Source organism: Dreissena polymorpha, chromosome 5 (genome assembly GCF_020536995.1).
Source record: "Dreissena polymorpha isolate Duluth1 chromosome 5, UMN_Dpol_1.0, whole genome shotgun sequence".
NCBI lineage: Eukaryota > Metazoa > Mollusca > Bivalvia > Myida > Dreissenidae > Dreissena > Dreissena polymorpha.
This window is the reverse complement of record NC_068359.1, coordinates 124,323,643-124,395,731: the sequence shown is the minus strand read 5'-3', so window position 1 is coordinate 124,395,731 and position 72,089 is coordinate 124,323,643. Positions and strand designations below refer to the sequence as shown.

Sequence of the window (72,089 nt, the reverse complement as noted above, 5' to 3'; positions counted from 1 at the left end):
TCGCAAATCCCGATAAAATAAGTCGTGTTCTAAGATAACTGGGCATAATGCATGTGCGTAAAGTGTCGTACCAGATTAGCCTGTGCAGTTCGCACAGGCTAATCGGGGACGACACTCTCCGCTTTTATGACATTTTTCGTTTAAATGAAGTCTTTTCTTAGCAAAAATTCCAATTTAGGCGGAAAGTGTTGTCTCTGATTTGCCTGTACGAACTGCACAAGCTAATCTGGGACGACACTTTACGCACATGCATTATGTCCAGTTTTATCAGACAACGACTCAAATAACCATGTCCTTCATCGAAATGAACACTTTTTGTTATGATCGCATATATTATTAGACTTAAAACCCATTTGATTGCAACCAATATATAATTTTTTCAATCTTTTTTTGCAGAACCTGTCCAGACGACCCAGAGTAATCGTAATGTTGTTTGTTTTAGTACCTTGTGCTTAACCCATTTAGGCCTAGTGGACTCTCCCATCCTTCTAAATTGGATCAGTTTATTTCAAAACTTAGGGATGTCGAGTATATTTATTTCTATATTTAGAATATTTCTTACAGAAATTCCTTTAAGCAAACAGCGCAGACCCAGATGAGACGCCGCATCATATTTTATTATATATCATATTTTATTATGAAGAATCTAAGATAAACATTTTTACTATGTGAACAATTTTATATTAGCAATACTAAATATAGATCATATAGATCTATATTTTAAATACCAGTATTATTTTCATACATTAATATTGTTCAATACACGCGCCAAAATATTATGTAATATTAACCAATGTTCACAATCCAATAGCAATAATACCTTATTTGCAAAAGTATTTTATAAAACAAGAGTGTATAATAAACATAATTCATTTCGTTTTCACAGAGGAACAATGGGTCTCACGCATAAGAGCATTTTCATCAGAATGGAGCAGCGAATAGTAGGGAGATATTAAACTCGTTTAGAAGTTTATTTTTTGAGGATTGTTAATGTTATTTTTATTTTAAAGATTAAACGTGCTTAATTTGACAAGTTTACATAGCTAAATCATACACTAAATTTTATTACTAACGGTTCAATTACAAACATCACAAACTGTAGAGTACTATTTGTTTCTATTGTTTGTTTGTGTTCGTTTGAATATTTTGATACTCCCTTGGTCAACTGAATGCCAGTTTGACTACGTCTGTCAGTTTATTATCTTCAAGTTTTCCTGTGTAAGCGTATGCCAGTAAATAACACTTGTCATCTTCATATAACAGTAAGGGGTAGAATGACCGTATGAGCGATTGCATGACCGATTGTCGCAGAAATTATGTGGCCAGAGCTGGAATTTGGTTCTATAACATAACGACACATATAGAAACATACAGTGTGTCATGAGAATCGCATATTGTACATCAAGAAACAGTTTTTTTATAGAGAAAAAATAATTTCATCGTTTAATACCCAATAAAAGATTGGATTTTAATTATGATAATTATCGCGTTTGTTGTACATGTACGTGTACTGTAAACGATATAACAACAACTTTCTTTCTATCCGAATTAATACTGGTTGTTTATAGAGTGAATAAAATAAACGATACATTAAACATGACTGATTTTGTTACGTGCACTGAAGTCGTGTTATATTTGTTTGAAATAGAGATTTAATTTGCAGCTGGAGTGCAAAACAAGTAATAGGACCCCCTAATGTCTATCCTCAGTATCTAGACAGTCCTTCGGCTTGGAGTATTGGAAAAAATAAACTTAACTCCAGAACAGAATTTCTTGAGGTTCGTATATGTCGTATGTGAAAATAGTGTCTTTTCAATACGAATAAGTCATCAAAATGATTATGGTCCTTATGTGTGTAATGCAAATAAATTATAACGTTCTAATAAAGACATTGATAAAAAAAAGTGTAACTTAAAAAACTTTAAAAAGAAGAAATCAACCACTCCTTCGGTTTGCATTGGTAACGTTTTTTTCTAATTACAAGTAATACTAAGTATGTCTTTCGGAATCGTTGGCCTTTCTTTACGATATATCACGGTTCCTATACCACGTGACTTTTTAAGATCTGTTTTCGGAGAATAAAGCACGACCCAATTAACATTTTCATGATGTATATTTAAAAAGTTCATCATTTTTAATGGGATAAAGTGGAGAGCCCGCTCATTCGTGACAGTTTTCTATTGGTATCATGATCTTTTTAGACAAATAAGTATTTTTTCATTAAAGTGCAACCGCGCGTTTGAAATATGAAGTCCCAACACTGATCCGTCATTTTTCTAACCGTTCAAACGCGCGGTTGCAATTTACTGAAAAAAATACCTATTTGTTTAAAAAGATCATGATACCTATAGAAAACTCTAACGTATGAACGGGCTGTCCACTATATCCCATTAAAAAGGTGAAATTTTTAAAAAGAGATCCTTAAAAATGTTAACTGGGTCGCGCTTTATTCTCCCAACACAGATCCGAAAAAATCACGTGGTATAGGCACCGAGTATATGGCATTAAAAAAAACGGTATTTTTTTATCAGCTGGTATTCACCAAACCAGTCATCGTTAAACGAGTCGACATTTATGAGACCTTCAACTCGGGCTCCGTGACGTCACTTGAAGGTCTGCATTTGTTAGACGACAACTGGGTTATCTTGTGGTCGACGGTTCGAGCTCAACATATTAAAGCAGCAAGGATATTTAGTCCACAACTTAACGTAAGTATCATTTTAATAAACGGGAAACATATAACGTTACTTATTTTGTGATATTCGTAATAGTGAAATTTATGTGACAGTTATGAAAATAGTACAAGTAGGTTTATATCAATAGCATTAGAAAAAAAGTATTACTGATTATTCTAGTATTCATACTAGTAACAGTAGAAGTAGTAACAGCAGTAGTAGAAACAGTCGTAGAAGTAATAGAGGTAGCAGCAGCAGTAGTAGATGTTGTATTAGTAGTAGTTTTATTTTGGTATATTATAACATACAACTAGATATAATTTTCGAGATATATTGAGATACTTGTTCGGCTTACACAAATCTATGAGGCGTTACTCGGTTTTATTAATATCTTCCCATCTGAAGGACACACATATGTTGATTTGCTGATTGAACAATAAAACGAATAGTTTTCTCTTCCCTGATTCTATGATCAAACACACACCTGTGAAAACAGTCGCTATATTTCATTATGTCGAGCTCTGGATATTTTTTCAATACTAAGCCTGAAATATGTCTGGTAATAAAACGGTTTAACCCTCTATTCTTTGCGTTTGACCGCTTTAGTGCTGTATCCCCAGTTGTATACATTGTTACATGTGTGTGCTGTGTGTGAATTGTCTTGTTTTGAATAAACAATTGGTCACTTGCCTATTATACGAGGCTACCGAACTTCGAGAATTCTAAATTATATAAAAGAGTTTCATGTTTTCAATATTTCATTTAATGCTTTGTTGATGCTTTGGTATATGAACAATAAAGTTGTTTGTTTCTATTTCGGATTCTACGACTTCATGGATTACACAATGGTTATGCTTCTTCCAGGTCACAAACGTATTTACTAACGTCATTCGAATCAACATGGATGCATCCGTCTCGCAAAGTTATGTGGAGATTGACGCTGTTCAACTGGTGGGAACTTGAACTAAAACAACCAATTTCTGAATGACGTTCGGAAATACGACGATATCCAACACTTATTCTACTCTTTAATGTCAACATGTTTTCATGAATTTAAGCTTGTTTTAGCTTGAAACAGTTCAGTCTATTCATAGAGTTATTGCGCAATGTCTATGCATTGGTTAAACCATTTCGTTAATGGGTTTTGTTTCTTTAATTGAATAAATGAGAATTTAATATCTAATTGTTATACTTCTTAGATAATTTCTTACTGAATCGATGTGTTATATCTATGTGTGACAACTTTCGTGTTATTTTTTTGTTGTCATCACGTTTATCGGAATCTAAACGTAAAGTTATGTAATTTTCCTTTTCTTAAGTGTTTGACGGAGGCAAAATCAATGAAGAAATTGTTTATCTATTTTACTAGTATTGCAATCAATGTTTGACTATGTAGTTTCGGATAATATACTGTTTTAGTTTTTCTATCAATGTTATTCAATCGCCTCACAATTCTGTCAGTTTAGAAATGTTTTTTTTATCGCCAATGAACACCCACACTTCATTACATACCCAGGGGATAAATGAAATATAAAAAATGTGGTTATGAACTGTATTTTTACTGAAACGTACCTAAGAGCTGGTGTTTTGCAGAATTGTACTGCTTTTATCCCCACGCTCCGAATTGGAGCGGGGGAATTATGTGGTTTTATCCGCCGTCTGTCTGTCCTGGCCACTATCTCCGCCTACACTATTAGCACTAGAACCTAGGAACCTAAACACATGGTAGCTATGAGCATATATGCGACATTGAACTTTTTGGATTTTTTTATCTGACCCCTGGGTCAAAAGCTGCAGCGAAGGGATACGCGGCGGCCGCGCCATTTGTAGTTTTTAGAGTTGTAATTACAGTCATAAAGATGTTTTGTCTCAAAATACATCTTATACCACTTGAAAAACGTTGTATTCACGTACTTTAATTAAAGTCATATGAAAAATATAATAAGTTGTGCTAAAAAAACTATTTGTCTTTCAGCGGCATAATATCCTATAAATATAAAAATACGAGTGCACAATTCATATAGAGGATACATGATTTTCATATTTTTTTAAAAATATCATTGACGTCATTACAACATTTAACTGGTATTTCATGTGTGTGGTAAAAAGGATATTGGTTTAATCAGAAAATTCTATAGGAAACAATTGTTATTACAAATGTTGTTACGAAAACGCTTTATAAATCAATTTTACATTATTTTACACTTGAACATGTCAACTATCTAAATAGAGACAGCTATCGCTAATCGATATGTATGCTTGTCGTGAACTGAATTGTTTATTTTTGTCGCATCAATTGCATAAGGGTATAAACCTGAAGGCTGTTGTCTGGGGCATGAGATCATGTTGTCGTTTTTATTTTATATGCTTGATAAGTACCTAATAACATGACATATAAAACATGATATATGATATAAAAGTCCTCAACGTAAAGTGTTATATTTCGCTATTGATTGGTATTTTACTTTTAATCGATTAAAATGATTTATTATTTGCTTGTTAATGGTGTTTATACTGCAATTTGATTCTGTACTCGGCCTTCAAAATAATAAGAAACAAGTTGTGTTTGTGAAACACTATGTCCCTTATATATTTGACCTTTGACCTTGAAGGATGACCTTGACCTTTCACTACTCAAAATGTGAAGCTCCATGAGATACGCATGCATTCCAAATATCAAGTTGCTATCTTCAATATTGCTAAAGTTATGACCAATGTTAAAGTTTGACGCAAACAAACCAACAAACAACAAGGCAAAAGCAATATGCCCCTAGTATAGACTGGGGGACATACAAAGCAACATGAACACATACATTGTCAAAGCATCGCGCGGGTTTCGTTGTTGTTTTTCATCCAGGTCTACCTTACTTGTATATAGCAGTAGACTTCAAGAACATATGTTTAACAAGAACATAACTTTATATCAGTACGACAATTATTGGAGGGAGTTTTTATACCATAAGACACGTTGTAATGTTTGGTGAGTACATCGGAATGTGTGTTCACAAATGTGATCGAAGACCATGGTGTCAACATCATCGATAAAGACTTAATCTCCTGCTATGCAGACATGAAGTCCTCGCAAACGGATTTTGATATATCTAGAGAGCGCCATGCGGTCATAAGTTTTATGTAATTCAAAACACAGGTTAACAAAATTTGATATTTTTCCTAAAGCACGATAATAATAATAAGTTAGAATCTTTTCAATCTGGCATTGAATACGATAGGCAAATAACAAAATAATAAAAAAGAGCACTGGAAATGCGCATTTTGCATTTAATCGATTAATCAAGTTAAGACTTCAAGACATAAAGACATATTAGTTTAATAAAGTTAGTTTTTTCTTAAAATTTATTTATGTAACTAAAAACTTAGAGTATATATAATGTATAGTGCAATTTACGGTTAATTAAGGTAACACGTATTCAATAAAATTTTAAAACAATATTAACTTTATTGAATTTGTTGCCTTATTAAAACATTATTTTATATATGTTATTTATATATGGAACAGTGAGCTAAGATCATTTTGGTTATACAGAAACTAATTATTGACAAACTATTAGCCATACAGCATATGAAATTGCGTATGAAGAAATTATTGTTGTATTATATACACTGTATAACAATAATATTTTATAGCTTTATAAGACGTTTGCAACCGAAGGCGATATAATTATAAGATATCGGAGTCAGGCATCCGTATACGTCGCGCTGGAGTGGTGAGCAATATAAGCTTTCTGTTTAGCTGATTTTGATTGCTGAGCTTTGTGCCACGACCCCTCTTGCGGAGTATTTTATTGTCGTGCATTGCTCTTAACGTTGTTACATCGTTATTTAATCGGCAAACTCGTCATCTTGCCAATTAATTTTTATTTTCTGTAATAAGACGTCAACAATTGGTAGTAATCTTTATCACAGTGACTGCTAGGCACGATGTAAGACTACATGTTTGCATCATTTTATTCGTTTTCTTGTCTATTAATGAATAGGTTCATCTCATATACTGCATTTATAATAATTGCATACCATTATTATACAAATAATTTTAATAACATTGTTGCTGCCACTACGGGAACAATATTTATGTGATTGCTAGAGATATGCGTACACCATTATATCATCATCATATATGTTTTACCACTAATAAACGTAATGATAATGATTCAAAAATACTTATATGTTATATTGTATTTATTATTATTTTTGTAATAATATCATGTACCTAAAATTTGACAAATAACAACGATTCTTTTCTGCACAATTTTCTTCCTTGAGCTGGTGAACTAGGAATGAATTGATTTGTGGTGTGACGAGCTGTTCATTATTTTTAAGATTCCGTACCGGAAGTAAAATCAGGACAAATCTGATTAAATCTTGCCTGCTTTTTTGTCCAAAATTTTTTACTGAAGGGTCACGCACAATTTATTCAATTATCAGAAGAACTTTTGTTGGTGGAGCCTTTGTTTCGTTAAATTTCCGCGCAAAACGGAAGAAAAATGAACACACGAGCGGATATTAATCTACGTATTATTTTGTTGTTCAATAGTTCACATTATTCCCTTTTCGTGTCATTAGAAGGGTGACAGATGTGTTCTTCGTATTTTGTTTAGCTTGAGTCATACCATTCAAGTCGGATAGCAAGATCACCGCTTTGCTTGCATCTGTTTTCCTTTATATAAGGTTGTAACAATATAAACACGACTTTTTTCATTTCTAAAATTAATAATTTGTATAATAAGCTGCAATTGCATAGAAAACTGTGCACTGACAGATAACGTGTGTGATTATTGTATAGCAAAAGTGTGAACAAGATTAAATACGTGTTCCTCAGTATAGAAATATACTAAAAAATTTCGTTTTCGTTTCGAAAACTTCTTAAAACACATTTCAGCAGTTCATAAGTATTTCGTCGTCGTCGTTGTAATTAATTTACGTGTGCGAAATTAAACAATATATTTCACGTTCAGAGTCCCTTTGCAAACTCGTTTCAGATGTCAAGCTGGCCTTTATGGTAAGAACTCCAGCGAAGTGGTAGGAGCATTTGCTTATCGCGAGGATGAACCTTATTGCCGTTCATATTTTGCTTAGCTGCCTTTCTCAGGTATTGACCTTTATTGATCTTCGGCCAGTAGAGCTAAAAAATTGCATATGCAGGAAAACATTTACCCGTCTAAGCAACAGAAAAGTTTGCTGCTTTATCAGTTTAAGGGTTCATCACACCTGCAAGTGGGTGAGGAATCTGTTAAAAATTGTTTTGTTATAAACTCCATTTATTCAAGTTATCATGCTTTGAATATTACATAACCAAATAGATAAGCCTTCAACGAGTGTATTAAAACCAATAAAAGTTTAAAATATATTTAGAAAAGAAGTAATAACTTACAATAGCATACTTCACTTAACGGGCGACCAAACATCACTTTCATCACTTAAGATTTCTTACATGTAAACAACGAATACGTCACGCGCGCATATAGACCTTCTTGAAAACAAAAAAACTCAAAATCAAGACAACATTTTATTAGTCAGACGGACATTCAACTATATAACATTATTTTATCTAATAAAATAGATAAATCTAACCAATTATTATATTGAGTTTAAGACATTGTTTTCAAGAAAACACTGATCATTACCCCACCCACTTTTGACAAACTGTGACATGTCTTTGCCCTAATTTAATACCTTAATTCATTAAAATGAATGTGTTTGTTAAATTATAATACAATACACACCAGTAACAGTATCTGATCAGACAGATTTATATATTTACTTCTTTATTAGGCATCATTGTTAGAAATCATTAAAAAGACACACACCAGTGTTTGACTGAAAATTTCAAACTTGTTATTGTATTATGTTGCTCTGATTGGTCAATCTGGGTCATGTGACAAAAATGTCAACTGATTGGTCAGTTTGAGGCTTGGATATAAGCGGTGTATAAGCCGCATATAAGCGAAATAAAAAGGTTGATAGTTTTGGCTTTGTTCTAAGGGAGTTATATGCAGTTTATAAACCGCATATAAGCCGCTTATATGAAACATTTCTAGACTACATCTCGCTTATAACTGCCTTAGACTTATAGGCGGGAGTAAGTTATTTTGGTAAGGGTTGGCAAAATTAATAGATATTGTGCGAATCTATTTAAATAAGCCATATATATTCAACAATTATGTTTATATTGCATCATGCGCATGTATAAATAGTATATCGTATAAGTACATGTATTTATATTCACTTTTGTCTCCTTTCCAGATAGACCCACGAAAAATGTATATTACATAGTTTTATATTGGTTTTATATCATTTTTCAATAAGGGAGTTTGCATAAGCTTGCGCTTCAGCATCGCTTTCCGTAATGACATTGATGTCAGTCTTCACGTGCGCATAAAGTCTTTTGGACAACGTACATCAAGAAAAGTAATATTACAGATCGAATCGCGACGATACAGAAGGTTCGTATCGTCTAAATTAAGTAAAAGCTTTAACCAAATTTCTGATCAATGAACGTTTTAATACATAAACTCATAATTTAGCAGGTATTTACCGGATGTATAAGAAGTATTCATAAGGAAGTTAAAACTCGCAGTGATGTTTTCTGTTTCGTGCAGAGAAGAACATATGTGAGTTGAAGATGACCCTTTGTAGATAGAATCTGTTTTTGAGATTGTTTCCTAAATAAAAGGAAGGTAATATTAAACAATATTGGCAGGTGTGCGACGTATCTGATTGTGCTTTGTTTCTAAACTCGCGACATATGTTGGTATCCATCCGCGTTATATATCTAAGGACAGTGAGCACCTTTGCTAATCACAACTTGCGTTGCTTAACAAGTTTTTAGAGAATTTGTGGTTTTATCAATTTCATAGGATCAAGAGAGTGTAAAATGCTTAAGGCAAACTATGGTAGGCATTTGAAATGAATAGTATTCTACGTGTATGGATTAATTTGAATAATGGTGTTTGGTTTTAATCAAATTGAATGTTTGCTTATTAATAGTAAGTACACATTTATTTTGTTTCACAGTTTACCTAATGGATACTCACTTGAAAGTAGCATTACATGTTGACAAATCTGATATTTTAGATAAGTTTATGCATCAAAAGCTTAGTTTATAACTGTTCTATTATTTATGTCTCTGTTTAAATGTTACTCTTTTTCAGGTGTCGTGTTTTTTCTGACTGTTTTAGTCCCACTGGCACTTACTCAGGTAACTACATATTAGTTGATTGGTACACCAAATGCAGCTTTGCATTTATTGGATGCTTTGTTTCTCCAATATTCCCATACTGAATAAATGAGTCAGAATAATATACGTTGAATTCTGCAGAGGTGTTTTTTGTCATAAAATCAACTTCAAATGTTTCCGTTGACAAAAAAAAAAACAGTGTGATATCTGGAAATTTAAACAAATATGTAAGTATGATTTAATAATGGTTTAAACAACGTTAATGGACAATACAATACTGCGAGAAATATGCAATTGACATATTTCTTCATTGACGTAATAAGTTGAATTCTTTCGGAAAGGTTAGGGACGTACTCATTATTTACTCTTCTTTTGGATTTAATTATATGCGGTCTAATAACACATAAATCAATGAGGTTAATTGTCTTTCTTCGTTAAAGTAAAGAGTCATCGATTCTTACAAGAGTGAAAACGTGATGGAAATGATTCTTGAGTATTTGCATTATTAAAATTAATGACAACATTTTCGTTGTAATCTTATTTAGAAACGATCGAATCAAGACGTTGAGGATATCCATTACAAAATTACGTTTTCAGCGCATAATCTAAAAATTCGTTTTGGTAGATAATAAAAACTCGGCTTTACTTATAATTGATATGTACAAATGTTGTTAAATTTATAGAAAACTACATTAAACAATATTGCAAAGTCCACTCTCACATAATAAGGCTTACTCAGTTCCTAAATACACACAAGTCATTTAAGTTAAGCAAGTACATATTTGAGGCACCCACTTTCGCAAATCGAAATGATGAATACAATCGTGATATTATGTTAAATGCATTACTGTATTTATGTATTATTTTGGGGTGGTTGTTGAATACATGAAACTGTGATTGTTATTAGTGGTATCAACACATTTATGTTTGTATAAGATTGATACAATTTAGCTTTTTTTTAAATAATATGTTACTTAGATTTAAATTGCAGTTTAATGTGTACTTCAAAAGTGTAATAATTGTTGTATTTTGTATACTTGTATTTCTTAAAACGATTGATGAAAACAGTACCATGTGTAAATGCATATACTATTAAAATATGCGATTACAAATTATGTGACACTACCTTACTATAATAATTTGTAAAATGCATCTTTAAGGGGAATTGCCATAATTGGACTTTTAATAATACAATCTTAGAAAATCACATAAGAGTAATATAATGATGATATATGTAAATCAATATGTTTAATAATAATGGAAAGTGTAAAGCCATTGTTTAATACAATTATGGTAATGCCTCTTTAGGAATTTTAAACATTAATTTGATTCCATGGCTACGAAACATTGTTTTTCGGACCATGTGGCGGCGATAAACCCATATATTCGCTTGTCATTTACGATTGGCGAGGGCTCGACGCATAGTAGTTTGTTTCTGTCATACAACAGGCGGCATATAAGTGAAGTGTAGAGTAACGTTATTAGTCATTTAAATGTTCGTTAGGTTTGTTGCACCTAAACATCGTAAAATGCAATAATTGTAATGACCAAATTACATTGTACACCATATCACTTTGTTTTAGCCAAAGCTATGCAAACGCTCATATGATAAAATTCACTAAGTGTTCAATCATTTCTTAATACATGCAAAACCCAACTAATATATTTTCAATTCCTCTATACTAGTTAGGTTGGGTATACTTTATATGTCTGTTCAGTTGAAAGTACAGTAATCAAATTTATCATACGATTGAGAGTAAGTGTTTGATAAATGTTTGTATTTTTGTTATTAAACTCAGCCCCAACATATGCTGAGGAATTCGATTGAACGCTTGCATTCAATGTTGTAATTTTCACTTATTATAAGTGTAAAACTTATATCATGTATATCTATTATACTTAATACAATTGTATTAATTTCAGAACTGTGACTTTGACGCGGTCCATGCGAAATTAAATCGATGCAGCAAAGTTGAACTCGCAATTTCACCGTCAACGGCAGAAGCTTATTTAAACGAACGGTGTCAGGAGTATGTGATACATTAATATAACTCGAAAACCTCAACATGAAGCTAGTTAACTTTATAAGCATACATTGTTTAATATTACACACACAAACACGCACACACACGCACGCACACGCACACACACGCACACACACACACACGCACGAACACATTTAGATAAAAATCACATAAAATTACCAAAGAATGAGATTAAAAAAGGCATATTAAGAATTTTTTACCTTTATTGTTAATGATTTATTATACTGGTATATAAGAAATTTTCTTGCAGCGTCGAGTGTTCCATCCGTTGTGTGAGGGATGCTGTTGGAAACTGCCACAAATCTGACGCCTTTTTTAATTTTGACCCTGCTACGATCAAGGTTGCATTTAGAATGGAATGCAACAATTCAAAAGGTTTTCCTTTTTTCGCCGTTAATTTAGAAGATTTAGAAGATAGTGTACCGCACAAAATCATCAAATGGTGTAGGAATAATATGAAAGTCCGAAAACAGGAGAGCAATTTTGGTAACCATTCCGAAAACTTTTATTTAAGGCAATCACACTGCATATTAAACATGACGTCAGCTGTTTATCAAATTTATTTTTACAATCTCATAACCAAATCAGCGCTCAGCATGTTGCTTCCCACTTGTTACTACTGAATGTCCGCCATTTTCCTAGATTATGTACTTGTCTACAATATAGATAACAGTACATCCAATGCCTATAAGGTTCCACTATCTATAGACTAACTTTGAATAAATATGTCTTGCTTATCCTTTATTTTAGCTTGTGAAAGCTTATTATCAATTAAAATAGGAATATGTGCCTTTTCATAAATGCCATACATACGATGTGTGAGTTTACCCGCAGAAGACTTTGTTTTGGCAGTAAAACCATATTGAATCCTATAAACTATCAATAAAACAATTTTAAAACCATTTGTTATTTTTCAGTTTTGGCGAATGTTTTTAAGGACTGTTGGAATCAAATGTACATTGACAACACCTGCTTATCACAACTACGGGATCCATGGCTGTCGGCACTTCAACGCCTTGAAACAGGCGACTATGCGACCTACAAGTCGGCATCTTGCAGGTTTTGTCAATCACGGAACTATAACATTCATTTCTTTGAAATCAACTCGTTACTTTATTTGACTACAAGTACGATTGTGGATCACGTCGCTGACATGGTATTAAAGAACGTGTGTCAATCGGATATTTTCATTAAAAAATGTTGCTAGACAATAATTCCATAGGCCTTAGTGTGAATTCAGTTTCGGTATTCAAGTTAGAAAAAACGGATAAATTTGATGAGTGTCATTAATGTCCGAAAAGTTCCGATCGATATCGGGGGAAAACGTTAAGTTTTTGAAACGGTTTACAAAATTGTTATGTAGTGTATACGTCATAAGATGTATTTATGGATGTATCTGCAGTAAATGAGTTTTGTTTATTTTATTTTTTTAATTTTCAAATCAAATCGTTGTTTTGAATTTTTATTATTTTATCATTATATGCAAAAGTATATATCAATTTTTCAATGAATTATGCTGTACTAAGAATTCTCTCTGCATTAATAAGGTATGATTAACTATTAGCACAAATTTTAGTATGTTTCAATATTGGCAAGCATTCAAATGTCATTGTTTGAACTTTTATTCCGAGAAAAAAATCTTTGAATAAAAAAAAACACCATGTTTTATGGTGGTTGATTTTTGCCATACCTTTCTAGCATGTTGTTGCGTTTGACGAAGGTCGCAAACATGCTAATATGAAAAAAACAGACTCATTTCTCATCGAGAATAAAAACTTACAAGCACCGATAGGACAATTATGCCCTTTCTGTCATTATTGCTGGAATATTTGTCGTTCTGTCCATAATTGTTGTTCTGCGTGTTGTTGTGTTGACGATCTTAGGCGCCAACGCGCCAATTCGAACGAACATAAAAAAAACAAGCCTTTGCCGACACACGTTCAATGCGTGACAGCGTACAAAATTACACAATCAACTCATGAGATGCATTTAATCGATACAAAACATTTTATGTTCCTAACTATTTTAAGAAGTCCTGATTTGCTATTTGAACACATGTTTATGTCACGAGAATTTTTTTCTTAACATAAATTATATATATTTAAAATCATATGTAGATCTGAAAATATCATTATTTACTGTAGGTCCATTAATTGACTGATTAATACGGCCCAAATAATATATGATATTTAAACTTTTGTATATTTTTCGCATGTTTTAGCGCTTTCGCTACCTATACAGCGTGTCTTGAAAGAAGCCCTATTCGGCCGTCGGGGAAGTGTACGTCTGAACTGGCGTCATTCGCCACTGATGCCCTCATTGTTTCGTACAGCTACTCTACATGCGGCAAACCATCGAAACACCAATTCTTTACTAAGTATGATGGTGACGTCACATGTGGTGCGAGTCCATTGGTCATTGCGATTGCATACGGCGTTTTCACTTCACCTTTGCTGTTTTATATGCTATTTTATTAATAAGCATAACTAGAATCAACCATGACTTTAAACGATCTTCTCAAAAGTACCTTTGGTTTACATTAATTATATGTTTTATTGCATGCTTCTGCTGTTGTACATAACTTCATAAGCCAGCTCTCATTTTCAATGTTTAGATTTGATTTCATTGAGATCGAGTTCAACACAAAACGCCTCAGCAATGTGTTTGTAGTGACATTAATTTAAATTTGGCTGTTTTACATGCCTGAAAAGTAGCTTATTAGATGCCATAATAATCAACTTGTAAATCATAATATAACTATGAAGTCGCTTCATGTGTCTGTTAAACAATTATATTTTTTTATACTTAAAAAAAAATATGCTATTGTCTCACAAACGTAGTATTTCAATTTGATGAATGCTGTGGGTTTCAAACTGTGTACAAGTACTTGTTAAACCGTACCGTTGCTTGAATGAAATTAAACGTAGAACATATGTGTCATAAAACAGAATTATATGTCAACATTAATGTCATTGTCTTTTCCATTTCTAATTACAATTTAAGAAACGTTATTCGTGTAAACATGCCGGCAAATGTGTTGTTTCATATTTCTTTCTTTCCCAGAATAAACTTTCATGCAGATGAGCTATTCTTAAATAGTTAACCTGATTCGATGATGGTACATCAAGAAGTTTGAAAAATAAAGCTTTCTTTTGATTGAACACTAAGTATGTTAACTTAAAAGATATTTCGCCATGAAACTTGTTTTTCCTTGTAGTGTAATGGTATAGTATATCCAGCAAAAATATTATATAGCTTTAAATTGATTTAAATGTAAAGAAGTGAAACTCAAGCTGCTGGAGCAGTATTGAATTCTCATTATACACAATTAGTCGGTCCTTTATTTAAGGCAAGGCAAGTGACCAATTGCCCAAACAGCACAAAACAGCACAAAACAGCACAATACAAAACAACATACATAACACATAAATGAATAAAGCTGGGGTCACCGCCTTGGAACGGTCAATGCAAAGCATTGGGGGTTTAAACCGGTTTTAGAGCGCTTAACCTCACACTTGGCCCAGCAATATTCATGAAACATTTAAGTGTAAATAAAATTTAACCTCATAGCATTGTAACTCAAATAAAACAATAATAAAAGGGAATAAAAACGCATTCAATTTAATTACCATTTAATTACTCAATGGTAGGAAAGAGACCAGAGCAACAGAGCTACAACTTTTTGAGGAACGATGAAATGAAACTACGAACAAGTGTCAACTACATTCCTTCTTTATAGAAAAAGATTTAGGAATATAGCATCATAGAGTTAATAATTCAGATCACCATCGCGAAAATACAGGAAGAAGCAACAATAATGGGTGTAAAAGTTCCATATTACATTGCTTGGTTGTTTATTTTACAGCAAAAATTAAATAAAACAAGAAACGCCTGTCAGACAGAAAATAAAATGAAAATAGAACGCTATAAATCCAATGACCTATGCATGTTGATTACAACTGTGAAAGTTGGTCGTATGACTTCTTAAGGGGTGTATACAGATATGAGTTAAAGATTATCCAGTGCGAATGCACAATAGAACCATTGTCTTGTAAAAACCTGCAGCCACAGGAAACAACTTCACGCTGATTTATGCCATGTACTTTAGACTGGCGCCCGCGGTGTTTATGATATTGATGAAATTGTACTAAAACAAACGCACAAGTTCTATATTCAGGATTCAAAATAGGCTTTATACAGGACATTTTACATACATATATGACATAACAGAATTGTTAAATATAAAAAAAAATATTTATGTAGCGAAACGCTGTATTTTACCTCAAACAAAAATGAAATAATATTATTCAATTTGGCTTACAGCGGTCACGTGCACGGGGTGTATTTTCAATAAACCATGAGTAATTACATTACATTGACTGCTATATGCCTCCCTACCGAGGGCATCAAAACCAGCTCAATATCTGAAAGAGTTGCGTAAAGCGAATTCCGGAAAACGGTTATCATAAAAAATAAGTACAATGCCCAAAACTTCGCCAAATAGCGATGGACCGGAACGAAACACATCTGTAAGTCACGTAGGTAGATCACACACCAAAAGCAGGTCAATATCTTGAAGAGATTTTTAAAAAAAGACTGGAAAATGAAGGCCGGAAGAAACAGACGGACGAACATTCTGACCGCTATATTCCACCCTACCGTGGCATCAAAACTAGGTCAATATCTGAAAGAGTTGCGTAAAAAACTGCGGATAACGGTTATTATAAAAATAAAATAATTAAGTACAAGACCCATAACTTCGCAAAAAAATCAGTGGACTAGAACGAATTTTACACTTCATCTGTAGATCATGTTGGCACACCCACAAACCAAAAATCATCTCAATATCTGTAAGCGCTGCGTATAAAATCTCCGGAAACGGTTATTATATAAAACATTTTAAAGTTCAATCTAATGCCGAGTTGTAGACGATTGTGATTGATAATCTGTGCTGATGATGGTGAAAGTTAAAATGTGTAGCATGTGATATGTGATACATTTTATTGGGAATTTACTTTAAAACTTTACAGAAAGTTTGAATTCAAAGAGGAAATACTATTATGGTTATGTGTCAGTCATTCTTTATGATTCAAATCGTAATACAAGTTTTTGATTGTCTTGATTGTCAAAGTTTGCTGTACTTCTTCCCAAAACATTATACATTTATTAAATCTAAAGCTTTTACACCAATTTTTAAAGCTTTAGACTTCAGAAATGTGCTGATTTACTTCGTATATTCCATAACTTTGTATCGCAAAATTATTGTTTTACCAATACAATTCATATTGGCAAGTGCCAAAATAAATAAAAAAAATCGTCCCCGGTTTCCGGTTGCTCCCCTCCCCTCCAGTAAAACAATTCATGCGTACGGCCCTGACCTATCAACGTAAAAACTGGCGTCTGTTCTATAAACTACAAAATTAGTCGTGTTTTTACACACTGAAATTAATATGACATTCTATGTATCATACACAAAGACCGTTTAATTGTTAAAAACTGAAGCAAAATAAAAATAAAATAACTGCATCTAACTCTGTGTAGTTATATCAAAATAACTGTTTATTTTTGTCGGTTAACTATTAACACACTTTTTACTAACTAGCATTTATTAAATAAAAGTCAAACCTCTACTGGCTCTTGTTTTACTCACCAAAGTTGCTTCATGGATTACAAAAATAATTTTCGTAGTTTTGTTTTCTTCCGTCTCGATCCTCGTTTTCCATTTCAAAACAGTTTATGAAAGCAGGCGATTCTTTGTAGATAGACAATCTTTGATCAACTAACAATGGAACGACACATTCATCAAAGAAATAATTATTTTAATGCTATGTCAATTTCCAAGAAAAAGACAAAAACCAATGCACCGAAATAACACGAAATTTAAAACTTTTTAAGTCACTGACACTGTTTTCAATACGTCGTTTGTTCAACAAGAAATCTGATTTAAAATCATCGCGTTCTTCGAGTTCATTCTACATTAAAAAAACGACAATACAAAATCACTGGGATCACGGGAAAAAATCACCGAATATACACCGTATTAACTTCATACCACAGGAGCTTCGCTCTCGTATGGCATGAATTTATTTTGGGTGTATATATACGGAATGCCGTTAGTGCCATCGTTGTTATAAACTACAATCCAGAGGGCGACAATAATGCGATAGTACGATGGCGACAATCCGATAGTACGATGGCGACAATGCGATAGTACGATGGCGACAATACGATAGTTCGATGGCGACAATGCAACAACGCGATAGTACGACGGCGACAATTCGATATTACGATGGCGACAATGTGACAACGCGATAGTACGATGGCGAAAATCAGAAAGTACGATGGCGACAATGCGATAGTCATATCGTACTGTCGCCATCGTATCATCGCATTGTCGCCATCGTACTATGGCTTTATCGTTCTGTCGTTATCGTATTATCACATTGTCGCCATCGTTCTATCGCACTGTCGCCATAGTATTGTCACACTATTGCATTGTCGTCATCGTACTCTCGCATTGTCGTATATCGCCTTCCAGTACACATGCGCACATCGTATTGTTTCCTAGATGGAGCCACTTTTAATAATACTTTACATTTTGGCATACCTTTCCTCAATGCCCATTCTATAGCTTAATAAAAATTTGTTTTCATTATACATGTAACCTCTTTCAAAGTGCATCTTTATAGGTGACCTCTATTTTGTTTCTGTAATACGAATAATGTGTGTACATGAAGGCGATAGTCGACAATGCGAAAGTACGATGGTGACAATACGACAATGCGATAGTGCGATCATACGATGACGACAGTGCGACAATACGATGGCGACAGTGTGATGGCGCCAATTCGAACATGCGACAGTACGATGACAACAATGCGAGAGTGCGACAATACAATGACGACAGTACGATGACTATCGCATTGTCGCCATCGTACTATCGCGTTGTTGCATTGTCGCCATCGTACTATCGCAGTGTGGCCATCGTACTATCGCTTTATCGCCATCGTACTATCGCACTATCGCATTTTCGCCCTCTGGATTTTAATGTGTAACCACGATGGCCTAACGGTATTCCTCATATATACCACACACCATCAGTTACTAACAGTGTGACTTAAAAAACCTTAGCCTCAACTTATGTGTAAGCATTCCTTACATCTCTGTAGTTATGTTAGGGACAGATTCCACTTTACTAATCTAAATGCTTTGTACATGCATATAATTTACTTATTGTATATGGTAAACTTAAGAGGTGCAGTATATTCATCTTTTCATCTCGGATTTCATTATTGTGTAACTTTTCGTTTTTAATATGCATTATTTAAGGTGTCTATAAATAAAATTTGCGTTTGGGAAAAAACTCATCAACTGTTTAATAACTTTCAGAAACCAGTCTGCGTCGTTTAGGCCACAACAAATTGATAACGTGTTCGGTGGATTTCCCGCACCTAAAAATCTTAAAACGAAATAAAAATATTTTTATTTTTATTTTGTGCCCGCAGCAACAATTTGTGCTCCGCACATATTCGTTCAATGATTTAGTTTAATTTAGCCTACGTATTTTACGATATAAACTGTTTTAACGCTTTCCGATATTGATTTGTTTAGGTTATATTACACTAATTCGGATTCCCATAGGGTCCCATTATAAAACTGACAACTTTCAACGCATTTTTCTTGTCTTTCCGACGCATCAATTTTTCCGAACCTGGTATCATTTTAAAGATGGATGTGTCCTTTTCCAATAATTGCATTCAAAAACATACCGTCTCGCAACTTCTAAGAAAGTAAATCGCTGTTGAATGCACCCACCGTAGAAAAACCTGTTTTGCAAGCCTAATTTCGACAAATGCCCCACACAATAGAAAAGACACCCCCAAAAGCTAATCTTTTCAGTAAGCTACCAATCCAAGGCATCAAAGTACTCCAGACATATACAGGATATTACAAATATCCACCAAAGACATGTCTCACATTGTTAAATGGCTTTTATTCAAGAAGAGAAAAGGAACTCTTTAGTAATAGGCACTACTTTCGAATGGACCATGGAGGGATACACAATGATTTAGTGTAATGTAACCTTTAAGGGAACTCAACCTTGTCCTATCTTTTTCAAACTTTCTCCACATGAGATTTGAACTATTTGTACAATGAATATGCAATTTGAGTTCATTCGGATGGGCATAAAGGCCTTAAAATAGCGATTAAAAGAGGCGACTAAATTGGCCGCAGCAGTGTCGAAATGCATGATTTTTCGTCTTAGTCACGACAGCTGATTTTTTGTCCCCAATAATTATTACGCGTAACTTTAATGGCAAAAAATGGAACCATTGCATGCGAAATTAATCAATACATCAGGAAAAGGCCCCCAATAAATGTATTAATTGTGAATCAGTACACTTTTCTTCATGAAAAATGATATTTTTTTTTTAATTTTAAGCCTTTTTTTTCAATGAAAAACTCACTTACAGCCTATAAAATCATGTTTTTTAAGAAAATTATTATTATTTGCTTTAATGACAATTAAAACATTCAAACTGCAGTTAAAGGAATGAATGGAATGATGATAAGAGGCAAAATTTGCAGCTTTCAAGCCAATGCAAGCCTACAACCCAAAATTATCACTAAAAAAGGTGCTAACTGCTTCTTCGACAGCTTACAATGCAATGTGATGTTTTTTGCACATCCAGATAGTCTCTTTCCTATATAAAGGTCTTATTAGCTACATTTCATTCAGTGTTCTCTCTCAAACCCAGTGGTGATAGCTTAAGTTGTAGCAAAAATGCCCACAGTCTCTAAGCAAAAAGCATGTTTGCTAAAGAATTCCTATGCGAAGGGTCACACTAGTGTCATGATGGAAAGTCATTTGGGTATGAATCCTCTGTAGTTCAGCGTTCATTCGTTCGACTACCTGGGGATGACTATCAGGATCGAATTTCCCAGCTTGATGAAGTGTTGACCTTTTAGGATGTTGATGGATCGTCCACAAGCGCTGCACCACTGCGGCCGCGGTCCAGGACACGGAGTAGGATTGAGGAGTACACAAACCCGGAGTCAGGTAAGGTTCATCCAGACCTATTAACAAATAAAATTTATAAGCCCCTGGAACTTGGCATTATGTTCAATACTGAAATAAGGAAACATATAGAGGAGACATCATACCATGGCTATCTCATGATTGACACGGCAAACTCGAGGAACTGGGGATTTGGCTCTAGTGAGCGGCTAAAATGTGACTCGTGCTCGTATGTAAGCCCGTACTATAGGCTGTATGAGGAGTTGGAAACCGGCAAACGGGGCAGAAAACCTGCCAAAATCAATGTCGGCTTACAAACAGGTCTCATGACCACTCCCATATCCAATACTGGCATGAGTCGCATTCTGGCACACGCTAATATTGCCCCCCCCCCCTCCCCCCCAAATGTATCCGCGATGCATCGGGCTGCCAGTAAAGTGTCTGAGGCAATGGTAGCCCTCAATGAGAAAGACATGCATGACATAAGGGAAAAGATCAAGCAGTACAATAGGCTGTGTGGATTAAAGGATGGAACCAAAGTGAATGTGGAGGGTGACACTTGCTATAACAACCCACTGTTCAACTCTGGTGAACACACCCCGTTCCAAGGTGGTACGATTGCGTTACAACCATGTGCGAAAACAACACCCAGTCCAAAAGGATCATTGGTGTTCATGTCGCAAACAAGTTATGCATGGTTGCCAGCCGCCTTCGTAACCAAGGAATTGCAGTGGATTGTCCAAATCATGACGGAAAATGTACGGCAAACATGTCTGAGACGGACGTTAATGGGAACGAAGAAAAGTGGAACCAGCAGGTTGCCCGGAAAATTAACACAGACCTTAACATAGCCTCATTCACTGGGGATGGTGACTCCAAGGGCCACAGTGGGGTTGATAAGGCTCAGGTCCAGCAAACAGTTCACTTCAAATATTTGAGGCACTTAGGTAACTCTCTGAAGAGAGCTATCAATAAGGCTCAATTTAGCAGTGGAATGTTTGCTGGACCCGCTTCGAAGAGAGCAAACTTTCAAAACAGGTTTGCTCTGTCAATCCGAGCACGATGCATGTCTGAGTTGACAAGAGCACACAAACAATACAAAGGTAATATAGAGGAAATTAAAAATCATATGCCAAAGTAATTTCAAGTATTATTTTTTGCTACAAGGGCTACTGTGGAGCATACTGCTCAAAGCATAGTTTGGCCTGTCGTGGTTCTGCTGGCGGCAAGAACAAAGCAAAGTTATATCTGCCAGAGAACTGTAAGCTCAAGATACCAATATCTGATGAAGCTCTGCTTAAGACATGCATCCAAATTGTACTTGGTCCTGAAAGCATTGACAGTACAAGACTTCAGACCTCAACCCAAAAGTGTGAGGCTGTCAATCGCGCTTACCAGACCGCAATGCCCAAGACAGTGACTTTCTCCCGTAACTGCACAGGCCGCATCCACAGCACAATCCTTAAGCTTAATCATGGTCTGGCTGACTCTGCAATAGTAAAATCTGAATTTACAGGTGCTCATTTGTCTAAAGGTTCTAGGGTTATTGCCTATCTTCTTAAAAGCAAACATAATGACATGCTAAAGAAGACATGTGCATTTCAGAGAAGACGTAAGGCTGCCCGGTACTTGGCTAGGAAAAGGCGCTATGCTCTTCACTCTGAAATTCATTATTCTAAGGATTTGACAGATCCAAAGCCAGATTTCAGTGACATCTCACAGCTAAATGACCACAGCTACAGCTAAATGTGCTTCATAAATAGAAAAGAAAGTTTCCTTTTCTGAAGAACTAGTGCTACTAACTCATCGGCTATGTTGCTCCACTGACCGCAAGTCTGTAAATAGTGTACATATGTAAATAAGTAGTCTACTGCATGCACCGCACCCATATATCCACTGTAAATACACAACTTAGTAAGTGCTTTTACCAGAAAACAAAAATTCATGTTTAATTTAAACAATCAGGATAATGATGCCCATTTAAATCATGTCCAATGCACCGGTCAGAGCAAGACAGCCGCTGATTGTTCACTATCTGCGGCTCAAGGGACAAATGTTCAGGCCTACAACAAAGAGAAAAATGGCATAAATGAGATACATGCATGTCATTTGGCATATATGGCATCTTGTGTTCCACCTGAAACTTCAATCTATGGACATACTAATATATACTAACAAGATCAGTTGGAAATTTAACCTTATCCTTCCATACCGAGTCCCCTTCCCCTCCCGAACAGTCCCAAACCACCTAAAACACCCATTTGGACCAAAATATTGGCATCTTTCATCTATTCTTGCACCCAAATCATCCAAAAAATCATTAAAACTCATTTTCTTCTTATCTTGCCTGCAGACGAATCTCTGTGACCTTGACATTGCAGTAAAAGTGCTTTTTAAAGGTTATATGACACTAATTCGGATTCCCATAGGGTCCCATTATAAAACTGACAACTTTCAACGCATTTTTCTTGTCTTTCTGACGCATCAATTTTTCCGAACTTGGTATCATTTTAAAGATGGATGTGTCCTCTTCCAATAATTGCATTCAAAAACATACCGTCTCGCAACTTCTAAGAAAGTAAATCGCTGTTGAATGCACCCACCGTAGAAAAACCTGTTTTGCAAGCCTAATTTCGACAAATGCCCCACACAATAGAAAAGACACCCCCAAAAGTTCATCTTTTCAGTTAGCTACCAATCCAAGGCACCAAAGTACTCCAGACACATACAGGATATTACAAATATCCACAAAAGACATGTCTCACATTGTTAAATGGCTTTTATTCAAGAAGAGAAAAGGAACTCTTTAGTAATAGGCACTACTTTCGAATGGACCACGGAGGGATACACAATGATTTAGTGTAATGAAACGTTTATGGTAAAAGAATGGCGGCGTCCGTATGCTTCGTTGTGTCAGCGAAACATGTTAATGGAAACGTTATTTTTCCGCCAGATGCAATCAATCATCTCATTACTGATGATTTCCGTGCTTTGTTCCTCGCTGCAGCATCTGCATCGGGATGCGAAATTACCAGAATGCGTCAATGATGTAAAAATTTGTGGTAAACTATGTGGTAGTGATCAAATAAAAATGCCGAACATCAACATGCAACTTAGTGTCGCAGTGGAATTGGACAAAAAGGTTGTCGAGTTTACAATAAACTCTGAGTGCCTTCCTAATCCTAGAATTAACAGTGAGCCCGATGCTTTCAAATATATGATTTATACGGTATATTGTATTTTGCCTGTCTGTCTGTCTGTCGTTGTATTTGTGTGTCTGTCCCAAAACTTTAACCTTGGTCATAACTTTTGCAATATTGAAGAGAGCAACTTTATATTTGGCATGCATGTGTATCTCATGGAGCTGCACATTTTCAGTGGTAAAAGGTCAATGTCAAGGTCATCATTCAAGGTCAGAAGTCAAATATATGGCTTCAAAGCGGCACAGTAGGGGGCATTGTGTTTCACAAACACAGCTCTTGTTCATGATTGAAATACATGGCATGGCATTTCTCTCTGTACTTTCATCTTCCTGTAAGTAAGTTTCTAATGGCACATGATTAAAGCTTCTCAAAGTTTTGTGTGGGAAAAAAATAGTGGCAATTAAAGTAGAGCATGTTTCTGTTTAATGAATTTGATAAGCACATCAGGTCGGTTAAAATGGGAATTTTTGTAAGCTTTATAAAAGACACTAGATTTTTGCTGTTGAAATAGTGAGAATTATGATGCCAGTCGTATACCTGTGGAGATCAGTTAGAAGTTGCACCTGGCCTGTATGTTCGGAGATGCATTACCTGCAACTCTGAGGTGGAAACAGCTTATTACTCAGCCAAGTGTCGGCATTACCTACCACCAGTGTGCATCCATTGTGGAACTCCTGCCAGTTTGTTAGATGATAACGATGCATATGTTGCAAATTTGTATTCAAAATACTCCATAGTCAGACCAATGTGTGTGTCTTGTCGACATTCTGGAAAAGAGGACAAACACTTGGGGCGCCAAGAAGTTTGTTAAAAAGCAAAAAGTCAAGTGAACTCATTCAGATCTTCAACCATTTGTGCTTTGTTTTGGTTTGAAAATGACACCAAAGCAAACTGATGTTCATATGATGTATTAGTGTTGACATGTTGAGATTGAACATGAACAATCATGGATTGGATTAAACAGCAAATGCTTTAACTTTAAACATATTAGTGTTTAGTCTTTACCAGTTTACTTCTATTTCTACAGATTTTATTAGTTTTGCCTTAAGATTTAAGCTGATTCTTGTCATTTGTGATTGCTTGTTTCTTGGAAAAGTATGTTGTTTTTTATCCCCTGCCATAGGCGGAGGGATATTGTTTTGGCGTTGTCCGTCCGTCCGTCTTTTCGTCCTTCCGTCCCGCACTTTTGTGTCCGGAGCCATATCTTGGAAGTGCTTTGACGGATTTCATTGAAGTATATTGGCGAGGGATATAAATTAAACAAATTTCCTTGTTTAAATTGATTTGATTAAAAAATTGTTCCCTCTTATTGTTGTACTACTATTGTATAAAAGTACTTGTCATTATACTATAATGTATACTAGTCTTTTTTGCACTCAAATTATACCAATATATGTGCTATGTTAAAATATAGTATCAATTTATATAAACAACATTATTTTTTTTATTTTTCGCTTTTTGCTCTCCTGCGATCGACAAACAATGGAATAAAAATAAAATTATTTTTATTTTGCTCGCTCGCTCAATTTTTTTATGGCTAAAATCCGTAGAACACATCATCAATTTGTTTTGGCCTTATATGAATCAAATATTCATTTCTTTAAAAATGTTTCCAAGATTTTATGGACAATTTGTCTAAAAACAGTTTTTAATCATGCTTGTAAATATTGGACAAAACGTTACCTCTAAACGGGGCATATACCTTTGCAGTAGGGCACATGCCCATAGTGTCCCTCCAAAAGTGGAGAGGATTATTGGCCTCCGTTATTTTGATAAGTGCGACATACCGGCTCTTTATGGTGATACTATGCGGAAAGTCATTTTTAAAATTGATGATATATAAAGTAACAATATGTCAGGTTTAAGCTGTCGACACAGGTGGTGGATGTGACATGCCGTCTTCCGTTCATGGTTATTATCGTCCATCGTTATAAAGCAATAAAGTCTTACGTCAAGTAATGAGCTAACAAGCCTTATTATTTTCTAATTTGAGCAATTACCCTTAAGTATGATATTGACTTTTTATCTAAGGACATGTGACATGTCATCTCCACTCGCACATTTCCGGTAAGTTATTGATAAGTCAGGTTGAAGTTCATTATTGCCATAAGTGACCTTTGATATTCGAGTGTATGCCACGGACACGACTTTTACAAGCGAGAAGCCATCTGCACATGGTGAACACTGTCTTCAATGCATTCTAAAATGTATGATATTATAAACTCACAATCCCGATCAATTCGTTCATGGTATTTCTAAGACAAACTTATTAAGCCATAAACAAAATAGATATCCGAGTACAATACTTACAGATTTTTGTCGATAGCAACATAATTTAAAACATTTGATGGCTCACAAAAAATTATGCGATAGTTTTGCTTTGAAAAAAATGAAATGAGTTGTGAAAAATCAAATAGTGCAGAACAAACAAGACGTACCACTGAATGTCATAGCAAATGTATTGAAATTTATCACTCATACTTTGAAAACAAGCGGGTTTTCCAGTAAAATATCTGATCATATCGTCCCTTATTAATATGTTAAAAATCATGATACTAATTGAATACTGAGGTTGCGCCGACAAGTCAAGTCAGTCTTGTGACATTCAGACCTGCTTAATACGACATCGAATTGAAATTAATTATTCGGTAAAAATATGTTTAGAAACATGATATTGAAAATTATATAATGTGTCGCCGGATAGTGAAAAGTGTGCAGCCAGTCCAGGACTCGAGCCCGGGACCTCTAGCTTAAACGGCGAGTGCTTACCGGGTCGCTTACCGTGTTAATAACCAATGCTGCCTTAGTTTGGTACCGTGGCATTCTGCCCTGTCAGGTTGGAATTCGTCACTGAATTCGAGTCAAAGGGATCAGTAAATAACTGATCCTGAGGAAACCACGGACAGGATCTATTGAGAACTGAATATGCAGCTGCCCCCCGTTGGTCGATATTTTCGCCGATGGAGAATAGTGTGCTGCCAGTCCTTGACTCGAACTCGAGACTCCCGATTACTAGGCGAGTTCTCTACCGAGTTAGCTAACCGGGTCGCTTACACAGCTTATCACCAATCCCAGTTAAGTTCGGTACCGTGACAAATGTACTATTATTTCACTGCATGAATACATATGAATGTGTCAATTTCATGTTCTTTGCATATTAAGGGTAGTCAGTATTTTAATTATAATATGTATACAACATAGTTTCTAAATAAAGCATGCCATATGATGCTACCCTTGACATGTCAAAGTTAGTATCATATATCAAGGTTCTCTCTTTGTTGTTAAGTCCAAGTAAATTATTGATGTGACGACTTAACACTAATTACATGTTTATTTTTTTAAATAAGATATTGGTATTTGAAGATATATTTTTCGTTCATAATCGTTGAATACTACTTGATATCAGCACATAACTAACGCCAGAATCAATTCACGTGTTTTAAGCAAATAAGAAACCACAAACGGATGCACTTTTGTGTTATTTTACTATTCATTTATCACTAATCATTAATTTAGGACTCATGTTCAATTCGTCTTTTGAATAGGTCACTAAAGCGTACACTCCAGTTGCATACCATTATTGTTGTGTAACAGCGAACAAAAACGGGCTCTTATCGATTAAAATTAAAAAAATCAGTGAAAGCAATCACCCACCAAAACACGCCAGTATTTAACTTATCCCTTAGTATCATCGGTAAGTTCATTTTTATATCACTGACCGCGGCCTTAGTAGGGTTATAGACAATATCAACGCGCGCTTTTGGTTACTTTATTAATCCGCGAATCCGCCGTTTGTTTGTCTCTTAATTTATATTATTATGCTACAATACATAGATATAAAATAATAATAAAACAATACATAGATACACATAATAGAAATTATTTGCACTTGTTAATCGATATTAATATATTCAAAAATTGACTACCATCGATTTACAATGAGGAAAGCAATTAATACATTGTAAAGTAACTGTCTTCGATCAACAGGGTTTGACGTGTGTCTTCTGCATTGTAAATTTTCCTTGCTAATAAATATGACGGTTGAATAAAATCGTAATACTCATTGTAATCATACTTGGTTCGTTTTACTTGAGATTTTGACTTGTGTGTTGTTTATTTACATCGCACGATATAGAGCTTGAAACGATAGAACTTTCAAGTATTATAATGTTTGAATACAACGTTTCTGTTATTCAAGTTAGTTTAATGAAAAGAGTCGGTTAAAGTGAGTCCCTGGACATATTGTTTTTCCATTTGTGCGTGATTATTTGATTCAATAAATCAAAGTTTCGTCGATGGGTCATACAGACTTTTTCCTTTAATCAATTTAATCCAGTCAATCTGTAAGTGTTCCCACAACTAATTGCACCAGAAATGATTTTGTGATCATAGTGTAGACAAATATCACCTCTTCAACATATCATAGTATAGACAAAGTGTAGTTAGGGCAAACTACTGAAAAATGACTCGTGATATGACAGAATTTTCATGGCACGAAATTACAACCGTAGAAGATAAAATTATCAGACGCACGGTATACAAGCATCCGCGCGACATGATTTTATCGTCTGCTTTTGATGAAAGTTCCTTGATTTAAGTCATATTTGGAGGTAAATTAACATGTCTTTGTTGAATAGTATCCTTTTCATCGTCGAAAGTAATGTCTTTGTCCTTACAAACTCGTCAGTCATAGAATGTTGCCTATGTAATACACTACGTACCACTATGAGTTTTCATGGATGATGCAGTAACTTATAGTTTTCTTTAAATATGCAATAAAGTAAGCAGTAAACACACATTTCACACAAATATACATTGGTAGACATCTACGAAATGCTTGAAACACACACACACAAATATGAAAAATAAGAAAAGTAAAAATTAAGATTTTAAATTTTCTTTAACAACGGATGACCATTTGTACCATAACGTTTTCGTTTTTACTTCTTTTTCTCTATAACTACTGAAGATATTCTACTGAAAATTAACATATTTCCTCGTGGTTATAGAATACTTTACATGCCAAAAACTCAGACATGTATTTTGACGAAATAATCAGCTTTTTAAACTTAGATTTCTCTTCATTTGCTCATTAAAAAAGAGCAAAATTTAAGTATAAGTATAATTATACCCAAAATGTGTCGTTCGGTAAGACACATGTTTCACACACAAAGAACAAATAATTGAATAAACTGCCTCAGTGTAACTTAACTCTGCAAAAACCATTGTGAATATACAGACATTAAGTACGTTTTGTACCTTTACATAGAATCAAGAACGCTCCTATAAAGTTTTGTTTTGATACACAGAATACTGTAAGACTTGACCTGTTCGCGACACAAAGTCAACATGTGCAATTATGCAATTATCCAATTACAAACTATGCCTAAGTTCAAGGACAAATAACCCTGCAAATAATTTTGCTACATTCACAACGTCTTGAACCTTTTAATCACATACATGACATATCTATGAACTTACATGTTGATACGTAGAGAACGTTCGTGACACAAAGTAAACATGTGCAATGATGTAAGTATTCACAATTTTCCTAGGTTCAAGGAAACATAACTCTGCAAAGAATATCGCGACATGCACCAGAAAAAAACTTCTTTCTCTTTAAATTGTATTACTAACTAAATGTTGATTAACAGAAAACTGAGAGGTTATTTCGACAAAAAGTACACATGCCACTACATGTAAAAAGACCACCCCAGCATTACATCAGACCATATGAGTATTCCAGATTTCCCCACCACAAATATATTTAACTATGTGCACTACCTATTATTGAGGTTACTGATTAAACGTATTGTCGCAATATTAATTTTTAATTTATAAACTAGATATATAATGTTTTATGTAATTTTTAAATCAAAATTAAGAATTATTGACGTTGGATGAGGTTTGCTCATATATTATAACTCATTTTGAAAACTGTAAAAATATCGGTCTAGTTTTAAGTGTTGCTTTTTCACACTTTATTATAATTTAAGACTATTGCATTGTATTACAGGTAGTTCTTTCAAGCAGCATGCATTTCTATTAAACGTGTAAACAATTATTCAAAAGACGCGCTTACAATGGCCGTCATTCCTGACTAACTAAATTGTACGTTCATTTACATAAACATATTTCAGAATAATATTTGGCTATCTTCAACGATATGTTTATATTGATAACGTGAATAATAGTAATTGTAAATGATTTTGTAAAGAAATTATATTTCAAAATATAAACCACCGTGTAAAATAGACTTGACTATATTAATTGCTATTATTAGTACACGAATAACCATGATTGATTTGTCTCTATTTCACGAATACAAGCTTTATTTTGGTTTCGATTAAATGACTTGTGCTGTAAGCCAGTATGTTGAAACCTAGTTGAAAGAAATGGGTTGCTAACAGTGAATTATACTTGATAATTTGATACACATTATTGATTGATACATCAATTGTAAACAAGTAGCATATCTAAACAGACAAACAGACAGACAGAAAGACAGACAGACAGACAGACAGCAGGCAGGCAGGAAGACAAACGGACGGACGGGCGGGCGGGCTTGTGGGCGGACGGGCGGACGGACAACCGGACTTCTTTCAAGCGTGTGTTCAACATCGGACTCCCAAGATTTAATCAGCTTTTCTTTCTCTTTAGAGAAGCTCATGCAGAATCAATTAGACAACTCTAACCGAATGTGTTTTTAAAGCGTATATAATATTTTCATGGATCTGATTATTTTGCAACATCGCTTAAGTAAAAAGTTCATTGGTCGGTAAATTAAAGTTGGTAAGTAGCGGGAGTTAACAGTTTGAACACCACACATATTTATAATAATGCAACCTTAGGCGAATGCATCTTTAACAATACAACCATATCTGGATTAATTGAATAGCGTGTTCGTCTACGCTTATATTGAAGCGACTGGGAAAGCGAGTCCAAGGTAAAAATTTCAACAAGAGGCCGATAATCGTAAATTTTAGAGACTATGGAGATATCAGCTATGTGATGAGCAAAGTAAGTCGGTTGAAAGACCATCCGGGTTATTCAGTTGACTATGACTACCCAAAAGAAATTCAAAGTGCAAGATCTCGACTCTGGCCATTGTTAAAAAAACACCGTGCCGAATATCCAAGGTCAAAAGTAACTATTGTCTTCCCTGCCAAATTGATAGCAGATGGCCGGCTTATTCAGGACGAATTCCCCAATTGGAACTTTTACGTCGGTTACGACAGAATGACACATATAAATGTGATTAATCAAAATGAACAAGTGCAACAAACGCATGCTCAACAACAGGTATTTACGAATGTCGTACCAGAACAGCGCGCTGAAATGAACACTTCGACTATAAACCCCCCTCCTGGTTTCCCACCTGGATACGCCCCGCTCATGATCAGACAACAAATTCCGCTCACTGATAATGTCGGACCAAATAACTATAACAGTAAATCTGGATTTCAGCAAAATAACACATATATCCACGATATGGACTCTCCGTTAGCCAGCACTAATTACAGTCCAGGATTATCAGTTGTGTCAAATGTAGAAAACACGGGTTTTGCGCAATTGTTAAATTTGCAGAGTGTCCAAGTGAGCGATGGGTCATTAAATAGAGCGGACCAGACAGACAAAGTTGTGAACTCCGAATATTTACACGGGCGTTATTTTGGAACGATGCCTTCCCTGTTAAAAGATACATGTGCACTATTATTACCCAATACTACCGCTGCGTCCGGTAGCATTAACATCCATTCGCCGGTCGTTAGTGAGCAAAATCAGTGTAATATTTCTGAAAACAATGCGCCTGTAAATGATCAGACATATGCTAAGGTGGTGACAGGTAGTGGCTCGCATGTATCCCGTACAAGAAACCGTACATCTCGGCGGACCTACTCCGCTAGTCCATATAGTAGAAATTTGACAGCTGTCAAAAATGGGAATTTCCCAGTTTCTAAAAATAGAAACGAGACGAACGATGGACAACAGAGTGAGCCGGAGGTCAAGAAGTAGGACGGAGAGGAGAAGATCAAAGTTCGATGCGCTTATATGAACATTAACGGACTATGTAGTAAAAGGACTGACAAATTGAAATCGGATTTTGTAAAGAAATTATTCGATAACAATGATTGTATTTTATTTACAGAAACATGGACAGATGCTTTTTCAAATTTACATGTAGATGGTTTCGAACATTACGTTTTAAATAGAGAAGATATTAAAAGCACAGCAAAACGAAATTCAGGCGGTATTATTGTTTATATAAGAAATAATCTAGTGTCAGATGATAGTTTAGTTTTTACATCAAAAGATGACATTATTTGGGTTAAATTATCTGCCAAAAAGTTAGGTACAGAGAGAGACTTTTTTATAGGTTTATGTTATGTGGTTCCAGATGATAGTAGCCGCCAATCTATGGATGAGACTAATGTTTTTGATAGGTTAATTGATTCCGTTATATATGTAGAAAGTTTGTCAGAAAATGAAAATTATTATGCAATTTTTGGAGACTTTAACTCACGCACTTCAACTTTGCCTGATCATGTAGAAAATGATATTGTGAACAATTTCAATATTGATTTACTGCCTGAGGGGTACCAGTCGGATATTGAATTACGTAGGTTTTCATTAGATAAAACGTCTGTCAACAATAATGGAAGACTTATGTTAGATTTTTGTAAGCAAACGGGCTATAGAATTGTAAATGGTAGAAAAGGCAATGATAATACGATAGGGAAACATACATTTGTAAGTAATAGGGGATGTAGCGTGGTGGACTATTTGTTATGCAAATATGCTATGTTCAAGAATATTTCCATATTTGATATCGATGTTCCAAATATTGTCTCAGACCACTGTTTAATGAGCGTTACATATACATTAGACTCAATTATCAGTAAAAATACAAGTGATAGGTGTGATACAACAGATTTTGAAAGTGTAAACTATAAATATGTATGGAAGCCCGACTTGAAAAATACTTATATTGAAAATTTAGAAAGTGAAGAATGTTTAGAAAGCTTAGATGTTTTGACGAATAATATAAGGGCTAGCATGACATGTGATGATAAAGATGTGTGTATAAATAATTTCGAAACTATTTTAGACAATGTTGCCTCACCTTTTGTTAAAACTATATGTACAGAAAATAGTAATTATGTTGTTAACTCGGAAAGTTCACAGCCATGGTTTAACGAGGAGTGTTTTGAGAAAAGGAATATTTTCTTAAGATGTCTTAATCAGTATAGAATTAGTCAAAATGAAAACACAAGAGTGAATATGGTGAAATCTAGGTCGGATTATAAGTTAACAATAAGAAAATGTAGATACAATTATGATAAAGAAAAAACAAACAAACTGTTGAGTAACAGGCACAAAAATGCTCGTTTATATTGGAATATGCTAAAGGAATCTGCTGGTATCAAAAAGTCAAATATATCAATGTCAATGTTTGAAAATTATTTTAAAGCTGTTAATAATCCAGAAGATAGGTTTTTTACACCTGATGAGGATATTATGTATTTTATTGATAGGTACGAAAATGATGAATTTAAAATTATGTTCAGTGAATTAAACACATGTATAACTATTACGGAAATAACAGCAGCCATTAACCAGTTGAAAACCAACAGGTCAGGTGGTCCTGATTGTTTAATAAACGAAATGTTTACTGTCGGTAAAAATGCATTGATGAGCGTGTTTTATACATTGTTTAATAAGATTTTTGAAAACGCATATTTCCCCAAGCGATGGTCGGAAGGCTTTGTGATTCCACTGCATAAAAAAGGCAGTATAAATAATGTGGATAATTATCGGGGTATATTTTTATTGAGTAGTTTAGGTAAGCTGTTTACTAGGATTATAGATAATAGATTGAAATCATGGGCCGAAAAGTATAACGTGTATATAGAAGCCCAATCAGGATTTAGGGCAAATATGAGTACGGTAGATAATATATTTGTGCTTAACGGTTTAATAACACATGTTCTGAATCAAGGGAAACAACTCTATACATTATGTGTTGATTATACTAAAGCGTTTGACTATGTGGTTCGTGAAAATCTTTGGTTTAAGCTGATACAGCTGGGACTTAGAGGTCATATACTCAACATTGTTAAATCAATATACGATTCTGTTAAGTCTAGAGTTAAGTATTGCAATAAGTTAAGTGATGAATACACATGTACTCTTGGGGTACGTCAGGGGGAGTGCTTATCTCCCTTTTTATTTTCGATGTTTATCAATGATTTAGAAGACATGTTTATTCATAACAATGCAGATAGTATAGATGTTAATATGTTTAAGATATTTATGTTACTGTATGCCGACGACATTGTCATTTTTGCAAATTCGACTGAATCTTTACAGCGTAGTATTGATATATTATATGATTATTGTTTAACATGGAAACTGAAGGTAAATGTTGCTAAAACAAAAGTTATGATATTTAAAAAAAGGCGGTTCTATCCCAAATGACATTGCTTTTTATTATAATGGCGAACCAATTGAAATAGTTAACAAATTCTGTTATTTAGGTGTGGTTTTTACTACAGGGGGTTCGCTTAGTACCGCACAAAGTACTTTGGCCGGACAGGCACAAAAAGCCATTTTTACTATGAATAAATACTTGTATAAATTTACTTATATACCGCCAAAACACAAGTTGGAACTTTTCGATAAGCTTGTATCGCCAATTTTGAATTATTGTTGTGAAATATGTTGTTTTGCGAATGACTTATCAATTGAGACAGTACATATGAGATTTTGCAAAAAACTGCTTGGTGTGAAGAAAACTACTCAGAACGATTTTATATATGGAGAATTAGGCAGAGTATCTTTTAAAACTATACATATGAATAAGGCTATTAAATATTGGTTACGAATTCTTCAAACGAAAGAAAATAAGTATATTCTTCGTGTGTATAATTTATTAAAGAATGATTTAGAATTGTATCCCAATAAAACAAATTGGTGCTCCTTATTAGAGAACTTATTATGTTCGCTTGGTTTTGTTGATGCCTGGACTTTTCAAGGTGTAGGTAATAATGACATGTTTCTATATATTGTTAAGCAGAGATTAAATGACCAATTTATACAGAACTGGTACGCCAGATTAACTCAGTCTAGTAGAGCTTTATTCTACAACACAATTTCATCTTTTAGATTTCAACCATATCTCGAATGTTTCAATATAAGCAAGTTTTGTCAATCGTTTTCTCGTTTTCGAGTCTCATCGCATAGATTGCATATTGAGGCTGGTCGATGGACCAGACCTTTGAGTACCTCAATAAGTGATAGAAAATGTGCAAGATGCAATACAATTGAGGATGAATATCATTTTGTTATGGAATGTGTAATGTATACTGACATAAGGAAAAAATATATTGGCAGAAAATATTGGTTTAGACCTAGCATGGCTAAATTTGTAGATCTTATAAAGTCAGAAAATGAGAATATACTTAGAAACTTAGGAACCTATATTCATAAAGCATTTATTATTAGAAATGAGGTAATGTATAGAAATTGACATGGTAAAATTGTTGCAAAATGTGTTTCGTGTGATACTGTAAATACATGCTTTCTATGTGTTTGTTTGTACTTGAATTGTATATATTTCATGTTTTCAATGTTTTTCTGCTGAAACTGTTAATATGTCTGATGTACTATGTATGTTCCTTGGTATATTACAGAAACCATACGCAAACTATGTTTACATGATTGTTGGTTACTGTTACATACATTTTGTCATACGGATAATAAATATGATATGAGGCCTTTATGCCGTTTTAATTGTTTTAATTGTTAAGTATACCAGACTATGATAGCGTGCTATTTAGAACTGTAATGTATTGTAGTGAAATACGATTACATTATAACATTTACATGCATTTTTCTATTACGATTAATAGATAAGACATGTTGCCTTAATACCCTTTGTATTATTAGTAGTTCACGATCGTACAATTAATGTATTATAATGTGTCATTTTAAGTCTAGTTTCCACAATATTTGTCTTACATGTTTTTATTTCACTGATATTTCTCAAGAAACCACCGGAAAGCAAAAAATAAAAAGCATGTTTTGTGTGCTTTTATTAATGCGACAATTGACAAATGAAAGAAAGATACAATAGGGTGGGACACATTTCACAGAATAGGGAATACAAATGGAAGGGACCATATATTTTAAAGGGTAAATCATAAAAGAGGAAGGATACCCAATGAAATTCAGATGAATCCCTAATTACATATTCCCATATGTTATATATGTAATTAGTGACTGCCTAAATAAAAGACTTATTGCGGTTAACTAGAATTTCTCTCCTGATAATGTTTCTGTTAGTTCAATATTCCTATTTTTATTACCCCCCGCTATAGGCGGAGGGATATTATTTTGGCGTTGTCCGTTCTTCCGCCCGTCCGTCTTTCCGTCCGTCCGTCCGTCCGGCACTTTTGTGTTCGGAGGCATATCTTGGAAGTGCTTTGGCGGATTTCATTGAAACTTGGTTTGAGTATATATATATATATATATATATATATATATATATATATATATATATAAGAGGATGATGCACGCCAAATGACAGTGTACACCATCTGTTAATAGTGGAGTTATGGCCCTTTGTATCTTTTGAGCCGAGTGTCAAAAATAACACTTTTGTGTCATGAAGCATATTGGCGTGGGATATCAATTCAACGAATTTGCTTGTTTATCGCTGCCTCGTCAACTTTAACCAAACGCCCATTGTCCATCATTGATTTATGGACTTTGATTTACAAAACCACCGTGTCACACCATATTCCATGTATTATTAAAGTTAAGCGGAACTTAAAAACCTCATATTTTACTTATCTGAAATATAGTTTCATGTATGCATACTTAATGAAATTTATCATTATAGGTTTGATGATTCTTCTTGGTGTCGCTGTCACACAAGTACTAACAGAGGTATGTGAAATCATTCTGAAATATTAAGAAGTTCGGACAGTGTTTCCTAAAACAAGTGTGCTTTCTTTTTTCATCGCTTTGCGCGCTACATACCTTCTAATATATGAGTCGCGTTCTAAAAACTGGGCATAATGCATGTGCGTAAGGTGTCGTCCCAGATGAGCCTGTGTAGACCGTACAGGCTAATCAGGGACGACACTTTCCGTTTTTCTGATATTTTCTGTTTTAAGAAAGTCTCTTCTTAGCAAAAATCTAGTTCAGGCTGAAAGTGTCGTCCCTGATTAGCCTGTGCGGATTGCACAGGCTAATCTGGGACGACACTTTACGCACATGCATTATGCACAGTGTTCTCAGAGCACGACTCATATGATAACATCAGTTTGAATATTGATATTGAGTGGGATTTTGACCCATAGATTGAGCCCTTAATCCCACAATAAACTTGTGACGCACTTACGAATCGATTCGGAGATTAATTATATGCAAAACTACAAATATTTGTATTTTAAATTAGCGGTTAAAAACGACCATATCATAGATAAGATAAAGTGCCATACACAAATCGGTGAAAGAGAAGTGGAATATTTATCAAATTTACGTATCGATTTCAATAAGATTTTACATTGTAACGTTATTAATTTCACGGAATTATATCATTATTCGCCGCTGACACTTGATCTCCGGACGAATAACGTTGTTTCCCAAAGTAATCCTATGATTATTATATAAGACAACATGAGAACAAATGCGATTATGTACGTGATGTATCGTACTATATACAAAATCGAGAACACACGCGCGTATTGCAACTTTGATCCAAACTTTGTTCCTGACATAATGGTGTGAGAATTTTCGAATTGTGTCGAAAAGTTCAAAATGGGATATATTTTAAGCAAATTTCAAGACTTAAAAAGAAAGACATTAATAGAACCTGTTAAAAATAGACAAAAATGGTTTACGAAAAGTTAACAAAAACCCATCCTGATTTACATTAGCTTTATACGAGTATTATCTAATTAAGAAAATAAATGATTTCTTTGAAAAGGTTAACAAGTATAGATACATGACTGTTGGAAAACGCAATCGAAATAGAGCAATGATCACAGCAAGCAAAATAAAAGTATGCAACGGAAATAATTCATTGAATTTAGGAAATTATTTAAACGTAAACAACAGACCACGACTAAGATATGATACCGTTAAAAGAATTTCATGATTATTTACGGAGATTAGAGGACGAAGGTGACATACATTTAAATTCGTTTGATTCCGAAACAGGCAAACTACTGAACTTACTTACCCCGAACTGAATCGTATATCGACACTATTATTTATCCTATTACGAGATGAAAATAGATAGTATAACAACGATCGTATAAACTTTACCATTATACTATCGCTATTTTTAGACCATGGTTTTCCGATCTCTATCTTAAGAACACTATATGTTTCAATGTGACGTCATAGCAAATGATGACGTTGAAGTAAACAAACACTTCGGAGTCAACTTGGAAAACCAGCGCTGTTTCTTTGAACTTTAAAGTATTTTTACTCTTTTTGAACGATAAACGACCACAAAATAATAGGATACATAGAATATTATGTGAGTGTCGGATAGAGATCAAGTTTATCATGCTCGGCTCGAAACTTTGTAGCGCTCGGCAAGCCTCGCACTACATGTTTCTCAGCCTCGCATGATAAACTTGATCTCTATCCGGCACTCACATAATATTCTCTATATATTATAATAATTGCAACAGAATGATTGAAACACAATAAGGCGCAGGCGCGTAAAAACTAATATATATAAAACTAACAGAAAAAATCGTTGTCATCGCAAAGCCATTATTATTATGAATACTGGATTTAAAACGTTTTCCACGCAGCTGGGAATCCGGAGTTATTATACCAATACATAACTTGGCGACATATCAGACCCATATAACTACTTAAAATTATTACTTAAAAAGATAACTGTGGACATGGAGCGGCAAACTCTTTACACTTCTTCGATTCATGTACAAAGAACTAAAATTACAAGTTATACACATTGGTCACTTATCGAACACATTCAGTATTTCATGTAAGTTGGTTAAATTAAGTGGGAGTTACACTCACCCATATTCTCTTGGCGATGCATTAAAGCTTTTCATTGTTTATTCACACTAACAAAAGACATGAACGTTCCTATCAATATTATTTTAACTTTGTGAAAAGCATCGAAAATTGTGTAGAGACTAGACTTAAACAAGTTCAACAAGCTCATAATCGCTTTGGTCGTTTCACCTATGTCATCGAAAGAATTGGGTATACTTAACACTACCGGTTTTACCAAATGATTGATATTTCCATAATCTGTGAACACACTATCAATGTATGCCGTAACGAAATAAACAGATAACGAGACGAGTGTGTCACTAACTAGAATGCCAGTGTCACAACATCTAGCTCAATGATTTTATATACGAAAACCAGTATTTTAATTATCTCATCTTGATATTTAAAAAAGCACAGGAACAATATTGTTAAATTACGTTTGTCGTGTCACAAATTATTAATATATAGAGGAAGACATTAGATCATTGTCAGCGATTAACGAAAATGTATGTTTTGAAACCTAATTGATATCGAGGATGGATATCATTTTGTAATAAAATTCCCTTAAAATGCTGATGTTATGAATATAAAATGCTTTAAAATACGAGAAAATGTAATATTTATTTAGTATACAAATAATAATATTGTTTCAACAAGGAAACAAGTAAAAAATACTGTTATAATTGTTGCAATTTCTTAACTTTGTTTTGACATTATGTGTTTAACATTTTTAAATTCATGCATGCAACATAGACAGGAGAACATAATTATATCCTGTCTGAGCGGTTGCTATTTCTTCGAAATTATGTATGCTTGTATTAAATTGAAACGCGTGTTGTCATTGTATGCTTTTTATGATGATGAGCTTTATTTGCTTAAGTCGAAATACACTATTTCGGTCTGTTCTGTTCGGTTAATTTTATGCTAAATATTAGATTTGACAAGCGTTTAAAATGAGTTAACACCTCCTCTAAACCACCAATCATATGGCAGTTTCAAAACGATAAACACCAGTTAATGTTAAAGTGTATATATTGTCCTGTCAATTGTCACATTTAATATATTTAAGTATTTTTGTTAATCGCATCACACAGATAGGTTCAAAACTACGGTTGTGTAATAATAAAAAGCAACAGGTATGCTTCCAATAGTTGCGAGCAATAACAATACATTGATATGACACGATTGTATTCTTTGTTCTTAGAAACAAGTGTTCGTTTCATTCACAGCATACAATACTTTCACATAGAAAACGAACTATTGAAACATTTTCAGAATTGTGATGCTAACGTTGTCGTTGAGATATTAAAGTCGTGCCACACAGTCGGGATATCTGAGGACACGACAGCCGCCATGATCAACACGCTGTGTCAAAAGTATGTTAGGCAGTAATTTAAATAGAAAACACATGAAAATACCGACGTACATCTGTACATCTTTTGCAAATGTATATGATGTACACAATAATATTATATAATATACATGTACTTCTTTGCAGTGCTGAATGTACCATCCGGTGCGTTACGGACGCCGTGGGAACATGCTACAAAAACGATGCCTTTTTTAACTATGATCCCGCGTTTGTCAAAGTGTTATATCGACTGATCTGTAACAACTCACAAGGTTTGTAAATGTATTTCTTTTGATGATAAAGGGTGTTTATAGCACATAAATATAAACAAGTCGAAACCATTTGCACCCAGTAATAAAGGTCAAGCATGGAACCGATACCACGCATGCTGATATATAATGATCTCTACTTAATTGACATAATGCAGTCTATTTATGAAACATATTACAAAGCTTATTAATTAGCTCATGCTAATTCGTATTATTATTTCATTAAACACAAATTACCTTTCCAATTAAATGAGTATTTATGTCTTGTTTGAATATGGATAAGTGTAGTTTAGACATAGGTCCTAAGGGCAAGTATCTCGAACTAAGGGTAGCGCTTTATGGAAACTATAGTGATCCGGTTCATTATGTATGTTTCCATATAAATGTAAAGATCTTGAATACAACAGTACAAACAAATTATTACTGGTATCATCTCTAAGTTGTCATTTGTTAAAACCAATATTAATTAATTAATAAAAATAATATTCGTATAAGGCACTTGAAGTTATGAATAAAATACAGATTGAAAAAGATGAGACAGAAAAACCAATTTCTCATTACTCAACTACTATTGATTTTTGATAGTTATAACATTAATGCATTTAGCACATGTTTACGATTTTCTGCCGAGGCTATTACAGAACACACGGTTAAAAAGTGATATATTCATATTTTCTACCAGAGCTTCCACAGAAAACGCAATCAAACGCAGCACCAATTTATCCTTTAAAATATGGCTTTACATTTTCAGAAATAATAAGATTACATTAACTTTTTGCAGCTATGACGGATGTTTTAAAACAATGTGCGACGCAAATGTTCGCCAATGGCACCTGCTTCTCGTCATTTAAGGGACCATTTGTGACAGCAAATCAAGACCTCTTGAATGGGAACTATAACAGCTACAAGACGGCAGCTTGCAAGTATAACTTCATTATATTTCCTGACATTTCATGACTCAATACACTGTGACATATATCCCAATGCACGGAAATCACAATCAAATTCGTTGGTTGCTGAATTAAACTATTCAAAACAGATATATTTAGGTATCATGTTTAAATATATGCTCGTTAAACAATACAAGGCTAGATTAAAAGTTTCCTGATAATAGTTCATGGCAGATTCATGTTCAGTTTTGAATGTTTAATCTCGGACATTATCTTTAGTGTTTTCACACAATACTATTTGGCATAACCGTCACGTATATTTGTGTACAAATGGTTCTATTTAATATAAGAAATAAATCGCAACTAGTATTATTAAATTGGATACATTTATAGTGAGTCAAGAAATCGATGGTAGAATATGTTGTTTTGCGAAGTATTTATTGACTTTAACTGTCTTACAATTAGATTGATTTCATTTTGTTTAGGGCAATCAAAACCTTCTTGGGATGCCTTGCACACGCCCCATTTGTGTCGTCAGGGACGTGCAACTCTACACTGGCGTCATTTGCAAAGGATTTCTTCGTTGTTTCCTACAGCTATTCCGAATGCGGCATTGAACAATCACACAAGTATTTCACTACTTACGCTGGTGACGCCACTTGTGTTGCGAGTCGATTTATTATAACAAAGACATACGTCATATCCGCTGCACTTCTTCTGTTTTGTACAAAAGTGTATTGATTGAATTCACAACTAATACCATGCAAGTTATTTGACTTGTCACTTGACGTATTTTATAGATGTTTATATTTTACTTTTTATACGTTGTATATCTTCTTCATTAACCGAGATTTAGCTGAAATGACACTATGGTTTACATTGTAAAGAGAGATGAGATTCCCTGACCCTGTGGAGAACAGTAAAAACGGATGCACTGCGAAATAATGCATAGTAATTGCCATAAAAATAAGACTTGCTTTACCCAAACAGTTTAAAAAAACATATAAATTGTCGTCTGAAATAGTGCGATGACAGACAATTTTGTAATCGTTTTATCTTTTTATGGCTATTTTGTAACTAAGACTGGATGTCAAATTTCCAGCCAGGCGGTAGAACACCATTTAAGATTAGCACAACCATTTAATAAATTGGAAACGCAGTGACTTTTCATATAATTTAATAGTGAACATATTGTATGATCTATTCAAGGTTTTGTAATTTGTCAATGCAAGTAACAGAAATAATTATTGATGTGAGTTAATACTCATTCACCTAAATCGTCCCAAAAGAAATATTCGCCACCAGTGAACAATATTTCTATTCGCTGGTTAAATAAAATTAAAAGAAACATATAATATTCATCTAAATGACTAGTTTATGTAAAGCCATGAAAGGAAAATAGCTTTTGCGTTGCATTGAAATAAATTTCCTTCATGAATGCGTTTTGAATACAACTTGATAACAATACATAACTAACGGCAAAATCCATTAAAATGCATTTAGCAAATACAGTATCGGACATAAATGAATTGATATTTTATTAAATCAGTAATTTTAGAACAAATGTTTAATTCGTCATATCAATTGATTACTGTATCATAAAACCAATTACATACCATTGCCGGTGTCCATTTATGCACAAGAATGGACTTGAACCTTTTTCATTCGAAATGCCCGCACGAATGGGCTTTTAAACAATTGTTCATGATTTAGCGAGCGTTAAAGACCATACAAGGTGTATATGCAAGGGTAGCGACTATCCTGTAACGATGAAAAACATCTTGTTTGCAGAACTGGAACTTCAAAACATGATAACTTACTTAACAGTAAGCATTTCTTGTAATACAGAATCGTCATAAAATTTCCCCTAAATTTAAATGTTTGTTATGTGTTGGACAGAATTGACATGAAATTTCCCATAAAAAATGTCCCCTAGTTTTAAAGGGTCCTTTTCCCGGATTTTGGCATGTAATAAAGTTTGTCATTAAATGCTTTATATTGATAAATGAAAACATTGGATCTAAAAAGCTCAAGTAAAAAACAAGGATAAAATAAAAGAAAGAAAAAAAATTAACCCGCATCTGGGCTCAAACCACTGACCCCCGGTGTAAAAGTCTATCGCTTAGACCACTCGGATATCCTTGATCATTCAATGAGAGGTGTATTTTATGCTTAATATAAGCATTCCTTGTAGTATAACCAAATATAACGCCAACAACAGAACTTTCAAAATTATTCAATCGTTTCGCGTCGCAACGCATTGTAATTTTCAGGTTTGTAAATCGTCAAAAGATTAATATAATGGGTATTTTAGAGCATGGTTAATGTTCAGTAGTACTGTTTCCTCACAAATGTCATAACTACAACGAAAAAAAGCGAATCTGAAACTCTTTTTTTTCATTTTGTCTATTACCAAAACGTGAAAAGGTCCCTTAAATTATTTGTTATGTGTTGGATAACCGTTGTGTGCGTATTATTCTACGTTTATCGGAAGTATCTATTTCGTTCTTTGTAAGAGGCAGGGCGTAGAATCATGCATATTATACGTTTGCGTACTGGCGAGTTGTTTTTTAAATACGCTAGCAAATGAAATTTATAAAAGAAATGTTGTCTGCTTAGTGTTTGATATAATGCAGATTTCATCCGTAAATTAAGTATCAAAATGACTTGCAGCTGTTAATCAATATCAATATCTTCAAATATTGACTGCCATCAATTTACAATGCGGTGAGCAATGACTGCATTGGAAACTAAATGCCTTTAACACGGTGTTTGGCATATGTGACCTGTATTGTAAATGTCCTTGCATCCAAATTCGACAGTTAAATAAAATCGTAATACTCATTTTTATCATTCGTACTTGCTTCTCACGACATTTTACTTGTGATTAAAACGTTTGTGTTGTTAATCCATATCGCACAATAGAAAGCTTGAAACGTTAGAACTTTCAGGCTATTATAATGTTTGCATACAACGTTTCTGTTATTCAAGTCAGTTGAAAAAAGAGTTGGTTCAATTTCGTCCCTTAACACATTGTAAGCTTTTCCATTAGTTCGTGACCATTTGATTCAATCAATCAAAGTTACGACAATGGGTCATACAAACTCTTTCCTTAAATCGATTGGCATTATATTTGTAGTTATTCAGGATGACTCGGCATTAATGTTTACACTCAATCATTCAACGGTCTATTATTCAATTTTTTGTCTCTCCGTTGATTGTTAAGTGACCCATAAACGTCAAAGCAACGATTTTATTATTTTTGTATGCCATTCAACAATGGCCTAGTCAGATGCAAGATCCCAGAGTAAAGGAGAAGTGAGACACTGACAGTAAAGAAGAATATTAAAGATGCTACTCATTTTGATGTTGCTTCAACTTCTGTCTGTCTCATATTCGGAAATATTTACGCCAATTTTCGGAGCGAGTTGTGATACGCTCGGACACGTTTCAATGGTTGGAGAGGACATCCGAAGATGCGTCAAGGAGTGTGCTCGAAAACCCTGGTGTCAGTATCTTGGATACAGGCGTCACTTCCCGCTATGTAACTTGTACATAGAACCGTATGATGAAGCTTTGAAGTTTTCACGGACAGATTGTGTTATAGTCTTGAAAAGCGCCATGCAATCGGAGGTTATGTATTACGTATACTAGCGTTATACTGATTTTTATAGTTGCCAAATTTTGATATGCTTGCATAGTTATTTATAATAACAGTATGATATTATTCTTGCATGAGATATTCAAAGAACATATCAAATTTAAATATATTAAAATATTATATCATGATATAAGAAGATATTTTACTCCAATTGAGACATTATATATTCAACAAAAAAGTATACCAATGCATCCGTAATTTTTGTGTAATAAATCATAAGCAAATGTTTATATTTCAGATGATAACGGAGTGTAACAATGTATGTCCGGTTAGTGTGACGTCATTGCTGACATGCAACGTCACCAGCCTTGGAATTTCGTGCATAAAAGAAGGTATAAAAACGTGTCTTGAACAGGCTATTTTGTAAAATATATTCTTTATAATTTTCTTGATAGCGGCTATCGTTTTTGTGCCAAACGGCTTTGGTTGGACTCTCGGAGCGCCCAATTTTTTTTTATGAAGCCCGAACCTTTTCTACCGATAAAACGGACTCGACCATGTCTTAGTCAATCGAGTTAAATAAAAACAGGGTCTAACAAACTTTACTTCGTTACTTGACTCGGGATCGATAATTGCATGTACGACACATTTTTTTGGTGAAAATCATGCCTCAGAGCGTAGGACCCCCTTCTCATGCTGCCATGTGGTACGTTTTCTACTTTAGAATGTCCACCACCTGAACATGTTCCTTATGCGAAGGAAGTCCTTGGGAATATGAACACAAACGGAAGCAAAAAACTGGTTTCATGTCTGCCCGGATATAAAATAGAGGGAGAGAAAATCATCATATGCAACGATGGACATTGGACACCCTTGCCTGCATGCATCATCGGTAAGCATGATTGTGATTTTTAATTATTACAATGATTAAACGCAGTTTTCAAACTATCCCTAGCTTGTGAACAAAGTTACGTATGAATGGTGTTGCACACAATGCAAGCATGGTAAGTATAATAAATAGAACGTCTTGTAAAAAATTTAGCTGATTCCCCATAATTACATGATAATAGCTATATGTACATTAAAATATTATTTTTAACAAATCGTCTTAGTTACGCAGGCAAAAACTCATCCTTTCCGATCACACCTTCAGACGACACATGTTTGCTTGCATAGTTAATTTATTGACCATGTTTTAATTTATTCAGCACATGTTATGTTCATTTGTGTATATAGGACAAGACAATTTATATCAGTTTTCTTATTACTGATTGCCCGTTTAGCTCGAAGGCGGTCTTTCATACTTACGATTGTTCCTGGTGTGCATTGCGCGATATCGTCCTGATTTCATAAAATCGAAAATAAATGCAATGTAAATGGGAAGGCATGTTTATGGCCTAGCTTTTAGAAATCGAGGGTGAAAATATTTGCACCTTTCGCCCATCATTCTTCCGTCCGTCCGCCCGCCCTTACAATCCTTGCTTTTATCCATCCGACCGTCAATCGTGATATTGTGTCGCTTGTATCAAAAAAGTGTTGCTGCTACAGCTATCTAATTTTGCAAACATATCAACATCAATCTAAACGTGCGAAACTTTATATGTCGGCTCTTTTTTTGCATAAGAATCTTTTCAGAAGAAAGAACTAATTGGTATTAGGGCATTCTTGTTAACGGGCACATGTCTAGTAGCATATCATATGACCCGTGACCGTTTCTTTATTTTAGAAGAACAATGGGTAAGCAATGTCCGAAATTTCTCATCCCAAGCTGTATCCGCAAAAGATCCGGAGTCTATTGCGTGGAACGCAGTCCAGGTGATGGGTCCGCCTGACGTTTATCCAAAACACGAACAAAATCCTCTGGCATGGAGCGTTTCGCCGGCCAACGTGAAATCTACAGAGGAATTTCTTGAGGTCCGACGTTGGTTCATAATGTTACTTTTTTTAACACTTCTCAACACAGTATATATACTCTACATTTTATTTACACACTAAGAAGATAAATATATACACCAATAATGTTTATTTGTTAACTGTCTTCACAATCTAGGTAAAATTCATTCTCTATCAAACTGCCCCAACTCTCTTACTACTTGACTCTTAACACCTCTACGTTCAATTTTACTCTCTCCCAGCTTCTCACTGCACCTGGCTTTTTATACAAATCTGTCTACCCTCCCATATTTGGATGTGTGGAAAGACACTGATAGGACTTAACATTTAATTGATATTTATTATTGCAACTGTTGAAATATCTTACAAGCAGACTTTGCCGAGCAACAAACCAGACTAGTCTTTATTATGAAATGATGACCACATGGTATTCTGTTCTGATAATAAATGTCCACCATGCCCCGATGGCATCAAACAAAGCAGTCTAAATTGAGTTCATATACTAAAATTACAACACTAAGTACATTTTGTTCTCATCGAACACCATTTATTGTAAATGTTTTACCAATATTTAGACTGCTGATCAGAAAAAATAATTATGTAATTTACTTACGTTCAATTATTTGTTAAATGATATGACGTCGTCGAATGTAATTGTCCATTCGGCTTTATTGATTTAAACGCAACTCTGGTTGTATGCTTTTATGTTAATTACTAAATATTTGATTTTCAATTCAGCTTGAATTCGCCATCCCTGTCAAGGTAGGTCATGTGGACATTTACGAGACCTACAAAGCTGGATCGGTGACGTCTATCCAAGGTCTGCGTCTTTCAGATGACGTCTGGGTAACTTTGTGGTCAACTGATACACCCGAGGAAATAAATACATCCAGGATATTTAGCCCGCCGCTGAAAGTATGTGTGTTTTTATAATTTAATAATGATGTATTTTTTAGCAAGAGACTTAAGTTCAAAAAAATATTATTTCTGAGAATATACATATACTAATTGTTTTAACTGGTTGACTATACGACATGTTATTATCTTTCTAATACCTGATATATTATTTGAGTTTTATCAATAGATTCCATTTCTTTTTCTGTTAAATATATACATAACTTTCAAAGTGAATACTTGAACACTTATGTAATTTTACAAATAAAAACCTGCGTATTTTCAAGTGCTCAAAACTCTGCAAATAATCATGCAACATACACAACGTATTTTACATCTACATAATATAAACAACATATTAATGAAATGTCATGTTCAAACGCAAAAAAGATAGTCAAGCCTAAGTTCAATGGTACATATTTCTTTAAAAGAAAATAGTGCTACATACACGGAAATTGCACCTTCTCTTTTGCATAATATAAACAACATATCTGTGAAGTTAAATGTTGATAAACAGAAAAATGAGACAATATTTCGTGACATAAATTACACATCACTGCACATGTATGCAGATCAAACAAACAATCATCAGACCGACAGGGCATTCAAGTGTAACCTCTTAAACATATGTTTAATTATATCTACTGAGTATCATTGAGTTTACTGATTACATGCATTGTCGCAATATCTTGTGGGAGTTTTTTTTTCTTTCTCATTCAATGACTGAACAACTCTTTGTACTTATTGAGTTCTTAAGTTATAACATATTCACTAGTAATATATCTGAATATAATTCTACTGCCTGCATGTGTAATTTATTTTTATAAAACATGTACCAACGTGCCAAGAAAGAGTGTTAATAATTTTCCAGGTGACTTCCTTCTTCACCAACATCATTCGCATTAACATGGATGCTACTCTCTCGAGCGATTATATAGAGGTGGATGCTGTCAAACTTATCACGGCCTAGAGAAAAAAAAACACAAAAATGTAAAAATTGGAAAATTATATTTAGATTGACGTAGGACAAAGTTTACTAATATATTATAGTATTCCTGTTTTCTTTGAAAAATAATAGTGTATTGTTGTGTTTTATTGTTCTATTACTTTTCTTTGATTGCAGACTAATTCCTTGTATTACAGTTAACCCTTTCAATCATATGCCTTTTTCCCTGAAACAGTTCAATAAATTTTATTCAAAAGTTGAATTAACCATGAACTATGAACGTCATTCAACATTAATTGTCAGAAGCCCGGACCGTCGTTTGCACGGACAATCGTCCTACACTTATTTAGACAAAGCGTTTCTATGTCGGTTTTTCAACCCGAAAATTCGTTTTTACTATTTTTTTTAATCCGGGATATCTTTCCTTCATTATTTCTAAAGTTCAGACATTCGATCCTATGTTATTTTGACAGACATGACATGTGTTCCTACATAATTGATATCCCTTAGTATTGGACAACTTGTCGATTTGTTTAATGCAATAAAAAATGAGAACCTAATAAGAAGTTGATGGGTTTGTCTTTTTTAGCTTGTAATTCTTATGTTGTTCACACAAAAGTTCAGAAATCAATTGAGGACATATTACATTTATGTACATATTATAATAAATTAGCAAAATAAAGTACAACAACACAAAAGAAGCACATATAAACATGCATACATACATATACATGTATACGAGTCAATAATAATGATCAACAACAAACCCTTGTGTCTAAGATGGATTCGGTTGCCAACACTTTGCAGGAACTCCACAATCGACATGCTACCAGCTTTCACGTTTATTAAATGTATAATGCATTAAGTCTATAATTATGAAACTATAATTATAACTATAACATACGCGGTTAGCATTATTGGACCCAACATGAATTATTGATTGAAAAAGGAACTGATTTTGGGGATATTATATTTTAATAACTATGAAAACATTACTTGTATTGGAATGTGGACCAGCATGTCGTCTAATAGCTATCCCTGCTGACCGCTGTTCGTGTGTGTGGCGGTCATAATTTCAAATCGTAGTTTATTTGCCTTAAATTCGAAATTCATCAGAAATGTTTTTTGTAAATTATTGAACAGTTTATTTATACATTCCAAGAAGTTATTTCACACACCGTTGTTAATTTAAGGGTTCGCAAGCCGATTAAACCATACATATAAGGCTGGAATTGCCTAGACAATAAGAAACGTGACTGCAACGATTTATTTCCGGTGTGTAACAGGCTAACAAAAACACTAATGCACCGACACCGAAACCCCGATGCCGGACATAACAACCGCCACAGTTTCGATCCACCATTGGTGAATCTTCATCAGACTGTGACTTTTCGGAAAGTGAACGTCACAGGGCGAGCTTATTCGAAAACTCAACGGGTTATAAAAGCTATGTTGATAAAACACAGGAGGGAATGTCATATGGGTAAAAACACGTTTGTCTTCAGCTACAATGCTGTTGTTGGTTTAATTAAAGAAATAAGTTATTAATAAATTCTAGATCTTGTGAAAAACTCAACAATTACTTAAGCTCACACTTACAACAATGACTCGTAAGGAACATGTGTTTTGTATCTGAACAATCTCATGCTATATGTGTTATACTTACAATATTTCGCATGAAAAGCGGCAGTTTTTATTTCTTCTATGGTTATGGTAAACTCATTATACAAATAATTACCTATTGATTCAGTATAATAGATATTGGTAGTTCGCTTTTAATATAATTAAATACGTGTTTAGGTTTTCTTATTATCAGTTTGAAGTGTGAATTGATGCCGTTCTATACATGAATGTATACAGGTTCTCCAACAGCCGTATCAAACAGTTACGCTAGTTATTATCTTAGTTTAGAATTTCTTCGAAGATATGTTGTCTTATGTAACCTATGTAGCTGAAAAAATATCGATAAAAAAACAAAGAATAAGAAACTCAAAATATTGTTTTAATGCACAGTACAGTTGATTTGAGAATTAATAAACATCAGAATAAACAAAATTGTACACAAGCTAACTGAACAAGTCCAAATTATAAATAAACATGGATATTAATTCAAGCGCTAACAAAGACAATCAATAAAATGAAAGTAAATTTTAACGCTTAAATAAAATATATTCACGTAACGATCATTGAATACCGTGATTGGCTACGCCTATTTTGAATAAAGTAGCGGAGTTTATTTCTGAAAATGTTGGCAAAATCTTTTCGAAGCGTCTTGCATTATTACATATTAAATGTTCATTAACGGTGTTTGAATTATATTGAAACACATTACTTTCTGGTGATTTGCTTAGCAGTGGAAACGTGTAGTAGCAAATAGAACAAACATTTTTGTGTCAAGTATAAAGTAGCTCAAATTTAAAAAATTAGTAACCGATCCGAGGTCCACCGGCTTCACTTATGTATGCATTACATACTTTGTTATTTAGAGTTTGTTTACCCCTGTAAACCGAGAAATTCCAGCAATTCTAAAGTCTATATTAGCATTCCAATTACAAAGTTGAATATGTATATCCTTAATATTAGAGACCAAGTCAGACGTTGAAAACGGCTCATACAATGATCATGTTTCAAACTAAACAATCGCCAAACGAGATAGTCATGATAATGCTCGAAACAATTTCGTCAGTGAAATTTGAGAATTAACATTGTTATTGTGATGCTCTCACGAATATCAACCGATGTGTAATATCATCGTAGTTCCATAATGCGTTCTTAAAAGATTTGATCATTTTTGTGTGTGCCGTTTAAAAACAGATTTGCGAGGACTAAAAGATCGCTCTACCATTAAAGTATATTAAAGTAAAATCTTCATCAAAATGTGTCTTCAAATAAGCCCATTTTCCAAAGCCGATTAATTTTACGTGACATCGTATATCAATACTAGCAAACTTTCCTCCATATATAGATGCCTAATCATAATACACAGTACGTACTTAATATTGTAAGTGCCGAAGCAGCCTAACGTACTTTTCAATGCCTGTTTGAGCATGAGGCGTGTACTCAGTAAACAGGCGCGATTTTAAAGTAATTCAAACATCTATCGAGTAAACTCAATAATACATTCTAATAAGCGACACTTAAATTGATCTTTACTGATGCAAAACAGTTAAAGAAATCAAATGTAATGCACTATTGTTGTCCGTTATTGCATAACCTTAGTTATTGCTTTGTAAAGCGCAAATGTCAGTGCGTCTTAACGTTAATTTGGAGATGTATATAAACTTTTTAGCTTCCCAGTAACGTTATCGAGATTACTCAGACAAAGTAACATTTAAAGCCTTTCTGAAAGCATGGAAAATATAATGATATCGAATAACTATTTCATTAATAGAATTTCGTGATGGACGTTACCTTTACAAAACTTGATTTAATACAACACATTATACGATAAAGAATGAGAGATTTGATGAAAATGAATAATAGAAACAATGTGCTAGCAAGACTTTTTACTCACGCATTGGGTTGTCATAAAGAAAACGCCGTTGATCCACAATCTGGGGTTTATGCGTTACTTATTACCCAAGCAGCTTACACGGTTTCAACCAGTCTCTGACATGTACATCGGTATACAAGAATAATGTGCGTTTGATATTTAGTGTGTTTTTATATATTTGGTTTAAGCGGGTATAACGTAGCAGTGGTATGCAGTGATCAATTTGTCCACTTTTTGGTCGTTGTCGATAGTATAGCTCTTGTTGAACTTGTGTTCTTCGTTTTATAACGGGACAAATGAAAATTCGAATAAACTTAACACAAAGCTGTTTAATTGTTATTACGCATGCAATTGCCGAAGAGTCGGATAATTATGTCAATTCTAACTACCACTGTACCCAAGCTTATTCAAAGCTTTTGACCTAAATTATATTAGGTTGGCTATTAAAACCACAAAGGATAAATAATTGCACACCTACGAAATAAGCTCACAGCCACTTCCCAGACAAATATGAATGTTACTGAGAGATTTCAGTGGGAGAAACTCTGGAAAAATACAATACGATAACTCATAAATAACATAAACATATGCTGGACGAGAATACAGGAGAAATCGCCGCAACCTGTTTTGAACCTATGACATTTCCCAGACATTTCAGATTTCACCCGCTAAACTAGACATAAATATTTCATGCACTATCAACGAGATTGCGCAACAGACCCGTGATAGTGTGCTGGACTCTCGATATCCCACTATACTTATAAATCAGCAGTTGTTTTATTTTTCTTATCCATCAAATGACCTGAGCTGCGAGACAATTACACGTTAATATGACGGAGCACATGGTGGACTATTTAAAACATTTATACATATACTCTTCCGCGAAACAATAATAAAAATTCAAGAATTCATTTTCCGTTTTAAATCATACATTTAACATGATATGCACATTAAGTGTCAATTGGTTAAAGAATTGAAAGCTCAGACGTATAGTATTCAAAAATGTTGTTCCGTGATCAGTAGTTAAGCTCAATACGATTTTGAGACTACGGAATTAACCTTCGTTATTCGCAATCAAACAACTTAAAAACAAATGTTTCGTTTTTGTTCTTTGCATGATAATACCTATTAGAATCATATTCAATTGTTTTGTTAACGTGATATTATGGGCATCTAGCAGTTTATAGGTGTCTTTCGCAACCGTTGTTTATTTTTGGTGTTTTCACTTCATATACACTCATATTTGTTAATGCAGCATCAACATACTAAAACAGTATCACGGAAAGAGAAAAATAATGCATATGAATATACAACCGTACTTTCGTTTGACAACTGATCATGCATGTACGATGTGAACCTAAATTTAGTTTAATTACAGATTTGTTCATACGACACAAAGAGACAATTTTGGTTTTACGGATCATTTCGGCTTAGAGGACTGGGTGAGTCACGAAAGAATATCGAATATAAAGTATTTGTCAGTTACTTCCCTTTTGCATTCGCAACTGCGTAGGAGATTGCTCTTCATTGATAACATTCTCCTAGCAGAGTTGTCGTTCGTGTTTCAACATTCAACAATGGCCGCCCCCATGAGAGTCTCGATTCAAAACTTTCTTTCTGCATAAATTGGCTTGTTTCGCTATTTAGAAGCTGTCATTTAGGATATATGAATTATTTATTCACTAAATCTCCGCTTATGACAACAGTAGTTGGAATTCGAAGGATATATACTCGATGTGAATGAAGGACTTTCTGGATCATAACAGCTTGACACGGCAAAACTGGCATACTGGTATTTTTAGTTATCAATATAAGTCACATTGTGCTTTATAAATTGTATTCGAGCATTTTGCGACTTATTGAATGACTATGATACCCGATATCAACATTTCATCGGGGATTTGCAGATCACCAAGCTGTCCTGAAATTCAACATTGATTTCAAACTCTTTACTGGTTGGTACTCTTTCTTAGTGTTAGTACTTTTTATCATTTTAAAGTTAAATGAACTGCGTCACAGTAAAAGAGACATTAAGGCGATTGTGGCCATTTTGGATCTAGATCAGCCTGCAGTCGCTTGAAAGCTGTGCGCTTTAAAGCGTTTTTCTGACAATAACAAATAATTTAATTGGATACTGATTTGACTGCGCTTTTCCTGTGACCTGGCTCAAATAATAGAATTGTCATTAATCAAATTATTTATTTCGAACATTAATCAATTGTTTTTCTTGTCCCTCGGGATCAATGACTCCAGCACTTTCCTGTTGAGAATTGAATACTGCTAAAGGCGATGCTCGGGGGCGTGAGAGATGTTGCACCTTCCAGTATCGCTCGATTGTTCATTGTCGGCTCGGGTACTACGTACATGTACCCCGGGTACTCTTAAGTATACTTACATGTATCCCGGGTACGGTAAATATACTAAAATGTACCCGGGAAATTTAACCCTAAATCAGGGTTGACATGGCCTAGATTTAAATTTGTGACTGGACTTTACCAGCACTCTTGTAACAGAGCTAATGTTTAAATGTACCATTGAAGATCACCTAAATCCAGATTTGCTATTATAGACGTGTGGAAAGTTTTAAGGGTGTGACAAGTAAGCAAAAATTGGTCATTACCCAGAGGCCACACTATCTATGACTGTATTAAAACAAGAAAAATCAGTGCCTGATTTAGATTTCCTTACATAGTTCAATAAAAACTAATTTCATAAGTTTGGTAACAGTTTAACGGTAATGCTATCAATGTGTCACACCAGGGCCTTGAATTTGAAATCTAGGACATGCATGGTCATTTCTTCATGAAATCAAAACAAAAAATGTATTTAAAGTCCTTAATTGACCTGGCTATAGTTCTCAGATTATTATAAGCTCAATCAGTATATTTATATCATTATTTATGCTTTGTGTATTGTAAACATATACACAATCATGCAGTAACATGATAGCAATAAATAATATCAAAACTACCCATACTATAAAGGTTATTGACAAATCCTATGGTCAAAATGTGAACACATTGAGTGTAATCGCCCTCTCGTGCCAGCAAAAACAACACGTTGACAGGTTGTCATTTTTGACAGTTCTACTTTCACTTTCATTTTGTGATATCAAACTATTAACAATTATGTGGCTGAGAAAAATATCGCCATTGCTTTTTATGCCCCCGGTAGGGTGGCCTATATCAGGTGAACTGTCAGTCAGTCAGTGTGTCAGTCCGACCATCCGTCCGAAAACTTTAATGGCCATAACTTTTTTTAATATTGAACATAGCAACGTGATATGTGGCATACATGTGCATCTCATGGAGCTGCACATTTTCAGTTGTGAAAGGTGAAGGTCATCCTTCAAGGTTAAATGTCAAATATAAAGCGTCTGTCTGTCTGTCCGAAAACTTTAACATTGGCCATAACTTTTTTCAATATTGGCGCGCATGCGTTTCTCATAGAGCTGCACATATTGATTGGTGAAAGGTCAAGGTCATCCTTCAAGGTCAAGTTCAAAGGTCAAATTTTGCAATATTGAAGATTGCAACTCCATATTCGGCATGCATGTGTATGTCATGGAGCTGCACATTTTGAGTGGTGAAAGGTCAAGGTCATCCTTCAAGGTCAAAGGTAAAATATATGGCTTCAAAGCTGCGCAGCAGGGGGCATTGTGTTTCACAAACACAGCTCTTGTTTAATATATTTTCTGCACATTTCTTAAAAAAACTTACATCAATACACGATTTTCTTCGTTAATTCAATCATTCCTGACAGACTTGTGTACATATTTCGATTACATTTTGACGCGCGTAGGTAGGACCGCATCACCGCTTCCGAAATGTGTATTCATACTATTGCCTTCGAGGAACTTATCTGATGTTTGACGGAAAGGGCCGAAAATGTGCGAGTGTGGGTCAAGTTACCCACAGGTACTACTTTCCCGTTCCCCCAAATTTTTTTCCGTACCTAAAATTTTTCGTACCCAATTTTTTTTCGTACCCAATTTTTTTTCGTACCTATTTTTTTTTCATCCCCAATTTTTTGTTCGTACCCAAATTTTTTCGGTCCCATTTTTTTGGTTCCCAAATATTTTTTTCGTACCCAAATTGTTTTCGCAAAATTTTTGTACCAAATTTTTTTTCGTACCAACATACACAATTGTGGTGATTGTGGTGATGTAGATAAACTTAACTTGATGCTTTAATGTCCATCCTCTCAAAAGCATCGTCGCACTGTCAGTACTTTGATTAAGTTAACAGTGTCGACATATTAGCTTTTTAAAAGGACCTTTTCATACTTTTCACATATTTTGGCATGTATTGAAATTTGTCATTAAATGCTTACAATTGTTAAATGTTAACAACTAAATATCTCCAGTAAAATATATATATATATATATATATATTAAATTAAAGAAAGAAAAAAATCCTTAAATGGGCTTGAACCACTGACGCTTGGAGCAAAAATCTAGTACTTAAACAACTCACATAACGTGAGGCGTATTTTATACTGTATATATGTAATCCTCGTAATGTCACATAATATAATGATAACAGAACTCACCAATTATTCAATCGTTTTGCGTTTGAAACGTTTTATAATTTTCAGGTTTTACAATTTTCAATCGATGCATAAAATGGGTATTTTAGAGCTTGGCAAATTTTCAGAATTAGTGTTTCCTCGCAAATACTGTAAAGCAAATTGCTACTCTGAAATTATTTTTTTTTTATATTGTCAGTTTACCAAAACGTGAAAAGCTCGACTGGAGTTATTAAGCGAGGTGACTACAGCGGAGAAATTTCATACAATGCGACAACGCTATAGTACGATGTCGACAATGCGATAGTACGATGGCGACAACGCGATAGTTGTACTATCGTACTCTCGCATTGTCACCATCGTACTATCGCATTGTCGCCAACGTACTATCTATCGCATTGTTACCATCGTACTATCGCATGTCGCCCTCTGGATTTTAATGTGTTACCACGATTGCCCTTACGGTATCGCGTACCCAACACTATAGTATTTACGTTTTTAAGAAAAAAAAATACGGATAAACATAATCACAAGTCGAGGGTGATACGTTTTCTTTGTGTTGTAACTTCATTTTTTATTACTTTAGTCCTACACTGTTAGTAGTTTACCACGAGGTTCATTGTTACTACCAGGAGTGTTTAACGCTAGACTCGTTTGATGAAACATCGTTCCATTTCACTTTTCCAAACGTTTGAGGGCCATTATGAACCTGTGAATTAGGGAATCTTGAGGCTTTGAAATATTAATGTAATCTATTTTTATTGTGCTGTTTTAAGATGTTATGCAACATCATTATTTGTAGATTTATTCTCACATTTTGGTGCAGTTGTATGCGATGTGACCCAAGTAAACACCCTAGCCGATGAAACATGCATATCTATTCAAAATTAAATATGAACGTATATTATCACTTTCATAGTACAAAGTTTATTGTGTGTTCGGCAACCTATGACTTTTATATAATGGCGGAAGGAGGTATCGGGCTTCCGAGGTCGGACTTGGAAAGCAATATCATACACAGAAGCCTTTGCAGTCGTCGCTCTAAGGCAAGTCATAAAACAAAATTTGTATAATATATAGCCTCTTGTGACCTATCGGTTAAGGTCCGATTGGCCACATTTGCGTTATCACCGTATAATAGCTTCAGTTCATCCGACTAACAGAGACTGGTATAAAGTCTTTACAAAGGTCACTTTTATGATTTTAACATGCGTCTAAGTGATTTTGTTGAATACAAAATGTTGAAGGTTAATTAAATAAGCAATATTACATAACTGCTAGCTCTAGAAGTTTTATATCGTGCGAGTTGATTGTGATGGCGACTGGAATACGATGTGACCCAATCAATGAGTGCGTGCGTTAGAACACACGGGAACAAAACAGTCAAGTAAGATCACATTTATTAATTAGTTCCGATTAAGAAGTCTCCTGTAACAATCTTAGTAACAAAATAATACAGCCATGAAAGATAAACATAATAACAATGTTATGTAATCATACTGTTTTAGACAACATTTAACACGTTTTTAAACACGGTTTGGGTACAGCAATCTCCATAAATAAGGTATTGACCACTTAAGCCCACCATCCACAGACAATATCATTGTCAATTTTATTGACTCAATAATATTGACAGAATATTTGTTGCCCTTTAAAGCCCCCCCCCCCATCCACACACAATATCAATGTCAATTTTATTGACTCAATAATATTGAAAGAATATTTTTTTGCCCTTTTAAGCCATGTTGACTGTACAGAAATTTTGACGAGACTATACATATTGATTGAATATTATTGAAGGGTGCAAAACACTTGTCAATAAAATTGACAATGCGTCAATAAATATTGAAAATCTCGGATTTTTATCAATACATTGACTCGTGATTTAGCATCTTTTTTTTAAAAATCATAATATAAAGTGTCAATATAAAGAAGTGAAACTCCATCTGCTGGAGTAGTATTGCATTCTCATTATAAACAATTAGTTGGTCCTTCAAGTGACAAATTGCCAAAACAGTACGAAACAGCACAATACGAAACAACATACACACATAGACGAATAAAGCTGGGGTCAACGCCTGAGAACGGTCAATGCACAGCATTGGGGGTTTAAACCGGTTTAAGAGCGCTCAACCTCACACTTGGCCCAGCAATATTCATGATACATAAAAGTGTTAATTAAATTTATCCTCATAGCATTGCAACTCAAATTAAACAATAATACAAGGGAATCATTCATTTACATTACCATTTAATAAATGTAAGAAAGAAGACCAGAGCAACAGATCAACAACTTTTTGAGGAACGATGAAATGAAATTACGAACAAGTGTTAACTACATCTCTTCTTTTAAGAAAAAGATTTAAGAATATAGCATCCTATAATTAATATTTCAGATCATCATCGTGACAATACAAGAAGAAGCAGCAATAATGGGTGTGCAGGATCCATATTGCAAAGCTTGGTTATTTATGTGACTGCTAAACAAATATATCAAACAAGAAACGCCCGTCAGAGATAAAATATTTAAAAAGTTAAATGATACAAATCGATGACTTATGCATGTAGCCTAAAACAGTGAAAGTGGATCGGATTACATAATTTAGAACCGATGACACGATGACTTAAAAAAAAAACACAAATAATTAAAGAGGCAATAGTGTAAAATAAAAAAAAAAAAGAGATGTGTTTGTAAGAAACACAATGCCCCCCTACTGCGCAGATTTGATTGTCTTACCTTTGACATTGAAGGATGACCTTGACCTTTTACCACTCAAAATGTGCAGCTCCATAAGATACACATGCATGCCAAATATCAAGTTGCTATCATCAATATTGCAAAAGTTGTGACCAATGTTAAAGTTTTGGACACACACACACAGTGACACACACATACACACACATACAATGACAGACAGGCCAAAAACAATATACCCCCGATCATTCGATCCGTGGGCATAAAAAACTATTAAAGGGTCAGTGCTGTATAATCGAATTACCAATTGAACAACTTTTGTTTATTGAATATTTTAGAATTAAAAATATCATATAGTCATGCCATTATTAATTTCAAATTTTAAGTCAGCAAATCGTCGTTTTTGAAGACGAAATACTAGTGTATACTATAAACATGTATATCATAAGTAACTTTACAATTAAAATCTTTACCATGGTATTAATAGTTAAGTCAATCAATAAAGCATTGCTCAAAACACAAAAATTAAAGCGGATATGACGTATGCCATTGTCATGGCAACTCGATTCGCACCACAAGTGATGTCACCGGCGTATGTAGTGAAGTAATCGTGGGTTTGTGCAATACCGCATTCGGAGTAGCTGTAGGAAACAACGAAGACATCCGTTGCGAATGCCGCAAGGTCAGAAGTGCACGTTCCTGACGCCATGATTGGGTCGCTTTCAAAGCATCCCACCAAGGTATTGAATGCACTAAAACGATATTGATCAATTTAATGGCAACACTGATAACGTCAATAAATACTGAATTACAAATCAATATTCAATAATAGATTTCTTCACTTACGACAAATAAGTTCAATACGATAATTTCAATAATTTTATTAAGATATATTAGTTATACTTAGAATTAGTTGTACATCAATTAAAATGAGGATGATGTCAAATATATGTAAACAATAAAGTTGATTTCAATGGTAGCAATTCTTGCTTTAATTGTTTGCTGCAGGTTCGGGCTAAGAAAGGCGAGCCCTTGAGTATTCGAGACTTGACATGAACCGGCAATGAGCCCTTTACATAAATATTTAATGAGTCGCGTTTTGAGAAAACTGGGCTTAATGCATGTGCGTAAAGTGTCATCCCAGATTAGCCTGTGCAGTCCGCACAGGCTAATCAGGGACGACACTTTCCGCCTTAACTCGATTTTCGGTAAGGAGGGACTTCCTTGAAACTATAAATACCATACAAGCGGAAAGTGTCGTCCCTGATTAGCCTGTACGCACATGCATTAAGCCCAGTTTTCTCAGCACGCGGCTCTTTTAATCTTGCCTTGTATTGTTTCACGATCGTGCATTTAAACATGATACATATATCCGTCTTTGTAGCTTAAAGCGGGTATATACGATTAAGTCAAATATTTATGAATTTATATCAACTGTGTAAACAACTTATTATAAATATATTTCAATATAAATTAAAATAAAAGTTAAGAAGAACATGTGTCGAAAAATGCGATATAAGCCAGATATTTAATTCTGAAAATGAAAACGGCTGTACAGCCGAATTCCCCAGCATGTATACCATACATGTACGATGTGCATCTAAACTTAGTTTAACGGTTTATTTGAAATTCTGCAACGATATCTATTCATACGACACACGAACACTATCTCCGATCCTAATACAAAGACGAATGCTTCGGTTATTGTAGGAAAATATGTACGTCACTATCGGCTCGGGGCGTTAATTTGTCTTTGCTTCATTTTATAAAATTCGGCCTTAATGTATAATTTTTCTTGCCTATTTTGTATTATTGTAACATATTTTATCAATATATTACAATTAAACACATATAAAAAATCGTATATACCCGCTTTAAGATACAGCAACCAATATATTTCAATTAATACGTTTTCCGTGATAAGCATTTGCTTTTTTTTAATTAGATCATGACATGTCATGCAGATTAACGAAGTTATACTTGCAAGCTGCCGTCTTGTAGCTCGAATAGTTCCCATCCAGAAAGTCTTCATAAGAATTCGCAAATTGGTCCACAAACGTTGAGAAGCAGGCGTTATTTTCGAAAATGTGCGTGCTGCAAAGCTCTAAAACATCCAGCATTTCTGCAAAAGAGTAAATGCAAAAGTATTATTGCTGCCTTATATGCAATCATTTTAGAATCAATTGGTGTTACGCGTGATTGCCTTCATCTGAAGAAATTCTGGCGGAAAAATATGGGGAGAACGGTTTTCAATGATAAACAAAAGTTTAAAAGTGGCATTACAGGGTACTAAATTGCGTAATTTACTTAAAGCGACTGCTTGTCTAGAACTGTTCGCAAATATGCTCAAATAGTAAAAATAATGATGCCCACAGAGTTACAGGTTTGGTTTCGTGTATTATATTTGAGGAAAAGTACGTTGCTGCGCTCCGAGTAGATCAATATCCGGTCGATATCGTGTGGTAGTTCGATAAAATAAGTAACCCAGCAGTATTTCTGGTGTGCAGTGTTAGCATTATCATTAAACTGTTTAATTTTTTCTAATTAATAATGCATTAAGTGTGTAACTATTTATTATGCAATAGAAGTTTAGCATTGGGTTATTTACCCTTTTTCAATATGTATGCTATTCATATTTCAACTGATACACAATGGCATATTTTGTGTAGACATTGATTTGTGCCAAACACAAGTCATAGTTAATACCAGAAAAAAAAATGTTTCAAAAGTGATGATCGCATTAATCCCACGTTGTTTATATTGTACACATGATCGTTTAGTTGATATTAAGTTTGAGCAAAAAATGAACAAGATGGCTATGATTACCCTAAGCGCTAACCTGACATAAAGATACGCAAATTAATGTGACAATTATATAGTATACAATATTTGTTGTTGCATACCAATTACACATGGGCATGTGCCTATTTTAAAAATGAATATCGTTACTGTAATAAAAATGGTCAACTAGAAATGCACATAAAAAGGGGCTATACAGACAAAAATAAACTTTATTTGTTGCTTTTTCTAACATGAGATAATGTTTGTACATACTTTTTACAAGGTGATCGCATGTCAAAAATGCCAATTTTAATAACATGGTAATAGGTCTTCAATTGTCAAAAAACATTGTCTTAATGACAGTATATTATGATGAGAACATGATAAAGCACACATTAGATTCTACCAGGTTCCTATGATTTGTATGCAGTTGCCCTAGATAAAACAAGAGGGCCTGAAAGGCCCAAAGTCGCTCACCTGAGATAAAAAGAAATGACCAGTTTTTTGCAGGCCAAGATATCAATGGAACAAATGTTCTAACCAAGTTTCATAAAGAATGAACAACAAATGGCCCCCTGGCGGCCATGTTTTTCAACAGACCTGAACCATTTTTGAACTCGTCCAAGGTATCATTGGGACAAATCTTCTGACAAAGTTTCATGAAGATCCGAAAATAAATGTGGCCGCTTTACAGTGTTGACAAGGCAAATATTCATGACGCACAACGGAAGACAGACAATTGACAAAAGGTGATACCAAACTTTCACCATTAGCAAACAAAAGATGTGTTTGTCAGAAACACAATGCCTCCTTCTGCGCCGCTTTGAAGCTATATATTTGACCTTGAAGGATGACCTTGATTTTTCACCACTCAAAATAGGCAGCTCCATGAGATACGCATGCATGCCAAATATCAAGTTGCTATCTGAAGCGAAATAGAAGTTTGAACATTTTGCGAAACCTAAACGCGATAACCTAAACTCAAAGTGTGACGGAAGGACAGACAGACGGACGGACGGTCCGATCACTATATGCCCTCCTTTGAGGGCATACAAATATTATGCTCATAAAGATTGTGTCATGTTTGAAGATGATATTATTAAAACTAATTAGTAAACTAAATCAAGATATGATATATACATTTGCACTCAGCAAGTGTCATGCAGATTGAACAAAAAATGTGACTAAATGTATTCAAAATGTTTCACTATAAACAACTGTAGACATACAATGAAACCCAGTTTATTTTTATCAGAAGTGTGGACCCTTCAAGGGAGAGTATCTTGAGCATACTAGTATGTTGATAAATACAGAGTGGTCATTATCTACTGCACTAATTATGTAAAGGTAAGCCAGTGCATTTAACTGGAGTCAATGTTGCCATGGAAACAATTTCATAGCACAATAGATGTTCTATCAATACACCAAACACAGTTGGTTAACTTGGCTTATCAGTAAAGATCAAAGATAAGGCTCTACAGTGCATTAGTACATGTACAGTTATTTTATGACATAGAAACAATAGGTTTATTAAGTGCATGCAAACTACTGTCTTTATGTACACCACATTTTATGAAGGAAGTCTCAGGTTTATACAAGGGAGTTAACTATTAGAAAGTATGTACAGGTTATCTTTTTTTAACATTATTGCTTATCAGAACTAGACTGTTCACATGTTTTCATTATATACATATATAGAAAACTGCCCCATCCCCTGGCGGCCATGTTTTTCCACCCATCATGACCATTTTCGAAATCGTCCGAGATATCTATAAAATTGATGTTTAGAAAACAAATTATGATGATTAGGCAAAAAACTTGACTTCTAGTGTTCACAAGCTTTTTTACTATACAAATATAAGAAAAATGACCCCCCCCCCTCCTGGCGGCCATGTTTTTTTACCAATCCGAACCATTTTAGAACTCAACCGTCATATTCAGAAAACACATGTTCTGACCAAATTTCATGAAGATTGGACAAAAAATGTGACTTCTAGAGTGTTCACATGTTTCCACTATAAACATATAGAGAAAACTGCCCCGCCCCCTGGCGGCCATATTTTTTCACCGATCTGGACCATTTTCGAACTCGTCCGAGATATCAATGAAACCAATGTTTTGAACAAGTTTCATGATGATTGGGGCAAAAATTGTGACTTCTAGAGTGTTCACAAGGTTTCTCCATAGCCATATAAGGCCATGTTCTTCAACGGACGGAAGCCATTTTTGAACTCAACCAACATATAAGTTAGACAAACATTTTGACAAAGTTACATGAAGATTGGGCATCAAATGTCACTTCTACAGTGTTCACAAGGTTTTTCTATTTTTGACCAAGTGACCTAGTTTTTGATCCAGTATGACCCAGTTTCGAACTCAGTCGAGGTATCAATCGGACAAATGTTCTGACCAAGTTTCATGAAGATCGGATAATAAATGTGGCCTCTAGAGTGTTCACAAGGCAAAATGTTGACGACGGACGACGCACGACGCACGACGGACAAAAGGCGATCACAAAAGCTCACCATGAGCGCGTTGTGTTCAGGTGAGCTTAAAACAACAATAAATCCTTTTCAAAACACAAATCTTTCATAATCACACCAAAATGCACTTTTCATCAATCAATATAGTCAAACAATCAACAAATCCGGTTTGATACACAAATATTTGATTCACATCTTATCAATAGAGGGTCTGCCTCAAAATGATAACTTCTCAGCCATCAAAGACCAGGCATCAAAAGTCTTTGATGCAATAACCAGCTTGAGCCTTACATAACCATGTACCAGACTGAGACAAAGAGAGTTCAAGTAAGAGGTCAGTCATAGTTTGCCTTTGATCTCCCAAGTACTGCTAGATTCTCAGCATGAAATGGCAACATTAATTACAGAAGCTGCACTACAGTGATAACTGATACAGGTGTGTGTTACACAATATTATAGTCGAGGGGGGGGGGGGGGGCCAGCCAGAACCCATGTAATAATGCTGATAAGGTTTCTGTGAAAACAAACATAACAACGTGTATTTTGAACACAGAATAACTTTTATCAAACAATCTGAATATGCAGATCCATATTATTGAATATGATACTACTGTTTTGAGTTAGCATTACATTTTATGAAACACAAATCATTAATAGGTGTGATCATGTGCTAATGCAATTTAATATTAATAAAAAAAGGCAGCTTAATATGAACAATTTCATTCATATGGTCAATGCCCTATTTACACCAGCTGATGCAAAACATCATAATAAAAAAAAGGTGTTTTTCCATTTCGATGAAAAAGCGCATGAAAATAATAAGCTATAATTAATATAATGTATATAGAACAGCACTGTTTATACCTGAACAACAGAGGTTTTTCTTTTAAAGTCAAAAATAATTTGTTTGCAAAATATTGTAATCTAAAGAAGGATACAAAAGGTTACAAATAATATCAAAATGAATATACCTAAACACACTATAAATGCTTAAATCAATGCACATGAAACATAAAAATGAATCTGCAAGGGATTAAATTCGAAGGAAATTCGTACTAAATTGTCAAGCATAAGGATAAAATGGCACTGTCTTAAGCTCAACTAATTTTCCCTCTTCCCAGTTGTCTTTTTCATAGAAAAGATTATGTCGCTTTAAGCATGTGTTGTAGTAGCAAAGATCTTCATTTGCACTTTTTTTCAGTTTTTCTTCCGCAGTTTTCAGACAAGTTGTTATTCCGGAAGAGGATGTAATGTTGAACATAGAGTTAATAGCCCTTGTATTCAACAAGAAGTCCATTAGTATTTGCTTCTTGGAAAACACCAATAAAATGCTTATTGTATATGTTCAACAGCAAAATGTAATAACTGTACAATTTAACTATTTTATTTCGATTATACTTTTGCGGTTGTTAAGACTTACGGAAACTCTCTGAATTCAAAAGTTACAAGCACTAACTGGGTGTCAAGCGGCGTTTCTAAGAACCATTCTTGTAGAATATCAAGACTGTCATGTGTCAATGGTTTTACCAAGACTGTGTGACAAATGTTACACGAACTTAATTCCCTGTAAGTCTCAGTTTCATTACACAAGGACTGTCCACACCACACATAATCCACATGTTTTATTATTCCATTTTCCACTTCATTTCTTATGTAAAATCTAGAGACTGACTCGTATTTACAATTTTCAAAATCTTTTCATTGTTTACTTAAAAGAAGATTTTTTCTATATTAACATTATGCCTGCGATTAATGACATAGAAAATACGTTGACATATATAATCTTTTTCAGCTGGAAGTTGGTAACTATTGAATCCTAATACTAATTGTCCTTCAACGAATTGTTAACATCAAAACACGTAACAAAGTTAATTTCTCGTGGAATTAAATTTCTTGAAGAACAGACTTTATATCATTGTTTATAACTGCTTTCCCGTATTTGTTTAGTTGCGATTTTACTCCAAGCTTCACTGCACTCCTTAAAAGACAGAATGACTGAAGCATGTTGTTTTTAAAGGTAAGAACATATTCATACTCAATAGAACCAGCTAAATGTTTGATAGATTTTGAAAAGTGGCACTCAAACCAAACTATTTTCCTCCATTGATCCGAACTGAAATGAATCTTATGTTTTAATACAAGAGTTTAAATATTATTCTCATCTATGTGTACTCTATCAAACAGAGTTGTGATGTCACTGAAGGTTGTCTTTGATATCAGCCGATAAAGTTCATATGATGATGTAATGTATGATGTCTTTTCATTTTTTCATACAGTCGGTTACATTCAATTAATTTTGAAAACAGTTTACATCCATGAGAAGAATCACTATGCTGAAGATAATAACGTAACACTGACAACACATGCACAGATTCTGTTCCCTTTATATGTTTTATCCCTCCTTTGTAGTACTGTTTTTAAATGTTCTTTTGACATTGGATACGTTCAAATTTGTATTTTTTTCTTAAGCGCCTGAACAAATTCTTCTTATTAAAAAATAGGAATAGCGGGGCTACTTTTGAATTATCTGCACCTTATATTAATAATTGATTGAATATATAAAGACACATCCTTTAATTAATCATGCGCATTCAAATGTACATTCTGTTTTATATGGACAAAGAAGGGAAATATCTGACTGGTCAAATTTTCTTATACATTGCATAATTATAAAGACTCAACTTTGAAAAAAAAAATGGGGATAGCGGGGCTACTTTTGAATTATCTGCACCTGAAAGTGTGTATTTACTCTTATATGTTGTTGCCAAGAGTAGATTATTCATAATTAATGCAAACCAAAACAATAAAGTAATTCATTGGTTCAGAAATATTGCTAGATGCTTAAATCAGTGGATAAACTGCATTATTCCTGAAAAATGGGCATACTTTTAAAGAAAATTCATATCATGTTGCAAAAATTAGTTAAATAAAAAGATTGGTTGGATAGAATGTAGAAAAAAATGACACCAAACGTGCAGAATTTCTTTAACAGGTTATTGTGTCTGAAAATGATAGATTACTACACATATCTCAATGAAGTTTTTATCATTTGAAAACATACACTTGGTAATAACATGTCGATGTATTATTTGGCACTTTATGAATAATCAAATTTAAAAAATATCTGAAGTTTTTCATTGGGATGTACAGCGGAACTAGTGATACAAAAATTTCAAACATTAATTATAACATACAGCCAAGTTCTGTTTGAAAATGAAAGTCACTAACATCTTTATGCAAAGGGACACCCGTTTTGTGTGACGTTTCATATGTGGTTGATAACATTGCCAATAATTTTATATTGCCTCGTATAGTAAAATATATAAAATTGAATATCTACGAATGAACAGCTAAATATTTTCAGAAATACTTGTGGCACATCAGAAAATAATTCTCATGTTAAATGCTAACTGTTTTCTTTTTTATCATGAATGACATAATATCAAACAAACACTTCAAAATAGTTAAAATAAAGATGATAAATACCCAGTCTTAGTAGCTTTTATAGAGAAGAGCATTCAACAACTCATTAATATAATCACAGTCTAATGAAGATTTTGATTATATTAATAACGAAAAGACTTACCTTCTCACAAGTCTCAGGAACATTTTTTTTAAATGTCTCAATATCAGCATGGAAATGTAATGCTTAAATACGTTGTATTAAAAATCAATCCAAATCACTCTGTGTAAATAGATTGTGTTTCCATATGAAATGTATGGTGAATAATGTCTTTGAAATGAAAAATAAGAGATGTATATTGTTACTAATGATACTTATCTAAGAGGAAACACTGGCATCATTTTCGAACTCTTCCAATATATTATTTGGATGAATCTTCTGACCAAGTTTCATCAAGATCTGACATTAAATGTGGCCTCTAGAGTGTTAACAAGATTTTACTATATCCATATATACCCATGTAAGGAAAAATGCCCCACCCCTTGGCAGCCATGTTTTTCAAGCAAACGTAACCATTTTCAAACTCATCCAAGATATCATTGAGACAAATCTTCTGACCAAATTTCATGAAGATTGGACAATAAATGTGACCCGTCTAGAGTGTTAACAATGCAAAATGTGGACGCCGCACAACCCAAGACGGACGACGCACGACGGATTAACCGGAACTATTTTGTAACTTGTCCAAGATATCATTGGGACAAATCTTCTGACCAAGTTTCATGATGATCCGACAATAAATGTGACCTCTAAAGTGTTAACAAGGTTTTACTATAGCTATATAAGGAAAAATACCCCCCCCCCCTTGGAGGCCATGTTTTTCAACCAACCGGCATCATTTTCGAACTCATCTAAGATATTATTGGGATGAATCTTCTGACAAAGTTTCATGAAGATTATACATTAAATGTGGCCTCTAGAATATTAACAAATTTTACTATAGCCATATAAAGCCATGTAAGAAAAAAATGCCCCGCCCCTTGGCAGCCATGTTTTTCAAGCAAAGGTTACCATTTTTGAACTCATCCAAGATATCATTAGGATGAATCTTCTGACTAAGTTTCATGAAGATCGGAAAATAAATGTGACCTCTGGAGTGTTAACAAGGTTTTACTATAGCCATAAAAGGGAAAATGCCCCGCCCCCTTGCGGCCATGTTTTTCAACCAACCGGCATCATTTTCGAACTCGTCCAAGATATTATTGGGATGAATCTTCTGACCAAGTTTCATGAAGATCGGACAATAAATGTTAAAAAGGTTTTACCATAGCCATATAAGGAAAATGCCTCGCCCCTTGGAAGCCATGTTTTTCAATCCAACGTAACCATTTTCGAACTCATCCAAGATATTATTAAGACCAATCTTCTGACCAAATTTCATATAGATTATATAATAAATATGGCCTCTAGAGTGTTAAAAAGGCAAATGTTGACGCCGGACGACGCACGACGGACAAAAGGCGATCACAAAAGCTCACCATGAGCACGGCCAACAAAACATAGTTGGCCTTACTATTGTTAAGACAAATAACTAACCATGTTTAAAGAAAAAAAAATTATTAGGATAAAATCTCTAGTGAGATAAAATGTGTTTTTATCTGTTGACTTTGATTTTAGACACACCTGACACTTACTCGATATTGTCTAAATAAACAGTCTTACGAAAGTGTCCTTTTTGTATAAGTGTATGGATTCTTTTAACAATGAATAACACTCGCATAAAATTGGAAAGATGAAGATTGTTACAACGAGCCATCGCGAATGATAAATGAATTTTGTTCTATAGTCGTTAAACGTTTTTTCTTAGATTTTACTTGGTGGCTTAGTTTTTCTAAGCATGTGACTCAGATTCGAACCCAGCTTAGATATTGTCAAGATATATATACTGATCTATTTTTTCCAATAATAAGTCTTAATTGTTTCCACTATTACAAAGCAATATATTTCCAAGATGTAACCTTGATTTCGATCGACAAGTCCAAGATTAACACGTGACCAAGAAAATTTCAAGCTAAACATTTGATGAAATGTATCAAGCATTAGCGGAAAATAAGCTTCTCGAGTGATGTTTCATTTGATTTATCACGGTGACTTGTTTAAGACGCGCATAACCTAGATTAATACGTGGCCTAGATATTATCCGAATTATCATTCTGAATAGGTTTTATCAAGATTGGGTTATGAATATGGCTTTTAGTGGGGTGAGAAGATTTTTTCCTGGTGACCACGTTTTTGGAATTTCAATATGATAAGTTATTTTGTCTTGTGACAAAATAAGGCTACTTAAAAAGAAGTACATGTAATTTTATTAAGTTTTATTCGAATACTAAACCGCCGTACGTCAAGCAAATAAAGATCATCAAAATCAGCATCTTTTGGTATTTGTTTCTTTTTTAACCTTTTAAAATTGGCGCAAATGTTTTCGACTAGTTCTTATTAAATTAAAATCTGAAACATAAAGGTACACACTTTGTTTGTGGTTGCACATCACTCGAGATGACACTTTGAATACTACCGGATCATAGATAAAAGAGCCATCGGTTTTGAAGCAAGTGCCCACCTTGTCTGTCATGCACTTGATGGCACATTCAAAACTGGAAAAGAAGTATATTTATTTTTAGGTATAGTTTACATCACAAACATTTGCAAAAGTTCTTATTTGCATCGGTATTTTCATATGTTGTGGCATCCAAATAACTGCATTACATACTTTTGACACAAATCAATCACAAACTTGGTGGCTTTCGTGGCATCAGATATCCCGATTTGACTTTGAGTACACGACAGATATCTCTCAAGGACAGCGTGAGCATCACAATTCTGGAACATAGTTAATAGTCTATTTTGAACGTGTATATGTTTTATTCAAAAACGTGTGATAAATCAAAATGGACAGATGATACAAGGAACAACGATACACACGTGTGTCATAAAATGGATGAACAATTGTTGGGTTTTACATACTAGAAACCGTAGCTTTTAACCTCTATGTGGGCTGCGTTTGACAATAAAACTTAATACTTACAACTGTAATATAAGAACTGAAATTTGAGAAACATAAATATAATGGGAAACATACAAGACAAAAAAACTGTGTTATTCGACTGTAAAGGGTCAATTCATTTGGGGAGAGGAGTAGATGGGCGTATAACCAGTTAACAAGCATGTCAAACTGTACACTGAGCCCCATTTTTACCACAAAAATACGACTGTCAATTAACATTAACCACACATCATAGCAATAAACTTTAAAATGCATGTAAAGCGGACATTTATTCGATTAAATTACAATGCCATCAGAGAATGGTTTAATATGCATGAAAGGAACATAATTAAAGCTATTGTTTGGCACAATGAAATAAAGCCGTTTCATGTATCATATTAAAACTTATATACTGCCAACAGTTTTGATTCTTTTAAATAGTTTAAATCAAACACCGTAAATGATGCGAACAAAAATGAGCCTGTAGACAATGTAATCTACATAATGCAGTTCATTAAGTTAGCTTTCAGAAAATTCTACTTTTATTCTTTAAGTGAATTCACGTCACATAATATGTTTGACTGATTACCATGTTCTACTATGCGCGATTATGATTATAATATGCGGAATTATCA

General features: G+C 34.2%; 5 protein-coding genes across 5 annotated transcripts in view; 4 read left to right on the top strand and 1 right to left on the bottom strand.

Moving 5' to 3' along the window:
- Positions 1–3,760, top strand: part of LOC127831611 (uncharacterized) — a 6,545-nt gene extending 2,785 nt beyond the window's left edge. The window contains exons 5-7 of the mRNA XM_052356589.1: positions 1,664–1,778; positions 2,532–2,708; positions 3,540–3,760. Of these exons, the coding sequence (XP_052212549.1) occupies positions 1,664–1,778; positions 2,532–2,708; positions 3,540–3,638 (391 nt within the window). The 3' untranslated portion in view covers positions 3,639–3,760. The remainder of the gene's footprint in view (positions 1–1,663; positions 1,779–2,531; positions 2,709–3,539) is intronic.
- Positions 3,761–9,465: 5,705 nt separating this feature from the next.
- LOC127831609 (uncharacterized) lies at positions 9,466–12,628 on the top strand. The gene is made up of 5 exons (XM_052356588.1): positions 9,466–9,586; positions 9,845–9,891; positions 11,794–11,900; positions 12,166–12,290; positions 12,558–12,628. Exons 1-5 carry the CDS (start codon positions 9,568–9,570, stop codon positions 12,626–12,628), a joined length of 369 nt encoding a protein of 122 aa, XP_052212548.1. The 5' UTR covers positions 9,466–9,567.
- A 24,328-nt stretch (positions 12,629–36,956) lies between these two features.
- Positions 36,957–41,762, top strand: LOC127831608 (uncharacterized). The gene is made up of 4 exons (XM_052356587.1): positions 36,957–37,088; positions 40,461–40,561; positions 40,684–40,808; positions 41,587–41,762. The coding sequence occupies exons 1-4, from the start codon at positions 37,008–37,010 to the stop codon at positions 41,760–41,762; spliced, it is 483 nt and encodes a 160-aa protein (XP_052212547.1). The 5' UTR covers positions 36,957–37,007.
- A 2,664-nt stretch (positions 41,763–44,426) lies between these two features.
- LOC127882208 (uncharacterized) lies at positions 44,427–49,580 on the top strand. The gene is made up of 6 exons (XM_052430718.1): positions 44,427–45,328; positions 45,595–45,688; positions 46,021–46,188; positions 47,023–47,210; positions 47,928–48,104; positions 48,955–49,580. The coding sequence occupies exons 1-6, from the start codon at positions 45,047–45,049 to the stop codon at positions 49,051–49,053; spliced, it is 1,008 nt and encodes a 335-aa protein (XP_052286678.1). The 5' UTR covers positions 44,427–45,046; the 3' UTR covers positions 49,054–49,580.
- Positions 49,581–58,434: 8,854 nt separating this feature from the next.
- The window catches only part of LOC127832168 (uncharacterized), a 27,522-nt gene continuing 13,867 nt past the window's right edge, over positions 58,435–72,089 (bottom strand). The window contains exons 3-6 of the mRNA XM_052357466.1: positions 71,182–71,291; positions 70,941–71,065; positions 61,725–61,866; positions 58,435–60,496 (exon numbers count right to left, since the gene is read on the bottom strand). Of these exons, the coding sequence (XP_052213426.1) occupies positions 60,256–60,496; positions 61,725–61,866; positions 70,941–71,065; positions 71,182–71,291 (618 nt within the window). The 3' untranslated portion in view covers positions 58,435–60,255. The remainder of the gene's footprint in view (positions 60,497–61,724; positions 61,867–70,940; positions 71,066–71,181; positions 71,292–72,089) is intronic.

Excerpts from the sequence above, each read along its gene's own strand:
- LOC127831608 (XM_052356587.1), top strand. The coding sequence starts at position 37,008 with ATGTATGCATACTTAATGAAATTTATCATTATAGGTTTGATGATTCTT. Across the intron at positions 37,089-40,460 it reads TCACACAAGTACTAACAGAG|AATTGTGATGCTAACGTTGT; the intron begins GTATGTGAAATC and ends AAACATTTTCAG. Across the intron at positions 40,809-41,586 it reads GATCTGTAACAACTCACAAG|CTATGACGGATGTTTTAAAA; the intron begins GTTTGTAAATGT and ends AACTTTTTGCAG.
- LOC127882208 (XM_052430718.1), top strand. The coding sequence starts at position 45,047 with ATGCTACTCATTTTGATGTTGCTTCAACTTCTGTCTGTCTCATATTCG. Across the intron at positions 45,689-46,020 it reads AATTTCGTGCATAAAAGAAG|AATGTCCACCACCTGAACAT; the intron begins GTATAAAAACGT and ends TTTCTACTTTAG. Across the intron at positions 46,189-47,022 it reads CTTGCCTGCATGCATCATCG|AAGAACAATGGGTAAGCAAT; the intron begins GTAAGCATGATT and ends TCTTTATTTTAG.
- LOC127831609 (XM_052356588.1), top strand. Across the intron at positions 9,892-11,793 it reads TCCCACTGGCACTTACTCAG|AACTGTGACTTTGACGCGGT; the intron begins GTAACTACATAT and ends TATTAATTTCAG. Across the intron at positions 11,901-12,165 it reads TTAAACGAACGGTGTCAGGA|CGTCGAGTGTTCCATCCGTT; the intron begins GTATGTGATACA and ends ATTTTCTTGCAG.